This window comes from Oncorhynchus mykiss, chromosome 4 (genome assembly GCF_013265735.2).
Source record: "Oncorhynchus mykiss isolate Arlee chromosome 4, USDA_OmykA_1.1, whole genome shotgun sequence".
NCBI classification, from domain to species: domain Eukaryota; kingdom Metazoa; phylum Chordata; class Actinopteri; order Salmoniformes; family Salmonidae; genus Oncorhynchus; species Oncorhynchus mykiss.
The window spans coordinates 38,500,747-38,572,835 of NC_048568.1; positions in this window are offsets into that span (position 1 = coordinate 38,500,747).

The following is a 72,089-nucleotide window of genomic DNA, read 5'->3' on the forward strand; positions in this document are numbered from 1 at the left end:
TAATAACAACTTCTGATCTGATGATCGTTCTTCTGATGGACTCCAATCACCTGACCCTGAGACAGAGGACACACACACACACAAAATAATAACATGATAACAGCATGTGATAATAAAATAATAACATGATAATAATATGATAACAAGCTAATAACGTAATAATAACATGATGATAGGGTGATAGTAATGTAATAATAACATGATGATAACATGATAATAACATGATAATAACATGATAATAATATGATAACAAGCTAATAACGGGATACTAATTTAATAATAACATGCTAATAACGTAATAATAACATGATGATAGGGTGATAATAACGTAATAATAACATGATGATAGGGTGAAAATAATGTAATAATAACATGATGATAGGGTGATACTAATGTAATAATAACATGATAACAAAATGATAATACCGTGATAATATCGTGATATTAAAATGATAATGGAATAATAACAGGACAACATGAAAATAACACACTAATGTGATAATAACATGACAATAACGCGATAACATGATAATGTTGTTTTAATAACACGATAATGTGATAACAACATGACAATAATGGGATAATGGGACAATAACATGACAATATTGTGATAATAACGTAATAATGATGTAATAATAAGATGACAATGATGTAATGATAACACAATAATAGCGTAATAATTACATGATAATAACGCAATAATAATGTAAAAAATAACATGATAATAACATAATAATAACATGATAATAACGTAATAATAGCATGATAATAGTCTCTGATGGTACTGTAGTCGTGGTCAGTGGAGAGGACCAGCAGTTCAACGTCTTTACAGGAATGAATACCACTAAGTAAGATCCATTTGTTTTATGAAGGGGTTTGGCCAAGATTGTAGAGAATGGCACTGTCCAGGACGAGAGTCTACATTTGTAATATTTCGTGTTTAAGAACCATGAATGGGTGAGAGAACGGACATACAGTATTATATTTCAAGAGTAAAAAGAAGAAAAAGGCAAAATGAAGAATAAAATGTAATTATTTCAAACCCGATTTTTTTTTAAACTTCGTCTCTCGTCCGTTCTGCTGTGTATTGATTGGCCTCTCTCTTTCCAACTTCTCTTATTTCTCCTCTTCCTTTTAGAGGATACTCTCTCTTTCCAACTTCTCTTATTTCTCCTCTTCCTTTTAGAGGATACTCTCTCATGGCTATTATAACACTGAGTGCACAAGAGTTGAAAATAATCACCTAATTTCCTGCTACTAAGATTCCTGACTTGGTCGGTCAGTCAGACTAAATAGGGGCTTGGCATAGGGGTGAGTATGGATGGGACAGATAGCCTTGACTGAAGCCCTTTGGGCCTTTCAGCAGAGGACAATATTTCAATATTGTAAGTAATGATGAGAACCAGTCAGTCTATCAGGGCCGAGAAATCAACAAACTATTCAAAGCTACAACAAAGTCTGTTGTAGAAGGAAAAGTTGACCTTCCTAACGGGTCTTTCGTTTTCAAACTATATTTAGGTATCTAATAATCAAAGGCGATCAGAATGTCCAGAACAGAGGAAAATCCATTTTGGTGAGACATTCTAGTGACAGCAGGAAGGACAGCAACAACACTACTTCCTGAAATGGGTGCCAGTCTGTCGACCGCCCAACTAAGACAGAAAAATTATTAAAATCTCTATCATGAAAGTTCTTTGTACATTAATAAACAGCAGGTGGTGTTGAGGATGGAAACACACAAATTGTGATCTGCTCTAAACATCTCTTTGGAATGGTCTCAGGTCTGGGTAGAGTACCTTCCAGGGTCACACACACACTCCAAACACTCCACACACACAGATGTTTGACATTCCTTCCTGTCCCCGTCACAGGTCCCTCAGGACAGGAACATACACACTTCCTCACATGGCGGCCTCAGAGAGATCCTGTTCCAAGGCGCATCCTCCATCCTCCAATCACAACACCCCTACATCTATTTTCTCCAACTCTTTACTCAATAGATGCTTTATGGTCCGTTTTCATCAAACAAAACCCACCTTTGTCCAGAAACCACAGCATATTTGGATTTGGTCAGAGACATTTTTCCAGGGGAGAGTTTTGATGTCTGCATGTTTCCACTGGAAATGCATGGTGTAATTCTGGGGGAAAAAAATCTCTCTCTCTCTCTCTCTCTCTCTCTCTCTCTCTCTCTCTCTCTCTCTCTCTCTCTCTCTCTCTCTCTCTCTCTCTCTCTCTCTCTCTCTCTCTCTCTCTCTCTCTCTCTCTCTCTCTCTCTCTCTCTCTCTCTCTCTCTCTCTCTCTCTCTCTCTCTCTCTCTCTCTCTCTCTCTCTCTCTCTCTCTCTCTCTCTCTCTCTCTCTCTCTCTCTCTCTCTCTCTCTCTCTCTCTCTCTCTCTCTCTCTCTCTCTCTCTCTCTCTCTCTCTCTCTCTCTCTCTCTCTCTCTCTCTCTCTCTCTCTCTCTCTCTCTCTCTCTCTCTATATATATATATATATATACATATATAGAGAGAGAGAGAGAGAGGGAGAATGCAAGCTTTTTATTTCCCCCAGAATTACACACAGTTGAAGTTGGAAGTTTACATACACCTTAGCCAAATACATTTAAACTCAGTTTTTCACAATTCCTGAAATGTAATCCTAGTAAAAATTCCCTGTTTTAGGTAACTTAGGATCACCACTTTATTTTAAGAATGTGGAATGTCAGAATGATATTAGAGAGAATTATTTTTTTATGTTTTTATTTATTTCATCACATTCCCAGTGGGTCAGAAGTTTACATACACTCAATTAGTATTTGGTAGCATTGATAATGATGTCATCGCTTTAGAAGCTTCTGATAGGCTAATTAACATCATTTGAATCAATTGGAGGTGTACCTGTGGATGTATTTCAAGGCCTACTTTCAAACTTAGTGCCTCTTTGCTTGACATGTTGGTAAAATCATAAGAAATCAGTCAAGACCTCAGAAAAAACTTGTAGACCTCCACAAGTCTGGTTCATAATTGGGAGCATTTTCCAAATGCCTGAAGGTACCACGTTCATCTGTACAAACAATAATACGCAAGTTTAACCTGTTAGTGATCCCTTCGCGCGCCAATCCCTTTAGCTGGATCGATTTGACAACATCCAGTATAATTGCAGAGCGCCAAATTCAAGCTACAGAAATATCAAGATTCAAGATTCACGAAAACATAAGTACGTTACATCAAAACAAAGCTTAGCGTCTTGTTAATCCAGCCGCAGTATCAGATTTCAAAAAGGCTTTACGGCGAAAGCAGACCATGCGATTATCTGAGGACAGCGCCCCGCATACAAACACATGAAAATGATTTTCACCCAGGCAAAATAATTAACGATATAAGAAATGCCTTACCTTTAAAGATCTTCTTCTGTTGGCACTCTAAAATGTCCCAGAAACATCACAAATGGTCCCTTTGTTCGATAATGTCCTTACATCGGATCCTTACACCGATAATGTCCATACACCGGTTCCAACTCGCCCAACATGACTACAAAGTGTCTAATATGTTACCTGTAAACTTGGTCCAAACATTTCAAACAACGTTCCTAATCCAACCTACCTGTGGACACCTCACCACCTTTAACTGATGTTCTACCTGTGGACACCTAAAGCCTGTTAAGGATATGGCAGACATACGCCCCCTTTGGAGAGATTGGGTACCCCTAGTAAACTGAAAAAAAAATCTGTCAAAAATTGCTAATATATGCAAATTATTATTGGATAGAAAACACTCTAAAGATTCTAAAACCGTTGGAATTATGTCTGTAAGTATAGCAGAACTCACAGGGCAGGCATTCTTCCAAACTAGTTTTTGTGGCCATGAAAGTTGGACCAACTTTGACGTCATGGCCCCCACCCTTCCCAACCAGTTATGATTCTGGGGAGACTTTCTATCTCTTCCGCTAGATGTCCTCTTTCAGTAGAGCTTTGAATCGTTCAAATCCCGCGAGAATTGACCCTATGGGAGTGAAATTAGTGCGTGCCACGAGAAAATAGGCTGTGCGTAGGGGCGCGAATTGGTCCCAGCCATTCCTTTGTTCCAGCACTCAAGAGAAGGGCAGACGATGGCCGATTGAATTGAAGTTTGTTTTGCGTGTCTAAAACATCATAAAGCTTGCTTCTGCACTTAGTTTGACCTGTTTAGTCGACATATAATATGTAATTTTGAAGTTTTGATGCGCAACTTTTCCGGACCAGAGGACGTTTTGGGTGCATTTCAGCTGATGTTATTAGCAGTAGCTAATACAAAGACGCAAGACTTGAAACCAAACGATGTATTGGGTAAGTATGAAGCCTTCCAGAACATTCTGAACGAAGACCATCGAAGGTAAGGGAATATTTATGCTTAAATCTGTGTTTCTGTTGACTCCAACATTACGTAGAAATGTAGCTTGGAACTGAGCGCCGTCTCAGCATATTGAATAGTGTGCGATTTCTGTAACGTTAAAAATAAATCTAACAAAGCGGTTGCATAAAGAAGCAGTGTATCTTTCTAACTATATGTAGAACATGTATATTTAGTCAAAGTTTATGATGTCTATTTACGTTATCTTGCCGCGCTACCTAGATTTCCTGCGGGCATTTTTGGGTAATTTCTGAACGTGAACTCACTGTAAATGGACATTTATGGATATAAATGGCATATTATTGAAAAAAAAATATATGTACTGTGTAACATGTCATATTACTGTCATCTGATGAAGATTTTCAAAAGGTTAGTGAGCGATTTATTTTTTAATCCTGCGTTTGTTGATTGCATGTTTTGGCTATTCAAATGAGCTGTGTCTGGTGGTGGTTTTACATATATATGTGCTATGTTTTCGCCGTAAAACATTTTATAAATCTGACTTGCTGGCTAGATGAACAAGGTGTTTATCTTTCATTTGAGCAATTGGACTTGTTAATGTGTGGAGGTTAAATATTTTTAAGAATATTTTTGCGTTCCATGCGCCACCATTTCAGCTGAACGTGGGAGGGTTGATTCCCAATTGGGAACCAATATCGTAAACAGGTTAAGATTAAGAGGGACTGCAATCGTGCATCTTTAAAGAAATAAAATCAAAGTGATATAACATATGTTTAAGATGTACAGCCCACTTTTTAAAAGACCATTCATATGAAAGTTTGAAAAAATCATTCCTTGGGGTAGACGACATGAATTGCAGTCCGGGAGGGGTTTCTGTAACTTAGCATAACTGTATAATAACCACAAATCCCTCAACCTGTTCTCTTAGATGCCACCATCAAAAACATTAAAAAATATATATCACAAAAATGACATTTGAACAACAAAATAAAAATATATTTTTTGAAGTTGCCAGAGTACATTTAGTTTTCCCCATCATTGAGTATAATGATTTAGCAGGGGGGACTACTGTGTAGATGAGAACCAGCCAAGAGGACCCACTTACATAGTTGGAAACCAGAAGCAGTGAGAGGGAGGCTCAATAAACGTTGAAACCTAAACAGTGGGGGGCTGGGTGAGACAACGCCCAGAGTACAGAGGAATAGATATAACTGTACTTAAAATCCCAGATTGCCAAGAGACATTAAAATACACCCCAGGCTGCTGGCCAGAAACTGTCTTACCTTGAAACGATCCTCTCTCTCTCCCCCTCAGTGACTTAGCTACAGCTCTCAAATAAAACAAAACGTAATACCTGTGTCAAATTAAAATAAACTAGTAAGATGTACTGCTTAGGGAAGGCGGTACATTAAGTTTCATCACTAAGCTACTTGTCCAGCGGTTCCTGCGTGTGCCAAGTGTGTACGCTGTGCTTCGCTCTTCAACCTCCCACACTCTCTCATTCAGCACCAGAGAGAAGTGAGTGATGGTCTTTGGAACATGGAGCATCTAACAGTAGTGATAGTGTCTGATGTGGAGGCCTCTCCTCTCTAACAGTAGTGATAGTGTCTGATGTGGAGGCCTCTCCTCTCTAACAGTAGTGATAGTGTCTGATGTGGAGGCCTCTCCTCTCTAACAGTAGTGATAGTGTCTGATGTGGAGGCCTCTCTAACACTAGTGATAGTGTCTGATGTGGAGGCCTCTCCTCTCTAACACTAGTGATAGTGTCTGATGGGGAGGCCTCTACTCTCTAACAGTAGTGATAGTGTCTGATGTGGAGGCCTCTCCTCTCTAACAGTAGTGATAGTGTCTGATGGGGAGGCCTCTCCTCTCTAACAGTAGTGATAGTGTCTGATGTGGAGGCCTCTCCTCTCTAACAGTAGTGATAGTGTCTGATGTGGAGGCCTCTCTAACAGTAGTGATAGTGTCTGATGTGGAGGCCTCTCTAACAGTAGTGATAGTGTCTGATGTGGAGGCCTCTCCTCTCTAACAGTAGTGATAGTGTCTGATGTGGATGCCTCTCCTCTCTAACAGTAGTGATAGTGTCTGATGTGGAGGCCTCTCTAACAGTAGTGATAGTGTCTGATGGGGAGGCCTCTCATCTCTAACAGTAGTGATAGTGTCTGATGTGGAGGCCTCTCTAACAGTAGTGATAGTGTCTGATGTGGAGGCCTCTCTAACAGTAGTGATAGTGTCTGATGTGGAGGCCTCTCTAACAGTAGTGATAGTGTCTGATGTGGAGGCCTCTCATCTCTAACAGTAGTGATAGTGTCTGATGTGGAGGCCTCTCCTCTCTAACAGTAGTGATAGTGTCTGATGTGGAGGCCTCTCTAACAGTAGTGATAGTGTCTGATGTGGAGGCCTCTCCTCTCTAACAGTAGTGATAGTGTCTGATGTGGAGGCCTCTCCTCTCTAACAGTAGTGATAGTGTCTGATGTGGAGGCCTCTCTAACAGTGGTGATAGTGTCTGATGTGGAGGCCTCTCATCTCTAACAGTAGTGATAGTGTCTGATGTGGAGGCCTCTCCTCTCTAACAGTAGTGATAGTGTCTGATGTGGAGGCCTCTCTAACAGTAGTGATAGTGTCTGATGTGGAGGCCTCTCCTCTCTAACAGTAGTGATAGTGTCTGATGTGGATGCCTCTCCTCTCTAACAGTAGTGATAGTGTCTGATGTGGAGGACTCTCTAACAGTAGTGATAGTGTCTGATGTGGAGGACTCTCTAACAGTAGTGATAGTGTCTGATGTGGAGGCCTCTCTAACAGTAGTGATAGTGTCTGATGTGGAGGCCTCTCATCTCTAACAGTAGTGATAGTGTCTGATGTGGAGGCCTCTCTAACAGTAGTGATAGTGTCTGATGTGGAGGCCTCTCATCTCTAACAGTAGTGATAGTGTCTGATGTGGAGGCCTCTCCTCTCTAACAGTAGTGATAGTGTCTGATGTGGAGGCCTCTCTAACAGTAGTGATAGTGTCTGATGTGGAGGCCTCTCCTCTCTAACAGTAGTGATAGTGTCTGATGTGGAGGCCTCTCCTCTCTAACAGTAGTGATAGTGTCTGATGTGGAGGCCTCTCCTCTCTAACAGTAGTGATAGTGTCTGATGTGGAGGCCTCTCCTCTCTAACAGTAGTGATAGTGTCTGATGTGGAGGCCTCTCTAACAGTAGTGATAGTGTCTGATGTGGAGGCCTCTCTAACAGTAGTGATAGTGTCTGATGTGGAGGCCTCTCTAACAGTAGTGATAGTGTCTGATGTGGAGGCCTCTCTAACAGTAGTGATAGTGTCTGATGTGGAGGCCTCTCTAACAGTAGTGATAGTGTCTGATGTGGAGGCCTCTCTAACACTAGTGATAGTGTCTGATGTGGAGGCCTCTCTAACAGTAGTGATAGTGTCTGATGTGGAGGCCTCTCCTCTCTAACAGTAGTGATAGTGTCTGATGTGGAGGCCTCTCTAACAGTAGTGATAGTGTCTGATGTGGAGGCCTCTCTAACGGTAGTGATAGTGTCTGATGTGGAGGCCTCTCCTCTCTAACAGTAGTGATAGTGTCTGATGTGGAGGCCTCTCCTCTGTAACAGTAGTGATAGTGTCTGATGTGGAGGCCTCTCCTCTCTAACAGTAGTGATAGTGTCTGATGTGGAGGCCTCTCCTCTCTAACAGTAGTGATATTGTCTGATGTGGAGGCCTCTCTAACAGTAGTGATAGTGTCTGATGTGGAGGCCTCTCCTCTCTAACAGTAGTGATAGTGTCTGATGTGGAGGACTCTCTAACAGTAGTGATAGTGTCTGATGGGGAGGCCTCTCCTCTCTAACAGTAGTGATAGTGTCTGATGTGGAGGCCTCTCTAACAGTAGTGATAGTGTCTGATGTGGAGGCCTCTCTAACAGTAGTGATAGTGTCTGATGTGGAGGACTCTCTAACAGTAGTGATAGTGTCTGATGGGGAGGCCTCTCCTCTCTAACAGTAGTGATAGTGTCTGATGGGGAGGCCTCTACTCTCTAACAGTAGTGATAGTGTCTGATGTGGAGGCCTCTCCTCTCTAACAGTAGTGATAGTGTCTGATGGGGAGGCCTCTCCTCTCTAACAGTAGTGATAGTGTCTGATGTGGAGGCCTCTCCTCTCTAACAGTAGTGATAGTGTCTGATGTGGAGGCCTCTCTAACAGTAGTGATAGTGTCTGATGTGGAGGCCTCTCTAACAGTAGTGATAGTGTCTGATGTGGAGGCCTCTCCTCTCTAACAGTAGTGATAGTGTCTGATGGGGAGGCCTCTCCTCTCTAACAGTAGTGATAGTGTCTGATGTGGAGGCCTCTCCTCTCTAACAGTAGTGATAGTGTCTGATGTGGAGGACTCTCTAACAGTAGTGATAGTGTCTGATGTGGAGGACTCTCTAACAGTAGTGATAGTGTCTGATGTGGAGGCCTCTCTAACAGTAGTGATAGTGTCTGATGTGGAGGCCTCTCATCTCTAACAGTAGTGATAGTGTCTGATGTGGAGGCCTCTCCTCTCTAACAGTAGTGATAGTGTCTGATGTGGAGGCCTCTCTAACAGTAGTGATAGTGTCTGATGTGGAGGCCTCTCCTCTCTAACAGTAGTGATAGTGTCTGATGTGGAGGCCTCTCCTCTCTAACAGTAGTGATAGTGTCTGATGTGGAGGCCTCTCCTCTCTAACAGTAGTGATAGTGTCTGATGTGGAGGCCTCTCCTCTCTAACAGTAGTGATAGTGTCTGATGTGGAGGCCTCTCTAACAGTAGTGATAGTGTCTGATGTGGAGGCCTCTCTAACAGTAGTGATAGTGTCTGATGTGGAGGCCTCTCTAACAGTAGTGATAGTGTCTGATGTGGAGGCCTCTCTAACAGTAGTGATAGTGTCTGATGTGGAGGCCTCTCTAACAGTAGTGATAGTGTCTGATGTGGAGGCCTCTCTAACACTAGTGATAGTGTCTGATGTGGAGGCCTCTCTAACAGTAGTGATAGTGTCTGATGTGGAGGCCTCTCCTCTCTAACAGTAGTGATAGTGTCTGATGTGGAGGCCTCTCTAACAGTAGTGATAGTGTCTGATGTGGAGGCCTCTAATCTCTAACAGTAGTGATAGTGTCTGATGTGGAGGCCTCTCCTCTCTAACAGTAGTGATAGTGTCTGATGTGGAGGCCTCTCTAACAGTAGTGATAGTGTCTGATGTGGAGGCCTCTCCTCTCTAACAGTAGTGATAGTGTCTGATGTGGAGGCCTCTCCTCTCTAACAGTAGTGATAGTGTCTGATGTGGAGGCCTCTCCTCTCTAACAGTAGTGATAGTGTCTGATGTGGAGGCCTCTCCTCTCTAACAGTAGTGATAGTGTCTGATGTGGAGGCCTCTCTAACAGTAGTGATAGTGTCTGATGTGGAGGCCTCTCTAACAGTAGTGATAGTGTCTGATGTGGAGGCCTCTCTAACAGTAGTGATAGTGTCTGATGTGGAGGCCTCTCTAACAGTAGTGTTAGTGTCTGATGTGGAGGCCTCTCTAACAGTAGTGATAGTGTCTGATGTGGAGGCCTCTCTAACACTAGTGATAGTGTCTGATGTGGAGGCCTCTCTAACAGTAGTGATAGTGTCTGATGTGGAGGCCTCTCCTCTCTAACAGTAGTGATAGTGTCTCATGTGGAGGCCTCTCTAACAGTAGTGATAGTGTCTGATGTGGAGGCCTCTCTAACGGTAGTGATAGTGTCTGATGTGGAGGCCTCTCCTCTCTAACAGTAGTGATAGTGTCTGATGTGGAGGCCTCTCCTCTCTAACAGTAGTGATAGTGTCTGATGTGGAGGCCTCTCCTCTCTAACAGTAGTGATAGTGTCTGATGTGGAGGCCTCTCCTCTCTAACAGTAGTGATATTGTCTGATGTGGAGGCCTCTCTAACAGTAGTGATAGTGTCTGATGTGGAGGCCTCTCCTCTCTAACAGTAGTGATAGTGTCTGATGTGGAGGACTCTCTAACAGTAGTGATAGTGTCTGATGGGGAGGCCTCTCCTCTCTAACAGTAGTGATAGTGTCTGATGTGGAGGCCTCTCTAACAGTAGTGATAGTGTCTGATGTGGAGGCCTCTCTAACAGTAGTGATAGTGTCTGATGTGGAAGACTCTCTAACAGTAGTGATAGTGTCTGATGGGGAGGCCTCTCCTCTCTAACAGTAGTGATAGTGTCTGATGGGGAGGCCTCTACTCTCTAACAGTAGTGATAGTGTCTGATGTGGAGGCCTCTCCTCTCTAACAGTAGTGATAGTGTCTGATGGGGAGGCCTCTCCTCTCTAACAGTAGTGATAGTGTCTGATGTGGAGGCCTCTCCTCTCTAACAGTAGTGATAGTGTCTGATGTGGAGGCCTCTCTAACAGTAGTGATAGTGTCTGATGTGGAGGCCTCTCTAACAGTAGTGATAGTGTCTGATGTGGAGGCCTCTCCTCTCTAACAGTAGTGATAGTGTCTGATGTGGAGGCCTCTCTAACAGTAGTGATAGTGTCTGATGTGGAGGCCTCTCCTCTCTAACAGTAGTGATAGTGTCTGATGTGGAGGCCTCTCCTCTCTAACAGTAGTGATAGTGTCTGATGTGGATGCCTCTCCTCTCTAACAGTAGTGATAGTGTCTGATGTGGAGGCCTCTCTAACAGTAGTGATAGTGTCTGATGGGGAGGCCTCTCATCTCTAACAGTAGTGATAGTGTCTGATGTGGAGGCCTCTCTAACAGTAGTGATAGTGTCTGATGTGGAGGCCTCTCTAACAGTAGTGATAGTGTCTGATGTGGAGGCCTCTCTAACAGTAGTGATAGTGTCTGATGTGGAGGCCTCTCATCTCTAACAGTAGTGATAGTGTCTGATGTGGAGGCCTCTCCTCTCTAACAGTAGTGATAGTGTCTGATGTGGAGGCCTCTCTAACAGTAGTGATAGTGTCTGATGTGGAGGCCTCTCCTCTCTAACAGTAGTGATAGTGTCTGATGTGGAGGCCTCTCCTCTCTAACAGTAGTGATAGTGTCTGATGTGGAGGCCTCTCTAACAGTAGTGATAGTGTCTGATGTGGAGGCCTCTCATCTCTAACAGTAGTGATAGTGTCTGATGTGGAGGCCTCTCCTCTCTAACAGTAGTGATAGTGTCTGATGTGGAGGCCTCTCTAACAGTAGTGATAGTGTCTGATGTGGAGGCCTCTCCTCTCTAACAGTAGTGATAGTGTCTGATGTGGATGCCTCTCCTCTCTAACAGTAGTGATAGTGTCTGATGTGGAGGACTCTCTAACAGTAGTGATAGTGTCTGATGTGGAGGACTCTCTAACAGTAGTGATAGTGTCTGATGTGGAGGCCTCTCTAACAGTAGTGATAGTGTCTGATGTGGAGGCCTCTCATCTCTAACAGTAGTGATAGTGTCTGATGTGGAGGCCTCTCTAACAGTAGTGATAGTGTCTGATGTGGAGGCCTCTCATCTCTAACAGTAGTGATAGTGTCTGATGTGGAGGCCTCTCCTCTCTAACAGTAGTGATAGTGTCTGATGTGGAGGCCTCTCTAACAGTAGTGATAGTGTCTGATGTGGAGGCCTCTCCTCTCTAACAGTAGTGATAGTGTCTGATGTGGAGGCCTCTCCTCTCTAACAGTAGTGATAGTGTCTGATGTGGAGGCCTCTCCTCTCTAACAGTAGTGATAGTGTCTGATGTGGAGGCCTCTCCTCTCTAACAGTAGTGATAGTGTCTGATGTGGAGGCCTCTCTAACAGTAGTGATAGTGTCTGATGTGGAGGCCTCTCTAACAGTAGTGATAGTGTCTGATGTGGAGGCCTCTCTAACAGTAGTGATAGTGTCTGATGTGGAGGCCTCTCTAACAGTAGTGATAGTGTCTGATGTGGAGGCCTCTCTAACAGTAGTGATAGTGTCTGATGTGGAGGCCTCTCTAACACTAGTGATAGTGTCTGATGTGGAGGCCTCTCTAACAGTAGTGATAGTGTCTGATGTGGAGGCCTCTCCTCTCTAACAGTAGTGATAGTGTCTGATGTGGAGGCCTCTCTAACAGTAGTGATAGTGTCTGATGTGGAGGCCTCTCTAACGGTAGTGATAGTGTCTGATGTGGAGGCCTCTCCTCTCTAACAGTAGTGATAGTGTCTGATGTGGAGGCCTCTCCTCTCTAACAGTAGTGATAGTGTCTGATGTGGAGGCCTCTCCTCTCTAACAGTAGTGATAGTGTCTGATGTGGAGTCCTCTCCTCTCTAACAGTAGTGATATTGTCTGATGTGGAGGCCTCTCTAACAGTAGTGATAGTGTCTGATGTGGAGGCCTCTCCTCTCTAACAGTAGTGATAGTGTCTGATGTGGAGGACTCTCTAACAGTAGTGATAGTGTCTGATGGGGAGGCCTCTCCTCTCTAACAGTAGTGATAGTGTCTGATGTGGAGGCCTCTCTAACAGTAGTGATAGTGTCTGATGTGGAGGCCTCTCTAACAGTAGTGATAGTGTCTGATGTGGAGGACTCTCTAACAGTAGTGATAGTGTCTGATGGGGAGGCCTCTCCTCTCTAACAGTAGTGATAGTGTCTGATGTGGAGGCTCTCCTCTCTAACAGTAGTGATGGTGTCTGATGGGGAGGCCTCTCCTCTCTAACAGTAGTGATAGTGTCTGATGTGGAGGCCTCTCCTCTCTAACAGTAGTGATGGTGTCCAATGTGGAGGCCTCTCCTCTCTAACAGTAGTGATAGTGTCTGATGTGGAGGCCTCTCTAACAGTAGTGATAGTGTCTGATGTGGAGGCCTCTCTAACAGTAGTGATAGTGTCTGATGTGGAGGCCTCTCCTCTCTAACAGTAGTGATAGTGTCTGATGTGGAGGCCTCTCCTCTCTAACAGTAGTGATAGTGTCTGATGTGGAGGCCTCTCTAACAGTAGTGATAGTGTCTGATGGGGAGGCCTCTCATCTCTAACAGTAGTGATAGTGTCTGATGTGGAGGCCTCTCTAACAGTAGTGATAGTGTCTGATGTGGAGGCCTCTCTAACAGTAGTGATAGTGTCTGATGTGGAGGCCTCTCCTCTCTAACAGTAGTGATAGTGTCTGATGTGGAGGCCTCTCTAACAGTAGTGATAGTGTCTGATGTGGAGGCCTCTCATCTCTAACAGTAGTGATAGTGTCTGATGTGGAGGCCTCTCCTCTCTAACAGTAGTGATAGTGTCTGATGTGGAGGCCTCTCCTCTCTAACAGTAGTGATAGTGTCTGATGTGGAGGCCTCTCTAACAGTAGTGATAGTGTCTGATGTGGAGGCCTCTCTAACAGTAGTGATAGTGTCTGATGTGGAGGCCTCTCTAACAGTAGTGATAGTGTCTGATGTGGAGGCCTCTCTAACAGTAGTGATAGTGTCTGATGTGGAGGCCGCTCTAACAATAGTGATAGTGTCTTAAGTGGAGGCCTCTCTAACACTAGTGATAGTGTCTGATGTGGAGGCCTCTCTAACAGTAGTGATAGTGTCTGATGTGGAGGGCTCTCCTCTCTAACAGTAGTGATAGTGTCTGATGTGGAGGCCTCTCTAACAGTAGTGATAGTGTCTGATGTGGAGGCCTCTCTAACGGTAGTGATAGTGTCTGATGTGGAGGCCTCTCCTCTCTAACAGTAGTGATAGTGTCTGATGTGGAGGCCTCTCCTCTCTAACAGTAGTGATAGTGTCTGATGTGGAGGACTCTCTAACAGTAGTGATAGTGTCTGATGGGGAGGCCTCTCCTCTCTAACAGTAGTGATAGTGTCTGATGTGGAGGCCTCTCTAACAGTAGTGATAGTGTCTGATGTGGAGGCCTCTCTAACAGTAGTGATAGTGTCTGATGTGGAGGACTCTCTAACAGTAGTGATAGTGTCTGATGGGGAGGCCTCTCCTCTCTAACAGTAGTGATAGTGTCTGATGTGGAGGCTCTCCTCTCTAACAGTAGTGATGGTGTCTGATGGGGAGGCCTCTCCTCTCTAACAGTAGTGATAGTGTCTGATGTGGAGGCCTCTCCTCTCTAACAGTATTGATGGTGTCTGATGTGGAGGCCTCTCCTCTCTAACAGTAGTGATAGTGTCTGATGTGGAGGCCTCTCTAACAGTAGTGATAGTGTCTGATGTGGAGGCCTCTCTAACAGTAGTGATAGTGTCTGATGTGGAGGCCTCTCCTCTCTAACAGTAGTGATAGTGTCTGATGTGGAGGCCTCTCCTCTCTAACAGTAGTGATAGTGTCTGATGTGGAGGCCTCTCTAACAGTAGTGATAGTGTCTGATGGGGAGGCCTCTCATCTCTAACAGTAGTGATAGTGTCTGATGTGGAGGCCTCTCTAACAGTAGTGATAGTGTCTGATGTGGAGGCCTCTCTAACAGTAGTGATAGTGTCTGATGTGGAGGCCTCTCTAACAGTAGTGATAGTGTCTGATGTGGAGGCCTCTCATCTCTAACAGTAGTGATAGTGTCTGATGTGGAGGCCTCTCCTCTCTAACAGTAGTGATAGTGTCTGATGTGGAGGCTCTCCTCTCTAACAGTAGTGATGGTGTCTGATGGGGAGGCCTCTCCTCTCTAACAGTAGTGATAGTGTCTGATGTGGAGGCCTCTCCTCTCTAACAGTAGTGATAGTGTCTGATGTGGAGGCCTCTCTAACAGTAGTGACAGTGTCTGATGTGGAGGCCTCTCCTCTCTAACAGTAGTGATAGTGTCTGATGTGGATGCCTCTCCTCTCTAACAGTAGTGATAGTGTCTGATGTGGAGGACTCTCTAACAGTAGTGATAGTGTCTGATGTGGAGGACTCTCTAACAGTAGTGATAGTGTCTGATGTGGAGGCCTCTCTAACAGTAGTGATAGTGTCTGATGTGGAGGCCTCTCATCTCTAACAGTAGTGATAGTGTCTGATGTGGAGGCCTCTCCTCTCTAACAGTAGTGATAGTGTCTGATGTGGAGGCCTCTCTAACAGTAGTGATAGTGTCTGATGTGGAGGCCTCTCCTCTCTAACAGTAGTGATATTGTCTGATGTGGAGGCCTCTCCTCTCTAACAGTAGTGATAGTGTCTGATGTGGAGGCCTCTCCTCTCTAACAGTAGTGATAGTGTCTGATGTGGAGGCCGCTCCTCTCTAACAGTAGTGATAGTGTCTGATGTGGAGGCCTCTCTAACAGTAGTGATAGTGTCTGATGTGGAGGCCTCTCTAACAGTAGTGATAGTGTCTGATGTGGAGGCCTCTCTAACAGTAGTGATAGTGTCTGATGTGGAGGCCTCTCTAACAGTAGTGATAGTGTCTGATGTGGAGGCCTCTCTAACAGTAGTGATAGTGTCTGATGTGGAGGCCTCTCTAACACTAGTGATAGTGTCTGATGTGGAGGCCTCTCTAACAGTAGTGATAGTGTCTGATGTGGAGGCCTCTCCTCTCTAACAGTAGTGATAGTGTCTGATGTGGAGGCCTCTCTAACAGTAGTGATAGTGTCTGATGTGGAGGCCTCTCTAACGGTAGTGATAGTGTCTGATGTGGAGGCCTCTCCTCTCTAACAGTAGTGATAGTGTCTGATGTGGAGGCCTCTCCTCTCTAACAGTAGTGATAGTGTCTGATGTGGAGGCCTCTCCTCTCTAACAGTAGTGATAGTGTCTGATGTGGAGGCCTCTCTAACAGTAGTGATAGTGTCTGATGTGGAGGCCTCTCCTCTCTAACAGTAGTGATAGTGTCTGATGTGGAGGACACTCTAACAGTAGTGATAGTGTCTGATGGGGAGGCCTCTCCTCTCTAACAGTAGTGATAGTGTCTGATGTGGAGGCCTCTCTAACAGTAGTGATAGTGTCTGATGTGGAGGCCTCTCTAACAGTAGTGATAGTGTCTGATGTGGAGGCCTCTCTAACAGTAGTGATAGTGTCTGATGTGGAGGCCTCTCTAACAGTAGTGATAGTGTCTGATGTGGAGGCCTCTCTAACAGTAGTGATAGTGTCTGATGTGGAGGCCTCTCTAACAGTAGTGATAGTGTCTGATGTGGAGGCCTCTCTAACACTAGTGATAGTGTCTGATGTGGAGGCCTCTCTAACAGTAGTGATAGTGTCTGATGTGGAGGCCTCTCCTCTCTAACAGTAGTGATAGTGTCTGATGTGGAGGCCTCTCCTCTCTAACAGTAGTGATAGTGTCTGATGTGGAGGCCTCTCCTCTCTAACAGTAGTGATAGTGTCTGATGTGGAGGCCTCTCTAACAGTAGTGATAGTGTCTGATGTGGAGGACACTCTAACAGTAGTGATAGTGTCTGATGGGGAGGCCTCTCCTCTCTAACAGTAGTGATAGTGTCTGATGTGGAGGCCTCTCTAACAGTAGTGATAGTGTCTGATGTGGAGGCCTCTCTAACAGTAGTGATAGTGTCTGATGTGGAGGACTCTCTAACAGTAGTGATAGTGTCTGATGGGGAGGCCTCTCCTCTCTAACAGTAGTGATAGTGTCTGATGTGGAGGCTCTCCTCTCTAACAGTAGTGATGGTGTCTGATGGGGAGGCCTCTCCTCTCTAACAGTAGTGATAGTGTCTGATGTGGAGGCCTCTCCTCTCTAACAGTAGTGATAGTGTGTCTCTCTGTCTGATGGGAATGGGAAGGCCTAACTCCTCACAGCTTTATTAGGAGTACAGTACCAGCTGTGTTAGGGGATGGGAGTACAGTACCAGCTGTATTAGGGGATGGGGAGTACAGTACCAGCTGTATTAGGGGGTGGGGAGTACAGTATCAGCTGTATTAGGGGATGGGAGTACAGTATCAGTTGTATTAGGGGGTGGGGAGTACAGTACCAGCTGTATTAGGGGATGGGGAGTAGAGGAGTACAGTACCAGCTGTGTTAGGGGATGAGAGTACAGTACCAGCTGTGTTAGGGGGTGGGGAGTACAGTACCAGCTGTGTTAGGGGGTGGGGAGTACAGTACCAGCTGTGTTAGGGGGTGAGAGTACAGTACCAGCTGTGTTAGGGGATGGGAGTAGAGTACCAGCTGTGTTAGGGGGTGAGAGTACAGTACCAGCTGTGTTAGGGGGTGGGGAGAACAGTACAAGCTGTGTTAGGGGATGGGAGTACAGTACCAGCTGTGTTAGGGGATGGGAGTAGAGTACCAGCTGTATTAGGGGATGTGGAGTAGAGGAGTACAGTACCAGCTGTGTTAGGGGATGGGAGTACAGTACCAGCTGTGTTAGGGGATGGGAGTAGAGTACCAGCTGTATTAGGGGATGTGGAGTACAGTACCAGCTGTATTAGGGAATGTGGAGTACAGTACCAGCTGTGTTAGGGGATGAGAGTACAGTACCAGCTGTGTTAGGCGATGGGGAAGCCAGGAGTAGCAACAGAAGAGAGCAGGGTAGTGTACGCTACAGATCATCTGGAATTTGACAACCCCAGAGGGAAATATATTTATCTATTCTGAACGTTCTTTTCTTTTTTTCCCTTCACAAGAGCAGGTAGCTGCAAATATACAGCTGGAAAAGAAGGATAAAAAATAACTTAATTAAAATAAAACATTCCTCACATATCTTGGTGTTGAGAAGGAGAGGAGGGGTGGTGTGTCCTTAGCCAGTCAGTCAGTCAGCCCGGTAGGACATGTACCTTCTTATATAAACTGGCAGCTGGGACCCACCAAGCATGTACGCCATGCACGGGTACTTCAGTATCAGGTGCTGCAGGTTACCAACTTCACCTGCACCTGCTGGAGATGGGCAATAACAAAGCTGTGGCTGAAACAACATGTCTGTTTCTTTTACCTGTTGAAATAATGACATACTGTAAATCAAGATTAGAATCAGCGAAGGCGGGTTTAGACACTGTTAGTACAAAGACAACTCTGTATGATTCTAACGCTCTAAAGTTCAGACAGCATTATGATGTCACTCTACAACCGGTCCACTCCGCCCAGTGTGGCTTCTATAGTCTCTAGTAGTACTATCAACTGTAGCAAGGGTTCAGACCATGGTTTAAGTGGTCCACTGATCTCAGAGCAACCAACACAGACTAGTGACATGTTGTTTCACTTCTCAATCGTGGATAGATGGCAGCGTTCGCGGAAAACTGAAAGAGCGAAGCACTGCATTTAACCACCTCCATCCAGTCTGTTGTCTCCACTTGCTTCAAGAGGTCCACCACTGTTCCTGTACCTAAGAAAGCAAAGGTAACTGAATTAAATGGCAATTTCCCTGTAGCGCTCACTTCTGTCATCATGGAGTGCTTTGAGAGGCTAGATGGGATCATATCACCTCCACCTTAGCTGACACCCCAAACCCACTACCATTTGCATACCCCCCAAACAGATCCACGGGATGACGGAATCACCATCACACTGCACAGTGCTCTATTCCATCTGGACAAGAGGGATATTTGTATGAAATACATTACAAAAAGTATGTAACCTGTATTTCACTTGGCAAGTCAGTTAAGAACAAATTCTTATTTACAATAACGGCCTACCCCGGCAAAACCCAGGCGACGCTGGGACTATTGTGAGTCGCCCTATGTAACTCCCAATCACGGTCGGTTGTGATACAGCCTGGATGAACACCTATGTAAGAAAGCTGTTCATTGACTGCAGCTCAACCTTCAACACCATAGAGCTCCCCAAGCTCATCACTAAGCTCGGGGCCTGGGTCTGAACTCCATCCTGTGCAACTGGGTCCAAGACTTCCTGGGGGGCCGACCCCAGGTGGTGAAGGTAGGCAACAACACCTCTGCCACGCTGATCCTCAACATGGGGGCCCTGGGTCTGAACTCCGTCCTGTGCAACTTGGTCCTAGACTTCCTGAGGGGCCGACCCCAGAAGGTAGGCAACAACACACCCGCCATGCTGATCTTCAACATGGGGGCCCCACAAGGGTGCATGCTCAGTCCCGTCCTGTGCTCCCTGTTCAACCATAACTGCGTGGCCATGCACGTCTCCAACTCAATCATCAAGTTTGCTGATGACACAACAGTGGTAGGCCTGATTACCAACAATGACAGTATATATGCTGTATTCTGTTCAAGGCTCATCCTATATAACTACTGATGTAGTCAATTAAGGTACTGTCCATACACACCGTAATACACAAACACACACACACCCACACCCACACCCACACACACACACACACACACACACACACACACACACACACACACACACATATAAATATACCTGTAAAGCCATGGTCCCGTATTCATGTCACTTGTTAAATCCACTTCAGTCAGTGTAGATGAAGGGGAGGAGACAGGGTTAAATAATTATTTTTTTAAGCCTTGAGACAATTGAGAAATGGATTGTGTATGTGTGCCATTCAGAGGGTGAATGGGCAAGATGAGATGTAAGTGCATTTGAACGGGGCTATGGTAGTAGGTGTCAGGTGCACCGATTTGTGTCAAGAATTGCAACGCTGGTGGGTTTTTCCACGCTCAACAGTTTCCCAATTTGATTTGATTTGATTTGGAACATACTGCAGTCTTTACTCTTGGATGTACCCCCCCCCCATTCCTTCAATTCTTTAAAGATTATCATTGAGTTACTGTAAACTACTACAGGCATCAATGATTTATGGATCATTAATTTCTTGTTGTAAGATTTGAGAGTTGAAACAAGTTACTGTACAGAACAATGTAAAACATTAAGTATTCCTTTGGAATCCTCCATCCCAACCATTCAGGTTCTTTTTGACATGTTCTGGGCCTAACAGGCAGATTACTGGCTAATTTTAACCTCATTTAAAGGGATAAATCAACATGGTTGGTTCCCAGAAACACTGCTATCTTGAGCCATTAAAGCCCTGGTTTACGGTACACATAATCTAACCATCGCAGCCGAGTGGCAGACGAGCCAATAGGGTTTCATTGTTCTCAGAGAAAGAGAGGTGATTGGAGGGGAGTGTGGGGACAAAGGTGGTGGTGGTGGGGGAGGGTGGTGGGGTAGATACCCGACAAGTCGCTAATTGACCCCCCCACAATGATTATCTGACTCTTTAAACGTTTATTGTATCGGTGGAGGAAGACGGAACTACGTAAACAAGAAGATAAACAATGACTGTTGGTTGTCGTAGCGACGGACGCCTGACTACTATACCTTCTCTTGTCCTGGATACGCAATCCATGGAACCCTGAGCCGCGTTCCCATTCCAGAACGTTGCTCCCTCCCTCCCCATCTGTGTGTGATCTTTGTGTGATCGAAACAGAGCCATGGCTAGTTCCTACTCTGTTTATTTAAACAGGGCTGAACAGAGAGAGAGCGAGAGAGAGAGAGAGAGAGAGAGCGAGCGAGAGAGAGAGAGACAGAGAGACAGAGACAGAGAGAGAGAGAGAGAGACATAGAGAGAGAGAGAGAGACATAGAGAAAGAGAGAGAGAGAGAGAGACAGAGAGAGACAGAGAGAGAGAGAGACAGAGAGAGAGAGAGAGAGAGAGAGAGAGCGAGAGAGAGAGAGAGAGAGAGAGAGAGAGAGCAGTGATGATGATTTGCCTGTAATTAATGAATCCTGTGGGTGGCCCCCAGAATTAGCTGTCGCTTGGATCTGATCCTATTGAGAGAGTATTATACTGAGTATTCAATGGAGCTCTGCTCTGCTGGGTCGCTATAGGGTTTCTGTTTCTTTTATATTTAAATCATTTGTACGGTGAAACAGCTGGTGTGCCACCATAATAATATACTCTGAGTGTACAAAACATTAGGAACACAATTATTGAGTTGCACCCCCTTTTTTCCTTCAGAACAGCATCAATTCATTGAAGCATTCCACAGGGATGCTGGCCCATGTTGACTCAAATGCTTCCAATGTCAAGTTGGCTGGATGTCCTCTGGGTGGTGGACCATTCTTGATACACACGGGAAACTGTTTGAGCGTAAAAAACCCAGCAGCGTTGCAATTGTTGATACACTCAATACGGTGCGCCTGGCAACCCATACCATACCCCGTTCAAAGGCACAATCTTTTGTCTCACCCTCTGAATGGCACAAATACACAAGCCCATGTCTCAACTGTATCAAGGCTTAAAAATCCTTCTTAACCTGTCTCCTCCCCATTCATCTACACTGGATTTAACAGGTTAAATCAATAAGTGATCATAGCTTTCACTTGGATTCACCTGGTCAGTCTATGTCAAGGAAAAGAGCATGTTTTGTAAACTCAGTGTACAGTGCTTTAGGAAAGTATTCAGACCCCTTGACTTTTTGCCAAGAGTGTTCTAAGCTGTCATCAAGGCAAAAGGTGGCTACTGGAAGAATCCCTGCCACGGTCATCCCCCTCTTCAAAGGCCGTGACACTCTAGACCCAAACTGTGATAGACCTATATCCATCCTGACCTGCCTTTCTAAAGTCTTCGAAAGCCAAGTTATTCAACAGATCACAGACCATTTCGAATCCCACCGTACCTTCTCCGCTGTGCAATCCGGTTACCGCGCTGGTCACGGGTGCACCTCAGCCACGCTAAGGTACTAAACGATGTCAAAACCGCCATCGATAATAGACAGTACTGTGCAGCTGTCTTCATCGATCTGGCCAAGGCTTTCGACTGTCAATCACCGTATTCTTATCGGCAGACTCAACAGCCTTGTTTTCTCAAATGACTGCCTCGCCTGCTTCACCAACTACTTCTCAGACAGAACATCAGTTTTTGAAATCGGAGGGCCTCTGGCAGTCTCTATGGGGGTACTACAGGGTTCAATTCTCGGGCCGACTCTTTTCTCTGTATACATCAACAATGTCGCTCTTGCTGCTGGTGATTCCCTGATCCACCTCTACGCAGACAAAACCATTCTGTATACATCTGGCCTTCTATGGACACTGTGTTTCAGAGCTTCAATCCCATAAAACTCTCCTTCCGTGGCCTCCAACTGCTCTAAAACGCTAGTAAAACCAAATGCATGCTTTCAACCGTTCGCTACCCTCCCGACTAGCATCACTACTCTGGACGGTCTGACTTAGATTATGTGGACAACTACAAATGCCTAGGTGTCTGGTTAGACTGTAAACTCTCCTTCCAGAATCATATTAAACATCTACAATCCAAAATTAAATCTTGAATCGGCTTCCTATTTCGTAAACAAAGCCTCCTTTACTCACGCCGCCAAACATACCCTCGTACAACTGATTATCCTGCCGGTCCTCGACTTCGACGATGTCATTTACAAATTAGCTTCCAACACTCTACTCAGCAAACTAGATGCAGTCTATCACAGTGCCATCCGTTTTGTCACCAAGCCCCTTATCCCACCCACCACTGCGACCCTGTATGCTCTAGTCGGCTGGCCCTCGTTACATATTCGTATGCTAGGTAAAGCTCCGCCTTATCTCAGCTCACTGGTCACGAAAACAACACCCACCAGTAGCAGGCGCTCCAGCAGGTATATCTCACTGGTCATCCCCACAGCCAACACCCCCTTTGGCCGCCTTTCCTTCCAGTTATTTTCTGCCAATGACTGGAATGAATTGCAAAAATCTACCTACCTCATCCCCATGTTGTTTTTATGTACTTTTCTGCTCTTTTGCACACCAGTTTTTCTACTTGCACATCATCATCTGCTCATCTATCACTCCAGTGTTCATTTGCAAAATTTTAATTACTTCGCTACTATGGCCTATTTATTGCATTACCTCCTCACACCATTTGCACACACTGTATATAGACTTTCTTTTTTTCTATTGTGTTATCCTCTCTGGGATGCTGCTTTTTAGTTATGAGTATCAAAAAGAAATGTCGGATTGTTCTTATTTTCCTCAATTAAGTTGGAAAAATAGGATGATGGAGCAGCAGTGAGGCCTCTTCGATACTGCACGGTACTGTCTTTCCAGGCTAGTAGGAAGACTTCCAGTTTGGTGTAGCGCCATTTCCGTTCAAATTTTCTGGAAGCTTGCTTCAGAGCTCGGGTATTTTCCGTATACCAGGGAGCTAGTTTCTTATGACAAATGTTTTTAGTTTTTAGGGGTGCAACTGCATCTAGGGTATTGCGCAAGGTTAAATTGAGTTCCTCGGTTAGGTGGTTAACTGATTTTGTCCTCTGACATCCTTGGTTAGGCAGAGGGAGTCTGGAAGGGCATCAAGGAATCTTTGGGTTGTCTGAGAATTTATAGCACGACTTTTGATGCTCCTTGGTTGGGATCTGAACAGATCATCTGTTGCGATTGCAAACGTAATAAAATGGTGGTCCGATAGTCCAGGATTATGAGGAAAAACATTAAGCTCCACAACATTTATTCCATGGGACAAAACTAGGTCCAGAATATGACTGTGACAGTGAGTAGGTCCAGAGATATGTTGGACAAAACCCAAACAGTCAATGATGGCTCCGAAAGCCTTTTGGAGTGGGTCTGTGGACTTTTCCATGCGAATATTAAAATCACCCAAAATTTGAATATTATCTGCTATGACTACAAGGTCCGATAGGAATTCAGGGAACTCAGTGAGGAACACTGTATATGGCCCAGGAGGCCTGTAAACAGTAGCTATAACTGCCTTTGAAGTGAGGGATCTAACATTAAGTAGCCCTATTTTGAGATGTGAGGTATCACGATCTCTTTCAATAATGGCAGGAATGGAGGAGGTCTTTATTCTAGTGAGATCGCTAAGGCGAACACCGCAATGTTTAGTTTTGCCCAACCTAGGTCGAGGCACAGACACAGTCTCAATGGGGATAGCTGAGCTGACTACACTGACTGTGCTAGTGGCAGACTCTACTAAGCTGGCAGGCTGGCTAACAGCCTGCTGCCTGGCCTGCACCCTATTTCATTTTGGAGCTAGAGGAGTTAGAGCCCTGTCAATGTTGGTAGATAAGATGAGAGCACCCCTCCAGCTAGGATGCAATCCGTCACTCCTCAGCAGGCCAGGCTTGGTCCTGTTTGTGGGTGAGTCCCAGAAAGTGGGCCAATTATCTACAAATTCTATCTTTTGGGAGGGGCAGAAAACAGTTTTCAACCAGCGATTGAGTTGTGAGACTCTGCTGTAGAGCTCATCACTCCCGCTAACTGGGAGGGGGCCAGAGACAATTACTTGATGCCGACACATCTTTCTAGCTGACTTACACGCTGAAACTATGTTGCGCTTGGTGACCTCTGACTGTTTCATCCTAACATCGTTGGTGCCGACGTGGATAACAATATCTCTATACTCTCTACACTCGCCAGTTTTAGCTTTAGCCAGCACCATCTTCAGATTAGCCTTAACGTTGGTAGCCCTGCCCCCTGGTAAACAGTGTATGATCGCTGGATGATTCGTTTTAAGTCTAATATTGCGGGTAATGGAGTCTCCAATGACTAGGGTTTTCAATTTGTCAGAGCTAATGGTGGGAAGCTTCGGCGTCTCAGATCCCGTAACGGGAGGAGTAGAGACAAGAGAAGGCTCGGCCTCAGACTCCGACTCGCTGCTTAATGGGGAGAACCGGTTGAAAGTTTCTGTCGGCTGAATGAGCGACAACGGTTGAGCATTCCTGCAGCATTTCCTTCCAGAAGCCATGAGAAAGTTGTCCGGCTGCGGGGACTGTGCGAGGGGATTTATACTAATGTTACTATCTGTACTTATTGGTGGCACAGACGCTGTTTCATCCTTTCCAACACTGAAATTACCCTTGCCTAACGCTTGCGTCTGAAGCTGGGCTTGCAGCACGGCTATCTTCACCATAAGGCGATCATTCTCCTGTATATTATGAGTACAGCGACTGCATTTAGAAGGCATCATGTTAATGTTACTACTAAGCTTCGGGCTTTTGGAGGTCCTGAAGAACCATGTCCAGATAGAGTGTCCGGGGTGAAAAAGTTGAATGAAATAAGTTGAATGAGGGAAAAACTAAAAATATAAACGGTAATTAAAAAGTAAAAACCGTAAAGTTGTCAGGTAGCAAAGTAAGGTTGGCAACAAAACGCACAGCAACACGTGAACAAGTCTGCAAGTTGTGACCGGAAATGACGAATCTGGTCAGAGGCAACAGAGGCAAGGGCTGATTTCAAGGTTTTACTGCTAACCTACAAAGCTTTACATGGGCCTGCTCCTACCTATCTTTCTGATTTGGTCATTCCGTACATACCTACATGTACGCTACGGTCACAAGACGCAGGCCTCCTAATTGTCCCTAGAATTTCTAAGCAAACAGCTGGAGGCAGGGCTTACTCCTATTGAGCTCCATTTTTATGGAAAGGTCTGCCTACCCATGTGAGAGACGTAGACCTTTAAGTCTTTACTGAAGACTCATCTCTTCAGTAGATCATATGATTGAGTGTAGTCTGGCCCAGGAGTGTGAAGGTGAACGGAAAGGCTCTGGAGCAACGAACCGCCCTTGCTGTCTCTGCCTGGCCGGTTCCCCTCTTTCCACTGGGATTCTCTGCCTCTAACCCTATTACAGGGGCTGAGTCACTGGCTTACTAGGGCTCTTTCATACCGTCCCTAGGAGGGGTGTTTCACTTGAGTGGGTTGAGTCACTGACGTGATCTTCCTGCGTGGGTTGGCACCCCCCCTTGGGTTGTGCCGTGGCGAAGATCTTTGTGGGCTATACTCGGCCTTGTCTCAGGATGGTAAGTTGGTGGTTGAAGATATTAGTGGTTTGGGGGCTGTGCTTTTGGGTGGGGTTATCTCCTGCCTGTTTGGCTCTGTCTGGAGGTATCATCGGATGGGGCCACAGTGTCTCCTGACTCCTCCTGTCTCAGTTGTTTATGCTGCAGTAATTTATGTGTCGGGGGGCTAGAGTCAGTCTGTTATATCTGGAGTATTTCTCCTGTCTTATCCGGTGTCCTGTGTGAATTTAAGTATGCTCTCTCTAATTCTCTCTTTCTCTCTTTCTTTCTCTCTCTCAGAGGACCTGAGCCGTAGGACCATGCCTCAGTACTACCTGGCATGATGACTCCTTGCTGTCCCCAGTCCACCTGGCCGTGCTGCTGCTCCAGTTTCAACTGTTCTGCCTGCTGCTATGGAACCCTGACCGTTTCACCGGACGTACTACCTGTCCCAGACTTGCTGTTTTCAACTCTCTAGAGACAGCAGGAGCGGTAGAGATACTTCTCAATGATCGGCTATGAAAGGTAAACTGACATTTATTCCTGAGGTGCTGACCTGTTGCACCCTCTACAACTACTGTGATTATTATTATTTGACCATGCTGGTCATTTATGAACATTTTAACACCTTGGCCATGTTCTGTTATAATCTTCACCCGGCACAGCCAGAAGAGGACTGGCCACCCCTCATAGCCTGGTTCCTCTCTAGGTTTCTTCCTAGGTTTTGGCCTTTCTAGGGAGTTTTTCCTAGCCACCGTGCTTCTACACCTGCATTGCTTGCTGTTTGGGGTTTTAGGCTGAGTTTCTGTACAGCACTTTGATATTTCAGCTGATGGAAGAAGGGATATATAAATACATTTGATTTGATTTTGATTTGATCTGCAATATGAAAACAGTATAACTCTGCTTCATAGGCACATGATTACTGCATACAATAGCTGTAGGATCGACAGAGGCATTCAGAAAAGTTAGAGCGACATATATTAGGTTACATACATTGTGTCTCACCCTGATCTGTTTCACCTGTCGTGTGCTTGGCTCCACACCTCTCCAGGTATCGCCCATTTTCCCCATTATCCCCTGTGCATTTATACCTGTGTTCTCTGTTTGTCTTTTGCCAGTTCATCTTGTCACATCAAGCCTACTAGCGTGTTTCTTTCCATACTCCTGTTCTCTTTAGTCCCTGTATTCCAGTTCTTCTGGTTCCGATCTATTCTGCCTGTCCTGATCCCGAGCCTCCCTGAAGTACTGTACCTATCAGACTCTGACCCGGTTACAAACCTCTGCCTGTCCTGAGCCTGCCTGTCGCCCCGTACCTGTCAGATTCTGACCTGGTTACAAACCTCTGCCTGTCCTGAGCCTGCCTGTCGCCCTGTACCTGTCAGATTCTGACCTGGTTACAAACCTCTGCCTGTCCTGAGCCTGCCTGTCGCCCTCTACCTGTCAGATTCTGACCTGGTTACAAACCTCTGCCTGTCCTGAGCCTGCCTGTCGCCCTGTACCTGTCAGATTCTGACCTGGTTACAAACCTCTGCCTGTCCTTGACCTTTGACTGCCCCATGTTGTTATAATAAACCACTCTGTATATTGAACCCTCCATCTCCTGTGTCTGTATCTGGGTTATATCCTGAGTCATGTTACATTTTCACTGATTTTAACTGATATTGCCTTTTTCCCGCCTGCCTTCCATCATTGAGGACACATATTTTCATAGTTTAACCTTGACTTATCAATATAATAGCTCATTTTTGACTGTAGTGACTAAAGACTCTCATGTCAGATTAAGCTACGGTACATATCCACAGCCATTGGAGGCTGGAAACTATTGCCAAAAATGACATTCCCTCATCGAAAGGAAGCTTTCACATAATCAAATGAAGCACAATGCTGGAAATCTGTCCCTATCCACAGAAACTAGTCCCAGCATTCTATGACAAACACAGATGGTTTTATATCAAATGAATAGCAGAAAGCAGAGTGAGGAAGAGAGACTCTGATACAGATGTACTGCCAGTTCCTTAATGTTTTGGCTGTATACATAGCCTAATATTAAACAGAGCTAAGTGGGCATGAGTTACACATGACACGCCAATGGTAATTTAACAGAGTTTTAAACCTATCTGCCAAGAACAGCTGGTTTTCTGTTTTCGTCTCCCCAATCAGACCACACCCAGACAACATTCTAACAACATTCTTGCTTGAGAAATTTCTCTGGGCTAAGAAGCTATTTTTATTTATTTATGACCATTTTATTTGAAAACAGAAAGGTACTTCATTGTTACCCAGAGATGATTTGATGTTGATATAACAAATGGCTGCATTGGATCTGAAATATAACAATGATCAATGAAATCTCCAGGGAGCCGATTGTTCTGGCAAAGGTGCGTCCGTAGCAGATGTACGTACGTATAATATGAATGAATATAGGCTACCCTGTTTTTGCCAGACAAAACAGGAGAAACAGGTGCTTTCTGGTCACTAATCAGGATATGTGGAAACGCCTTTGGGTGCCAATGCTGAAGACTGGTCTGTTGTCTACAGTCAACACGCACAACTTTGTTGGTTCTGAAGCACATACAGTATTAGATGTTTTTGAGACAAGAAATTGGTGCAATGCTGTAGCCTATGTTACTGACTAGATTAAATAGGCAATGTTATAACTATAAAATACAAATGGTAGCCTACACGTAGCCTGTAAAAACATGTACATATTTTTTTATATATCTTACAGTTCAACATTTTGGGGTCACTTAGAAATGTCCTTGTTTTTGAAAGAAAAGCACATTTGTTGTCCACTTAAATAACTTCAAATTGATCCGAAATACAGTGTAGACATTGGTAACGTTGTAAATGACTTTTGTAGCTGGAAACAGATGATTTTTAATGGAATATCTACATAGGCTTACAGAGGCCCATTATCAGCAACCATCACTCCTGTGTTCCAATGGCACGTTGTGTTAGCTAATCCAAGTCTATCATTTTAAAATGCCAATTGATCATTAGAAAACCATCTGCAATTATGTTAGCACAGCTGAAAACTGTTGTTCTGATTAAAGAAGCAATAAAACGGGCCTTCTTTAGACTGGTTGAGCATCTGGAACATCAGCATTTGTGGGTTCGATTACAGACTAAAAATGGCCAGAAACAAAGAACTACCTTCTGAAACTCATCAGTCTATTCTTGTTCTGAGAAATGAAGGCTATTCCATGCGTGAAATTGCCAAGAAACTGAAGATCTCGTACAACACTGTGTACTACTCCGTCACAGAACAGCGCAAAGAGGCTCTAACCAGAATAGAAAGAGGAGTGGGAGGCCCCGGTGCACAACTGAGCAAGAGGACAAGTACATTAGAGTGTCTAGTTTGAGAAACAGATGCCTCACAAGTGCCTCCTGGCAGCTTCATTAAATAGTACCCGCAAAACACCATTCTCAACGTCAACAGTGAAGAGGCGACTCCGGGATGCTGGCCTTCCAGGCAGAGTTGCAAAGAAAAAAGCCATATCTCAGACTGTCCAATAAAAAGAAAAGATTAAGAACTGAAAAAGAACACAGACACTGGACAGAGGATCTCTGCCTAGAAGGCCAGCATCCCGGAGTTGCCTCTTCACTGTTGACGTTGAGACAATCAACATGTTTAAGACTAATTCCCTAATGGACATTTTCACTTCTGCTCTCTCAACCTCTCCCCCTGCCTCGTCTTTCCACCCCTTTCCCTCCCTGTTTCGCTATCGCATAACCTTTCTTTTCCCCTCTCTGTAGCTCGCTCCCCATCTCTCTGTCACTCTGTCTCTCCAGTCACCCCCCCTCACCCTCTCTCTAACAGACCGCTAGGAGACACAAGGCATCACCCTCTGTTAGAATGAGGAGGAAACCCATGTGACCTCTGAAGATATCAAAACAACGTCTTCAAGTGTTGAGTGGACCTTTTCAGTCTAAAGCCTTTATATCTAGAAGGAAGTATTCAGTCTCCTCTCCTCTGTAGAATCTTTCCACTGATTAAACCACTGTCTCTCTCTCACCCCTATCTGTCATTGAGGGACAAACTTTCCCAGGGACGACTGAATTCTCCCATTGGCTGAATTTGGCTCAATCAAACAACCAATCATGGCATCTCTAGCACTTGTCCTTGGTTACCGTGGTTGGCACGTCAACACAGAAAAACTTCACCTAACTGTCATTGAGTTCTAATCCTTCTCTGACCTCTTTGAGGGGAAAGAGGACTCTGAGACTCTGTGTGTGTGTGTGTCTGTGTCTCATACAGGTCAGTGTCAGCCTCACAAAGGGGCCATTCTGTTCTATCAGTTCAGCAGTTCTATTCTGCTCAGCGTTCTACACCGACCTCGTAAATGCTTGGCCCAGGTCATTAAGCAGTTTAACGATGCGTGGAGGCGTGAAAGAGATTTCAAAGAAAGCCGAAAATTCCTGTCCATGAATAAAAGTTTAAAACATTTCTCAAAATACAGATTTTTTTTTAGGTATTAAAGAAAATGTTTTATGGACTAAACATGGAAGTTATATCAAATGTACTATCCAATTAATTTCCACATCAAATTCTTGTTTCATAAGATCAAAAGCATATCGCTGTCTCCTTGTGGAAGGAAAACATGTCTAATTGAAGCTCTAATTCCACTCCAAGACTTCTGTTTTTGTCGTTCGGGATTTTATCAGTCATGTAAAAGGGGGAGTAATCTCATTAAGTGATATGGGGGAAACTTAGGCATCAGCGGAATTAAAAACTAACACGGGAAACTATTTGTAACGTATACTACTGGCTGAGAATAAATGATGTACACTGAAAACAAATGATTAACGTTCGTCTGCTGTCTACGACTAGAGACGGGGTGAACAGACATATGGAAAAAGGACAGTGATGGATTTTGGCTTCCTGGGAGCTGGTTTAGTGACAATTACTTTGGATAAAGTTAGGAGATGCAGCAGAAAACAAAACCAAGGAATGTCTAGTACAATACTATCCTAGGGAAATGTCTAGTACTATACTATCCTAGGGAAATGTCTAGTACTATACTATCCTAGGGAAATGTCTAGTACTATACTATCCTAGGGAAATGTCTAGTACAATACTATCCTAGGGAAATGTCTAGTACTATACTATCCTAGGGAAATGTTTAGTACTATACTATCCTAGGGAAATGTCTAGTACTATACTATCCTAGGGAAATGTCTAGTACTATACTATCCTAGGGAAATGTCTAGTACAATACTATCATAGGGTAATCGCTAGTGATAACATTTCAAGATGGAGTTGCATAACAGCAGAATAAAAATGTCAATGTATAAAACAATGATGCAATAAACTTAGTGTCTATAATTTAATCTGAACCATATTTAGGTTTTGCTCTTTGTCAGTAACCTAATAATGCTAGTGAATTGAACACAATTAAAATTTAAATAAAAAACAATATTTGCCCTAATACAATCAAGACATAATGTAAAACACACACTCATTATAACAACCCATTAGACACAGGCTAGCTGTCCACTTTTGTATTTGTGCTACCATTGTGTAACCAATGGCCTTTTGAACAGCATTCAACAGCTTTGTGTTTGGCAGGCTAAAGCCAGACCAGTCCAAGCAGGGCAAAGCAGAGCTAAGCAGAGCAGAGTCAGTGGAAAACCAAGTTCACGGGGTTTAGCATGTCATGTAACTGAGGAGATATGGAGAGAAGAAGACTCCCTGTGCAGTGGGGTGGGGGGTGGGGGGGGTGGGGGGGGCAACAATCAGCTGCTGTCAGAGGATGAGGAAATATAAATCAATAAGTGAATGATTGCGATTGGTCTTTGAGAGAGAATTCTTTCCACAGCTCACTACTGTTGGACATACTGAAAACAACAACACCCAGATCCTAAGATACACATGACAGTCATCATTGACAGGGAAGTGCCTTTTAAATCATATGGCTTAACAGTCCATATGATTTATGTGGGGCCATGTCTTTAAAGGCCCAATGCATATTTTTTTTTTTTTTATCAAATCATTTATAACAATTAACTACCTTAAATTAATGTAATAGTTTCCCATAATATATATATATTTTTTAAATAACTTCCCAACTAGTCTTCGTAGCAAGGGGTAGCTTACAATATCTCAGGAATAGCCTTCATTTCTCAGTGGTAGCTAGCTAAGCAGGCTAGCTAGCTAATATTAGCACTACAGCTACTACTAAATTAGCTAGCTACCTCAGGTAATTGGATTTAGTTTACGTTACTTCCCATAGAAAACTCACCCAAGGTTAGCAAGCTGAGCTGACAGTTTTTCCTCAGTGTGTTACAGCTCATCTGAGCGTCTTCAGTTTCAACTGTCTTCATTATATCAGGGCAGGTCACGTGATCAGACCGGCAGATCACGTTGTCAGGCCAGCTGTGTGAACTTAGCGTTGCCTTTCCTATCTAGTGAACTAATTCTGACCAGAACAGGTCAATGTCTTGGTCAGTTAAGAATGTATTAGCACACTCTGGTGTTAACAGCATTATGCCCTGAGGGGAATGCTGCATCTTTAGCCTCCTGACCTAGACACACAATGTCTATTCTCTCACACCATAGTGGTTACAAGATCAGGGTAGACCCTGTCTGTCATCAAAACACTGATCTAAGGTCAGTTGTGTTGTATTATCCCTCAAACTTAAGGTTAGGACTTGGAGAGCAAATTCTGATCCTTGAACTGTGGCTAAAGGAGGAAATTATATCCCTAGCTCTGTCAGTTGACCCTGATCTCTGAAAAGGTCAGAGGTGAATAAGCACTCAGGAGAGGTCAGGGGTCAAGAGACAAAGATGACCTAGTCAGCTATCTGCTCCTGACAACAGCACCGGGCATCAAGTGCAACTTCAACACAAATTGTAACCAATCATGGACAAGCCTGTAAAGGACGAAGGCTGATGGACGAGGCTTATCTGTTTTCTTCTAACATTCTAATGTCAAGTGCCACCGCTGCCGGGACTTTAACACCCCTCCTCACCTCTTCAAACACACACACACACACACACACACACACACACACACACACACACACACACACACACACACACACACACACACACACACACACACACACACACACACACACACACACACACACACACACACACACACACACACACACACACACACACACACACACACACCTTTCCAAACATTGCTGCCAACTCCTGCTCACTACAGAGCATCACACAACCCTTCCTGGTATAACTTGCCCAAGACTCCCCCATTTCTCCTTCACCCATATCCAGATGGCCGATGTTCTGAAAGAGCTGCAAAATCTGGACCCCCTCTTCAAAGTGGGAGACAATCTAAACCCAAACTGCTACAGAACTATATCTATCCTACCCTGCCTTTCTAAGGTCTTCGAAAGCCAAATTAACAAACAGATCACCGACCATTTCGAATCCAACCGTACCTTCTCCGCTATGCAATCTGGTTTCCGAGCTGGTCATGGGTGCACCTCAGCCACGCTCAAGGTCCTAAACGATATCTTAACTGCGATCGATAAGAGACATTACTCTGCAGCTGTATTCATGGACCAGGCTAAGGCTTTCGTCTCTGTCAATTACAACATTCTTATCAGCAGACTCAACAGCGTTGGTTTCTCAAAAGACTGCCTCGCCTGGTTCACCAACGACTTCTCAGACAGAGTTCAGTGTGTCAAATCGGAGGGCCTGTTGTCCAGACCTCTGGCAGTCTCTGTGGGGGTGCCACAGGGTTCAATTCTCGGGTCAACTCTTTTCTCTGTATACATCAATGATGTCGCTCTGGCTGCTGGTGATTCTCTGATCCACCTCTACGTTGACGACACCATTCTGTATACTTCTGGCCCCTCTTTGGACACTGTGTTAACAACCCTCCAGACGAGCTTCAATGCCATGCAACTCTCCTTCCGTGGCCTCCAACTGCTCTTAAATGCAAGTAAAACTAAATGCATGCTCTTCAACTGATCGCTGCCCGCACCTGCCCGCCCATCCAGCATCACTACTCTGGATGGTTCTGACTATGTGGACAACTGCAAATACCTAGGTGTCTGGTTAGATTGTAAACAATCCTTCCAGACTCACATTAAGCACCTCCAATCCAAAATTAAATCTAGAATCGGCTTCCTATTTCGTAAACAAAGCATCCTTCACCCATGCTGCCAAACATACCCTTGTAAAACTGACCATCCTACCGATCCTTGACTTCGGCGATGTCATTTACAAAATAGCCCCCAACACTCTACTCAGCAAATGGGATGCAATCTATCACAGTGTCATCCGTTTTGTCACCAAAGCCCCATATACTACCCAACACTGCGACCTGTATGCTCTCATTGGCTGGCCCTCGCTTCATATTCGTCGCTCCAGGCCGTCTATAAGTCTTTGCTAGGTAAAGCTCCACCTTATTATCTCAGCTCACTGGTCACCATGGCAGCACGCGCTCCAGCAGGTATATTTCACTGGTCACCCCCAAAGCCAATTCCTCGTTTGGCTGCCTTTCCTTCCAGTTCTCTGCTGTCAATGACTGGAATGAACTGAAAAAAACACTGAAGCTGGAGACTCACATATCCCTCTCTAACTTTAAGCACCGGCGGTCAGAGCTGCTCACAGATCACTGCACCTGTACATAGCCCATCTGTAAATAGCCCATCCAACTACCTCATCCCCATACTGTTATTTATTTTTTTGCTGCTTTGCACCTGAATATCTCAACTTGCACATTCATCTTCTGCACATCTGTCATTCCAGTGTTTAATTGCTTAATTGTAATATTTTTCGCCACTGTGGCCTATTTGTTCCCCTATCCTCCCATATCTTACCTCATTTGCACACACTGTATGTATCCTTTTCTATTGTGTTATTGACTGTATGTTTGTTTTATTCCATGTGTAACTCCGTGTCGTTGTATGTGTCGAACTGCTGTGCTTTATCTTGGCCAGGTCGCAGTTGTAAATGAGAACTTGTTATCAACTGGCCTACCTGGTTAAATAAAAGTGAAATTAAATAAAAAAAGAACTCTTCCCCTGTGATCTTGGTGTTTGTCGTCTGCTTGAGGTTACACTGTGTGTTGTCTTAGCCCTGTCGTCTGCTTGATGTTACGCTGTGGGTTGTCATAGCCCTGTCGTCTGCTTGACGTTATGCTGTCTGTTGTCTATGCCCTGCCGTCTGCTTGATGTTACGCTGTGTGTTGTCATAGCCCTGTCGTCTGCTTGAGGTTACGCTGTGTGTTGTCATAGCCCTGTCGTCTGCTCGACGTTATGCTGTGTGTTGTCATAGCCCCGTCGTCTGCTTGAGGTTATGCTGTGTGTTGTCATAGCCCTGTCGTCTGCTCGATGTTACACTGTGTGTTGTCATAGCCCTGTCGTCTGCTTGAGGTTACGCTGTGTGTTGTCTTAGCCCTGTTGTCTGCTTGATGTTACGCTGTGTGTTGTCATAGTCCTGTCGTCTGCTTGATGTTACGCTGTGTGTTGTCTTAGCCCTGTCGTCTGCTTGATGTTACGCTGTGTGTTGTCTTAGCCCTGTCGTCTGCTTGATGTCATGCTGTGTGTTTTCCCGTCTATCACGTTCAAGCCTTTGTACTTAGATCACTGACTGTAACAGCAGGATAAGGCATCACATTAAGACTTCTCTAACCGATGTGAATGAAGAGGTCTGTATTTGTGTGTGTCTCTGTGTGTGTGCAAAACAGGAAGAAAGTATCAGACCAACAAACCATTAATTAGCAACATAAACCATGACGTGCTGCCTGTGAAGAAGACAGCAGGTAGCCTAGTGGTTAGAGCGTAGGGATGGCAGGTAGTCTAGTGGTTAGAGCGTAGGGATGGCAGGTAGCCTAGTGGTTAGAGCATAGGGATGGCAGGTAGCCTAGTGGTTAGAGCGTAGGGATGGCAGGTAGTCTAGTGGTTAGAGCGTAGGGATGGCAGGTAGCCTAGTGGTTAGAGCGTAGGGATGGCAGGTAGCCTAGTGGTTAGAGCGTATGGATGGCAGGTAGCCTAGTGGTTAGAGCGTAGGGATGGCAGGTAGCCTAGTGGTTAGAGCGTAGGGATGGCTGGTAGCCTAGTGGTTAGAGCGTAGGGTTGGCAGGTAGCCTAGTGGTTAGAGCGTAGGGATGGCAGGTAGCCTAGTGGTTAGAGCGTAGGGATGGCAGGTAGCCTAGTGGTCAGAGCGTTGGGCCAGTAACCGAAAGGTTGCTGGATTGAATCCCCGAGCTGACAAGGTAAAAATCTGTTGTTCTTCCCCTAAACAAGGCAGTTAACCCACTGTTCCCCGGTAGGCCGTCATTGTAAATAAGAATTTGTTCTTATTAACTGACTTGCCTAGTTAATTAAAGAAAGGCTACATTTTTTTAAGAAGACGTATCTCACAGCATGATGGCCCACAGGTTAACACATGTTAGGCACGGGAGGTTGTTTTTTTCCCCGTAAGGTGTGCACGTGCTTGCGTGTGTGTGTTCGCATCCGTGTGCATGTGCCTATACGAGTGTGTGTGTTCACATGTGAGTATTAAGCTGTGTGTGGGCGTGTGATAGATGACAATATCCAAATGGAAAACGCAGGTTGTAACTCGTCTATCTCTCCCCCAGATGTAGTCTCTCGATGTTCCTCATATTTCATTTCTCTGTTTTCCACTGAACTTTAATTCCGTTCTGAAAAATAAAACCACTGTTTAGGACATTCATCTTTTAGGACATTCATCTTATTTATGGTTATCGGTTGTTCTCATCGTGCAAACAGCAACTTGTTACTTATTTTATCTGGAAAAGCACTCCTATTGTTTTGTCAGAAGGAAGACTTATTGTCTTGTAAGACCAGACACCAAAACACAGGTCTGGTCTTGAGCCCCGACTCTGAGAATCTAAAGAGTTCTTCTCTCTCTAGACGCAGTGTAGACTCACCATCATGACTTGCATGCTGTGTGGACGCTGTGGGGACTCGCCATCATGACTTGCATGCTGTGTGTGGACACTGTGGGGACTCGCCATCATGACTTGCATGCTGTGTGTGGACACTGTGGGGACTCACCATCATGACTTGCATGCTGTGTGTGGACACTGTGGGGACTCGCCATCATGACTTGCATGCTGTGTGTGGACACTGTGGGGACACACCATCATGACTTGCATGCTGTGTGTGGACACTGTGGGGACTCGCCATAATGACTTCATGCTGTGTGGACGCTGTGGGGACTCGCCATCATGACTTATATGCTGTGTATGGACGCTGTGTGGATGCTGTGGGGACTCACCATCATGACTTGTATGCTGTGTGGACGCTGTGGGCACTCACCATCATGACTTGCATGCTGTGTGTGGACACTGTGAGGACTCACCATCACGACTTGCATGCTGTGTGTGGACACTGTGGGGACTCACCATCATGACTTGCATGCTGTGTGTGGACGCTGTGTGGATGCTGTGGGGACTCGCCATCATGACTTGCATGCTGTGTGTGGACGCTGTGTGGATGCTGTGGGGACTCACCACACACAGGGACTCGCTGTGTGTGGACACTGTGGGGACTCGCCATCATGACTTGCATGCAGTGGATGCTGTGTGGACGCTGTGGGGACTCGCCATCATGACTTGCATGCTGTGTGTGGATGCTGTGTGGACGCTGTGGGGACTCGCCATCATGACTTGCATGCTGTGTGTGGACACTGTGGGGACTCACCATCATGAAATGCATACTGTGTGTGGACGCTGTGAGGACGCTGTGGGGACTCACCATCATGACTTGCGTGCTGTGTGTGGACACTGTGGGGACTCGCCATCATGACTTGCATGCTGTGTGTGGACACTGTGGGGACTCGCCATCATGACTTGCATGCTGTGTGTGGACGCTGTGTGGATGCTGTGGGGACTCACCATCATGACTTGCGTGCTGTGTGTGGACACTGTGGGGACTCGCCATCATGACTTGCATGCTGTGTGTGGACACTGTGGGGACTCGCCAACATGAGTTGCATGCTGTGTGTGGACGCTGTGTGGACGCTGTGGGGACTCACCATCATGACTTGCATGCTGTGTGTGGACACTGTGGGGACTCACCATCATGACTTGCATGCTGTGTGTGGACGCTGTGTGGACGCTGTGGGGACTCACCATCATGACTTGCATGCTGTGTGTGGACACTGTGGGGACTCACCATCATGACTTGCATGCTGTGTGTGGACGCTGTGTGGACGCTGTGGGGACTCACCATCATGACTTGCGTGCTGTGTGTGGACACTGTGGGGACTCGCCATCATGACTTGCATGCTGTGTGTGGACGCTGTGGGGACTCGCCATCATGACTTGCATGCTGTGTGTGGACGACGCTGTGTGAACGCTGTGGGGACTCACCATCATGACTTGCGTGCTGTGTGTGGACACTGTGGGGACTCACCATCATGACTTGCATGCTGTGTGTGGACACTGTGGGGACTCGCCATCATGACTTGCATGCTGTATGTGGACGCTGTGTGGACTCGCCATCATGACTTGCATGCTGTGTGTGGACGCTGTGGGGACTCGCCATCATGACTTGCATGCTGTGTGTGGACGCTGTGTGGACGCTGTGGGGACTCGCCATCATGACTCGCATGCTGTGTGTGGACACTGTGGGGACTCGCCATCATGACTTGCATGCTGTGTGTGGACGCTGTGTGGACGCTGTGGGGACTCGCCATCATGACTTGCATGCTGTGTGTGGACGCTGTGTGGACGCTGTGTGGACTCACCATCATGACTTGCATACTGTGTGTGGACACTGTGGGGACTCGCCATCATGACTTGCATGCTGTGTGTGGACACTGTGGGGACTCGCCATCATGACTTGCATGCTGTGTGTGGACGCTGTGTGGACGCTGTGTGGACGCTGTGGGGACTCGACATCATGACTTGCATGCTGTGTGTGGACGCTGTGTGGACGCTGTGGGGACTCGCCATCATGACTTGCATGCTGTGTGTGGACGCTGTGGGGACTCGCCATCATGACTTGGATTATAACAGCCTGTAACTTGGATTATAACAACCTGTAACTTGGATTATAACAACCTGTAACATGGATTATAACAGCCTGTAACTCGGATTATAACAACATGTAACTTGGATTATAACAGCCTGTAACTTGGATTATAACAGCCTGTAACTTGGATTATAACAGCCTGTAACTTGGATTATAACAGCCTGTAACTTGGATTATAACAGCCTGTAACTTGGATTATAACAGCCTGTAACTTGGATTTTAACAGCCTGTAACTTGGATTTTAACAACATGTAACTTGGATTATAACAGCCTGTAACTTGGATTATAACAGCCTGTAACTTGGATTTTAACAGCCTGTAACTTGGATTATAACAGCCTGTAACTTGGATTATAACAGCCTGTAACTTGGATTATAACAGCCTGTAACTTGGATTATAACAGCCTGTAACTTGGATTATAACAGGCTGCCCTAGACCACGTGAGGAGTTATGTGTGTATTTCCCCGTCTCTGATAGGAGATCTAGCCTTGCATTCCACCCTTTGATGTCCACACCCATTTAGCCCTTCATTCTGAGTGCATGCTCACAATTCCTGGAATAAAAGAGGAAAAAAACCATTATCAGATTCAGAGAAGTAATTTCTCCTCGCTGGCTTCCTGTTTTTTAGATTCTAGACCATTTAGAACATTCCGTAAATAGACCCAGACTGCATCAGACATGCTAATGATGCTCCTTTCAGAATCATATGTTTCCCTATTCCCTATATGGGCCTTGGTCAAAAGTAAACAAACATCTCAGTCTTCAACCTTGAAAGGCATTGTTCATCATTTCTCCAGTTTCTCTGGACTATTTATGATAAGTGTACTATATTACGGATGGGTTTCTAAAATATGTTAATTTTAAATTGCTATGTGGTCTCCCAAATACACGGGCGGATGGCGAAGTTGGTGTCCTTGGTGTACATATCCCGGAAATGTCTAGCGATCTTGCAACTATTAACTTTAATAGAAAAGTTGCCAAAATACACTACATAACCAAAAGTATGTGCTTCCAAAACATCTCAAAACATCTCAATCCAAAATCATGGGCATTAATGCGGAGTTGGTCCCCCACCTTGGCTGCTATAACATCCTCCACTATTCTGGGAAGGCTTTCCACTAGATGCTGGAACATTGCTGCAGATACTTGCTTCCATTTAGTCACAAGATCATTAGCGAGGTCGGGCACTGATGTTGGACAATTAGGCCTGACTCGCAGTCGGTGTTCAAATTCATCCCAAAGGAGTTCAATGGGCTTGAGGTCAGGGCTCTGTGCAGGACAGTCAAGTTCTTCCACACCGATCTCAACAAACTATTTCTGTATGGACCTCGCTTTGTGCACAGGGACATTACCATGCTGAAACAGGAAAGGGCTTTCCCCAACATTACCATGCTGAAACAGGAAAGGGCTTTCCCCAACATTACCATGCTGAAACAGGAAAGGGCTTTCCCCAACATTACCATGCTGAAACAGGAAAGAGCTTTCCCCAAACTGTTGCCAAAGTTGGTGGTGAAGCGGGATTCATCAGTTGACCAGGGCAGCTCCAGTATCACAGACATTTGCCAAACTGACTTGTTGGAAAAGTGGCATCCTATGACCGTGCCACGTTGAAAGTCACTGAGCTCTTCGGTGAGGTCATTCTACTGCCAATGTTTGTCTATGGAGATCGCATGGCTGTGTGCACGATTTCATACAACTGTCACTAACGGGTGTGGCTGAAATAGCCGAATACACTAATTTGAAGTGGTGTCCACATACTTTTGTATGTATAGTGTAGATAGGATCTTAAAACTGTGGAGAGGGAAACAACTGTCCATTGACAGGAAAATTCCCCTGATTAATTTTCAGTAATACCTCAGTTTACATATTTATCCATTACTCTACTGAATCCAGGAGAATCCTTTTTCATATAATTTGAGAAATAAATTTTACCTTTTATTTGGAATGGCAAACCAGATAAAGTTAAACAAGTATTTTTATATAGAGAAAGGGTTAAAACTATTTTAAATATTATGCTATTAAACCTCTCTTGTCCATTGTACCAAAATTATATTTAAATCCAAACTGGTTTTCTAGCAGGCTGCTAAAATAGGCAACATCCAATGATCAAAACATACATTTTTTGCCATTATACGGATTAAAACCAACCAACCAATTTCCGGTGGATTGACAATGGATCCCTGTTTAAAGTATCCTCCTTTTAAACGAAGCAACACACTCCAGAAGAGGCAAAATAAATGTTACAGGAAATTATATCTCCAAAGTACTGATATGTAAACTCATCAAAAAAAGAAACGTCCTCTCACTGTCAACTGCGTTTATTTTCAGCACGTGTAAATATTTGTATGAACATAACAAGATTCAACAACTGAGACATAAACTGGACAAGTTCCACAGACATGTGACTAACAGAAATGGAATAATGTGTCCCTGAACAAAGGGAGGGTCAAAATCAAAAGTAACAGTCAATATCTGGTGTGGCCACCATAGGGGCAGCATTTTCACTTTTGGATGAATAGCGTGCCCAGAGTGAACTGCCTCCTACTCTGTCCCAGATGCTAATATATGCATATTATTATTAGTATTGGATAGAAAACACTCTGAAGTGTCTAAAACTGTTTGAATGATGTCTGTGAGTATAACAGAACTCATATGGCAGGTGAAACCCTGAGAAAAATCCAACCAGGAAGTGGGAAATCTGAGGTTTGTAGTTTTTCAACTCAGCCCCCATTGAAGATACAGGGTGATATTAGTTGTCCACTAGATGTCAACAGTATTTAGAACCTGTTTTGAGGATTCTACTCTAAAGGAGGGCTCTTTGAGTGAGTGGTCTGGCAGAGTGCCACAGCCTCGGTCTGGCGCGCTCACGTGAAAGGTAGCTACGTTCCACTTCATTTGTACAGACAAAGGAATTGTCCGGTTGGAACAGTAACTTTTTATGGCTGCAGGGACAGTATTGAGTAGCTTGGACGAAAAGGTGCCCATTGTAAACGGCCAGCTCCTCAGTCTCAGTTGCTAATATATGCATATTATTATTAGTATTGGATAGCAAACACTCTAAAGTTTCCAAAACTGTCAAAATATTGTCTGTGAGTATAACAGAACTGATATTGCAGGCGAAACCCTGAGAAAAATCAAAACAGGAAGAGGCTTCTATTTTGAAAACTCCATGTTCCATAGCCTCCCTTTGCTGGATTTGAAGGGATATGAACCAGATTCCTCTTCCTATCGCTTCCTCAAGGTGTCAACGGTCTTCAGACATAGTTTCAGGCTTTTATTTTGAAAAATGAGCCAGAACGATAACATTGCGTCAAGTGGTCACATGAGTTTTGCTCGCGCAACAGAATTTGGACAGCCATTGTTTTCCCCTCTCCTACTGTGAAAGACATTTGCGGTTGATATATTGTCGATTATATATTTAAAAAACAACCTGAGAATTGATTATAAAAAACATTTGACATGTTTCTGTGGACATTATGGAAACTATTTGGAATTTTCGTCTGCGTTGTCGTGACCGCTCTTTTCTGAACATAACGCGACAAACAAAGGGAGGCATTTTGGATCTAAAAATAATCTTTATGAAACAAAAGGAACATTTGTTGTGTAACTGGGTGTCTCGTGAGTGAAAACATCCGAAGATCATCAAAGGTAAACGATTAATTTGATTGCTTTTCGTGACCAAGCTTCCTGATGCTAAGTGTACTTAATGTTTTGTCATGCGATCAATAAACTTACACAAACGCTGTAACGATTCTCTTCTTGTGGAGTAGAGGCGGACCAAAACGCAGCGTGGTGGTTGTTCATTGTAGTTTAATGAAGACACTATACATGAACAAACTAACGAAAACAAGAAACGTGAGAACTCAAAACAGCCCGATCTGGTGTAAACACAAAGACAGGAACAATCACCCACAAACACACAGTGAAACCCAGGCTACCTAAATATGGTTCCCAATCAGAGACAATGACGAACACCTGCCTCTGATTGAGAACCATATCAGGCCGAACATAGAACTAGACAAACTAGACATGAAACATAGAATGCCCACTCAGATCACACCCTGACCAACCACAACATAGAAATATACAAAGTAAACTATGGTCAGGGTGTGACAGTACCCCCCCCCCAAGGTGCGGACTCCGGCCGCAAAACCTGAACCTATAGGGGAGGGTCTGGGTGGGCATCTGTCCGCGGAGGCGGCTCTGGCGCTGGACGTGGACCCCACTCCATAATAGTCTTTGTCCACCTCCTTAGCGTCCCTAGATAGGTGACCCTCCTAAGAGACAGCTCGGGACAGAGGGACAGCTGCTCGGGACAGAGGGACAGCTGCTCGGGACAGAGGGACAGCTGCTCGGGACAGAGGGACAGCTGCTCGGGACAGAGGGACAGCTGCTCGGGACAGAGGGACAGCTGCTCCGGGCGGAGGGGCTCTAGCGGCCCCTGGCTGACTGGCGGCCCCTGGCTGACTGGCGGCCCCTGGCTGACTGGCGGCACTGGCGGCCCCTGGTTGACTGGCGGCGCTGGCGCTGGGCTGACTGGCGGCACTGGCGGCCCCTGGCTGACTGGCGGCACTGGCGGCCCCTGGCTGACTGGCGGCACTGGCGGCCCCTGGCTGACGGGCGGAACTGGCGGCCCCTGGCAGACGGGCGGCATTGGCGGCCCCTGGCAGACGGGCGGCACTGGCGGCGCTGGGCAGACGGGCGGCACTGGCGGCGCTGGGCAGACGGGCGGCACTGGCGGCGCTGGCGGCGCTGGGCAGACGGGCGGCGCTGGGCAGACGGGCGGCGCTGGCGGCGCTGGGCAGACGGGAGGCTCCGGCAGAGGCGCCGGGCAGAGGCGCCGGACAGGCGGGAGGCTCCGGCAGAGGCGCCGGACAGGCGGGAGGCTCCGGCAGAGGCGCCGGACAGGCGGGAGGCTCCGGCAGAGGCGCCGGACAAGCGGGAGGCTCCGGCAGAGGCGCCGGACAGGCGGGAGGCTCCGGCAGAGGCGCCGGACAGGCGGGAGGCTCCGGCAGAGGCGCCGGACAGGCGGGAGGCTCCGGCAGCGGCGCCGGACAGGCGGTAGGCTCCGGCAGAGGCGCCGGACAGACGGGAGGCTCCGGCAGAGGCGCCGGACAGACGGGAGGCTCCGGCAGCGCTGGAGAGGAGGAAGGCTCTGGACGGATGGGCCGGAGAGACAGCCTGGTACGGGGAGCTGCCACCGGAGGGCTGGGGTGTGGAGGTGGTGACGGATAGACCGGGCCGTGCAGGCGCACTGGAGCTCTTGAGCACCGAGCCTGCCCAACCTTACCCGGTTGAATGGTCCCGGTCGCCCTGCCAGTGCGGCGAGGTGGAATAGCCCGCACTGGGCTATGCAGGCGAACCGGGGACACCGTGCGCAAGGCTGGTGCCATGTAAGCCGGCCCAAGGAGACGCACTGGAGACCAGATGCGTAGAGCCGGCTTCATGGCACTTGGCTCGATGCCCACTCTAGCCCGGCCGATACGCGGAGCTGGAATGTACCGCACCGGGCTGTGCACCCGCACTGGGGACACCGTGCGCTCCACAGCATAACACGGTGCCTGCCCGGTCTCTCCAGCCCCCCGGTAACCACAGGAAGTTGGCTCAGGTCTCCTACCTGGCGTAGCCATACTCCCTGTTAGCCCCCCCCCAAGAAATTTTTGGGGCTGACTCCCGGGCTTCCATCCACGACGCCGCGCTGCCTCCTCATACCAGCGCCTCTCCGCTTTCGCCGCCTCCAGTTCTTCTTTGGGACGGCGATATTCTCCTGGCTGAGCCCAGGGTCCTCTTCCGTCTAATTCCTCCTCCCATGTCCATACCTCCTCGCGCTGCTCCTGCTGCTGCTTTTTCCGTTGCCCATTACCACACCGCTTGGTCCTGTTGTGGTGGGTGATTCTGTAACGCGGTTCTCTTCTTGTGGAGTAGAGGCGGACCAAAACGCAGCGTGGTGGTTGTTCATTGTAGTTTAATGAAGACACTATACATGAACAAACTAACGAAAACAAGAAACGTGAGAACTCAAAACAGCCCGATCTGGTGTAAACACAAAGACAGGAACAATCACCCACAAACACACAGTGAAACCCAGGCTACCTAAATATGGTTCCCAATCAGAGACAATGACGAACACCTGCCTCTGATTGAGAACCATATCAGGCCGAACATAGAACTAGACAAACTAGACATGAAACATAGAATGCCCACTCAGATCACACCCTGACCAACCACAACATAGAAATATACAAAGTAAACTATGGTCAGGGTGTGACAAACGCTTGGATTGCTTTCGCTGTAAAGCATCATTTCAACATCTGACACGACAGGTGGATTAACAAAAGGCTCAGCTGTGTGTGTTTTCCAATATTGCACTTGTGATTTCATGAATATAAATATTTGTAGTAATATTTATTGTAGGTAGCGCTATGCTATTCAGCGGTTGTTGATGACACTTATCCCGATATGGGGATCACAGCCATAACAAGTTAAACAGCCATCACTAGCATTGAGTGGCTGCTGCCAACATACTGACTCAACTCCAGACACTTTAATAATGGAAAAATTGATGTAATAAATGTATCACTAGCCACTTTAAACAATGCCACTTTATATAATGTTTACATACCCTACATTACTCATCTCATATGTATATACTGTACTCTATACCATCTACTGCATCTTGCCTATGCCGTTCGGCCATCATTCTTTCATATATTTGTATGGACATATTCTTATTCATTCCTTTACACTTGTAAGGTAGTTGTTGTGAAATTGTTAGATTACTTGTTAGATATTACTGCATTGTCGGAACTAGAAGCACAAGCATTTCACTACACTCACATTAACATCTGCTAACCATGTGCATGTGACAAATACAATTTGATTTGATTTGATAACAATCCTTGCACAGGTGCATGTTCATTAATTGTTTATGGTTCATTGAACAAGCATGGGAAACAGTGTTTAAACCCTTTACAATGAAGATCTGTGAAGTTATTCAGATTTTTACGAATTATCTTTGAAAGGCAGGGTCCTACAAAAGGGAGTATTGTAAATACATTGTAAATAAGAATGTAAAAAATGTATAAGGAAGGTGTAATGTTTATGAATTACATTGTAAATAAGAATGCAGAAAATGTGTCACACAAGCAATTAACAAACGTGTACGGAGAAATAGGCTTGATACAAAAGTACTGTATAACAAATTAAATCACAGCTCTGCCACAAAAGAAATGGAAGAGGCAATTGCAAAAAAAGAGAAAGGAATGAATTTCCATCTCTCACCTCACACTTGTACAGGTTACCCATTTGTACATACAGTGAATCAGGACAATTATAGGCACCCCTATTTGACCTTTGGCAAACGCTGAGTAACAGTCAAGCGTTGGCACCTCTGGGATCTAAAGGTTAAGAATGTGGAGGAGGAGGAAGAAGAGGAGGAGGAAGTGGAGATGGAGGATGAGTAAGAGGAGGAGGAGGAAGAGAAGAAGGATGAAGAGGAAGAGGAGGAGGAGGAGTGGGAGGAGGAGGGGGAAGAGGAGGTGGTTTAACGAAGTAAGCTATGTAAGATTCTGGGAGAAGGGCCACACGTGATTGAAAGATCACAACACACTGAATTCTGATAATCACACATTGCTGCCTCTGGGGTACAGAGGTTAAGGAAGACAAAGAGGAAGGGAGAAGTTAAGGAAGAATGGTTTAGGAAGTACGGAGGATTAAGGTTGGGGAGGCGAGTACTCACCTGCGTGAGGTGTCAGGATGTGTTTCACAGACCGTCAGCACACATCAGAGGAAGCTCAAGTGTGTGTGTGTATGTGTGTGTGTGTGTGTGTGTGTGTGTGTGTGTGTGTGTGTGTGTGTGTGTGTGTGTGTGTGTGTGTGTGTGTGTGTGTGTGTGTGTGTGTGTGTGTGTGTGTGTGTGTGTGTGTGTGTGCGTGCGTGGTTCGTCAGTACACATCATAGGAAGCATAGCTCAGCTGTCTCTCTGTCAGTCCAATCACAAGGCCAGACTCCAAGGAACTTTAGAAACTCACGTGCCCCTTTAATCACCTAAGAAAAGTAAGTAGCCTCTCATGAGCCTTGGCTTGTGTGAGCCAGAAGGTCTCATAGGAACCACATAAAATCAAATCAAATTTGGATGAGGAATAACGAGAAGGGGAAAGAAGTAATAAGGGAATTGTTTTGGTGTTTCATAATGTAGCTCATTAGATTGGATCTCGGCTATAGATTTTAAAACTCTTATATATGTTTGACCCCAAACATCAAAGTCTATATGATTATAGTTAGAGGAATTCATATTCCAAGCATTCCTGTAGACATATCTTCATCTACTAACCCAAGGAGAGACATCACAACATGTGTGTAGATGTACTAAAGGGTCATGTCTCTGTCAGTGATTGCCCTCCTCTTATGGTTTGGCACTCATCTCAAATAAAGCAACCAACATGAGATTATGGTGCAGAATTTGCTGTAAATAAAGTAACCAAAATGAGATTATGGTGCAGAATTTACTGTAAATAAAGTAACCAAAATGAGATTATGGTGCAGAATTTACTGTAAATAAAGTAACCAAAATTAGATTATTGTCACTTCCTGATCTGTTTCACCTGTCCTTGTGCTTGTCTCCACCCCCTGCAGGTATCGCCATCTTCCCCACTTATCCTCTGGGTATTTATACCTGCGTTTTCTGTCTGTCTGTGCCAGTTCGTCTTGTTTGTTCAAGTCATCCAGTGTTTTGTCTCAGCTCCTGTTTTTCCCCAGTCTATCTTTTTCTCGTCCTCCTGATTTTTGACACTTGCCTGTCCTGACCCTGAACCCACCTGACCACTCTGCCTGTCCCTGGCCCTGAACCCGCCTGACCACTCTGCCTGTCCCTGACCCTGAACCCGCCTGACCACTCTGCCTGTCCTGACCCTGAACCCGCCTGACCACTCTGCCTGTCCCTGTCCCTGAACCCGCCTGACCACTCTGCCTGTCCCTGTCCCTGAACCCGCCTGACCACTCTGCCTGTCCTGACCCTGAACCGGCCTGACCACTCTGCCTGTCCCTGTCCCTGAACCCGCCTGACCACTCTGCCTGTCCTGACCCTGAACCCGCCTGACCACTCTGCCTGTCCCTGACCCTGAGACTGCCTGACCACTCTGCCTGTCCTGACCCTGAACCTGCCTGACCACTCTGCCTGTCCCTGACCCTGAACCCGCCTGACCACTCTGCCTGTCCTGACCCTGAACCCACCTGACCACTCTGCCTGTCCCTGTCCCTGAACCCGCCTGACCACTCTGCCTGTCCTGAACCTGAACCCGCCTGACCACTCTGCCTGTCCCTGTCCCTGAACCCGCCTGACCACTCTGCCTGTCCTGACCCTGAACCCGCCTGACCACTCTGCCTGTCCCTGTCCCTGAACCCGCCTGACCACTCTGCCTGTCCTGACCCTGAACCTGCCTGACCACTCTGCCTGTCCCTGACCCTGAACCTGCCTGACCACTCTGCCTGTCCCTGACCCTGAGCCTGCATAACCACTGCCTGTCCCTGACCCTGAGCCTGCCTGCCGTCCTGTCCCTTTGCTCCACCTCTGGATTATCGACCTCTGCCTGCCCCTGTTACAATAAACATTGTTTCTTCACCCAGTCTGCACTTGGGTCATTCTTGATAATTATGGTGCAGAATTTACTGTAAATGAAGCAATCAAAATAAGATTATTGTGCACAATTTACTGTAAATAAATCAACCAAAATGAGACTATGGTGCAGAATGTACTGTAAATGTAATGGCAACACAGAATCCAGAGGCTTTGAGGCTCAAACCCCAGACGCTATAGCCTCATATCTGTTATTACGGACAACCTTAAAATGTGCTGTTTTTAACCCACACTAAAATAAATGGAAATAAAAAGTGAAATCAAATAGAATCAAAACATTTATATTTTGGTCTGTATAAATATGTTTGTGTATAGCTTTCTTCCCTAGAGCTTGTGGTTCAAACCCTTTTCTCTGGAACGGCTGAGAGCGGGGATCCAATGCATTGGATGTACGCCAAGCCAAAACTATAATACCGTATCGTTAGCCAGGAAAGCAGCAGCAGCTCCCATAATGACATGATGCTGACATGATGCTGCTCCATAGAGAGTAGTTAGCATCCCAATCAGGGGCTTTAAATGTAATAATACTTATATACTGTTTGGCATTTGGCAGATGTTTTTCTTACACTAGTAGTGCGATTTCATGTGGGTTAGCCCCAGCGGGAATCTAACCCACGACCCTGGTGTTGTAATAACATCCTATAACCAACTGAGCTACACAGGACCACAATATCTAGTTGGGATTGATATCATCAATCCTCTCCCCTTCCCTGGTAACAGCTATCATTCCCAACATCCTGGAAGTCAAAGACATAATGAATGGGAAAGAAAACAATAAACGTTGCCCTAACAGATCCAAATGCAATAAAGCATTAATACCAAACCGAGTTTATCAAAACATGCGGTGAAGGTGTGGCTCAAGCTTCATAATCTGACCATTTAACAATGTTGTTTGATTGCACCACACTCGTGTCTTGGTCAATGGCTGACTTTTTCCAGACTTGGTTTCAGGATCTAGGGAGTGATTTGTGGCTAATCCAGACATCACAAGTATTATTTTCAACTTCATGCTCTGGCAGTGTTCTGACAGCATTGTGGCAACATAACGGCTGTGTTCAGGCTGTGTTTCTGCTATAAGGATCAACCTTTCAGCACCTCGGAGCAGGAGGGCTCAGAATCAGGATCAGGATGAAGATCAGAGATAGTGTGCCATTAACTCTTAGAAAAGGGGTTCTATAGAAACCAAAAAGGGTTCTATATAAACCAAAATGGGTTCTATAAAAACCAAAAAGGGTTCTATCATATGCTTCACATATGGCAACGTAAAATGTTCTATATGCAATCCCTTTGTTTACTAATATATATAGAACATAAAGAACCACAAGGTTCTACATTTTTTATTTAACCTTTATATAAACATTATTTTAACTGGGAAGACAAATTGAGACCTTGGTCTCTTTTAGAAATGTGCCGTGTCTTTGTGAGACGCAGAGTAGGTGAACAGTGGTTCCCACTGTGAAGCATGGAGGAGGAGGTTTGATGTTGTGGGGGTGCTTTGCTGGTGACACTGCCTGTGATTTATTTAGAATTCAAGGCACACTAAACCAGCATGGCTACCACAGCAATCTGCAGCGATATGCCATCCCATCTGGTTTGCTCTTAGTGGGACTACTGTTTTTCAACAGGAAAATTACCCAACACACCTCCAGGCTGTGTAGGGGCTATTTGACCAAGAAGGAGAGTGATGGAGTGCTGCATCAGATGACCTGGCCTCCACAATTACCCGACCTCAACCCAGTTGAGATGGTTTGGGATGAGTTGGACTGCATAGTGAAGGAAAAGCAGCCAACAAGTGCCCATCATAAGCATTCCAGGTGAAGCTGGTTGAGAGAATAAGAGTGTGCAAAGCTGTCATCAAGGCAAAGGGTGGTTAATTTGAAGAATATAAAATATATTTTGATTTGTTTAACACTTTTTTGGTTACTACATGATTCCTTATATGTTATTTCATCGTTTGGATGTCTTCACTATTATTCTACAATTTAGAAAATAGTGACAATAAAGAAAAACCCTTAAATGAGTAGATGTGTCCAAACTTTGACTGTTGCTGTATGAACATTAAAATGCAAAAACACAGTCGTGGGAAGCACAAAAAAAAACATCACAAATCACACTGTTACATTCCTCCACAAATAAATCCCCAATTAAAACTTTAAATTGCCTTGGATGGCATCAGCACCTCCAGTTTAAATATATTTAGAATTTTGTTCCAGCAATACGGTGCAATAAAACTGAAAGCAGATTTACCTAGTTCGGTGGAGACCCTTGGAACCTCAAGAGTTAACCGATCCTGTGAACGGGTTAGGCAACTCAGGTGTCGATACTTCAACAGCAAAGTTGAACAGATAAGACAGAAATTGATGAAGTAGGGCATTGTAAACAAAAAAGGGTGCAAATGTAGAGACCTACAGGTCTTTAGAGAAGTCCAGACAACTTTTTGATACAGGATGCAGTGATGACGATCAAAACTGTCACCTGTAACAAAATGAAGGGAACTCTGGTAGATGGCATCCAAACGTTTAAGAAATAGTAGCAGCTGCACTTTGAGAAATAAAATATTCATAATCAAGATAAAAAGGTTGACTGAATAATCTGCTTCCGACTGCTTAGAGAAAGTCACAATCTGTTTCTGTAGAAAAAGCCAACAAATCTTATTAAGCAGCTCATCTACAGTGTATGTTTTTTAAACGTGAAATCCATTTCAATCCAAATGCCTAAGTGTTTATATGCGGGAACACGTTCAATTGTAGAACCATCTAATGATGGTAATCACTTACAAAAGTTTGAAAACAACATGTATTTCGTTTTGCCCATTTTTAAACATAAGTTTTAAATCATCAAGGGATTCCTGCATAGCTGTAAAACCTGACTTAGAGTTTTGACACAGGCAGATCAACAGTCAGGGCAATAGCAAACATAAGAGTATCATCAACATTTACAATTGTTTACAGATCAACCAATGGTGTTTATAAAAATAAGAACTCATCCCAAAATCAACCCCTGTGGTACGTTTTTATGTACTTCAAGAAATTCAGACTTCACTTCACTAGGGTAGGGGGCAGCATTTGGAATTTTGGATGAAAAGCGTGCCCAAAGTAAACTGCCTGCTACTCAGGCCCAGAAGCTAGGATATGCATATACAGTGCCTTGCGAAAGTATTCGGCCCCCTTGAACTTTGCGACCTTTTGCCACATTCCAGGCTTCAAACATAAAGATATAAAACTGTATTTTTTTGTGAAGAATCAACAACAAGTGGGACACAATCATGAAGTGGAACAACATTTATTGGATATTTCAAACTTTTTTAACAAATCAAAAACTGAAAAATTGGGCGTGCAAAAATATTCAGCCCCTTTACTTTCAGTGCAGCAAACTCTCTCCAGAAGTTCAGTGAGGATCTCTGAATGATCCAATGTTGACCTAAATGACTAATGATGATAAATACAATCCACCTGTGTGTAATCAAGTCTCCGTATAAATGCACCTGCACTGTGATAGTCTCAGAGGTCCGTTAAAAGCGCAGAGAGCATCATGAAGAACAAGGAACACACCAGGCAGGTCCGAGATACTGTTGTGAAGAAGTTTAAAGCCGGATTTGGATACAAAAAGATTTCCCAAGCTTTAAACATCCCAAGGAGCACTGTGCAAGCGATAATATTGAAATGGAAGGAGTATCAGACCACTGCAAATCTACCAAGACCTGGCCGCCCCTCTAAACTTTCAGCTCATACAAGGAGAAGACTGATCAGAGATGCAGCCAAGAGGCCCATGATCACTCTGGATGAACTGCAGAGATCTACAGCTGAGGTGGGAGACTCTGTCCATAGGACAACAATCTTGCACAAATCTGGCCTTTATGGAAGAGTGGCATGAAGAAAGCCATTTCTTAAAGATATCCATAAAAAGTGTTGTTTAAAGTTTGCCACAAGCCACCTGGGAGACACACCAAACATGTGGAAGAAGGTGCTCTGGTCAGATGAAACCAAAATTGAACTTTTTGGCAACAATGCAAAACGTTATGTTTGGCGTAAAAGCAACACAGCTGTACACACCATCCCCACTGTCAAACATGGTGGTGGCAGCATCATGGTTTGGGCCTGCTTTTCTTCAGCAGGGACAGGGAAGATGGTTAAAATTGATGGGAAGATGGATGGAGCCAAATACAGGACCATTCTGGAAGAAAACCTGATGGAGTCTGCAAAAGACCTGAGACTGGGACGGAGATTTGTCTTCCAAGAAGACAATGATCCAAAACATAAAGCAAAATCTACAATGGAATGGTTCAAAAATAAACATATCCAGGTGTTAGAATGGCCACGTCAAAGTCCAGACCTGAATCCAATCGAGAATCTGTGGAAATAACTGAAAACTGCTGTTCACAAATGCTCTCCATCCACCTCACTGAGCTCGAGCTGTTTTGCAAGGAGGAATGGGAAAAAATTTCAGTCTCTCGATGTGCAAAACTGATAGAGACATACCCCAAGCGACTTACAGCTGTAATCGCAGCAAAAGGTGGCGCTACAAAGTATTAACTTAAGGGGGCTGAATAATTTTGCACGCCCAATTTTTCAGTTTTTGATTTGTTAAAAAAGTTTGAAATATCCAATAAATGTCGTTCCACTTCATGATTGTGTCCCACTTGTTGTTGATTCTTCACAAAAAAATACAGTTTTATATCTTTATGTTTGAAGCCTGAAATGTGGCAAAAGGTCGCAAAGTTCAAAGGGGCCGAATACTTTCGCAAGGCACTGTAATTGGTAGATGTGGATAGAAACCACTCTAAAGTTTCTAAAACTGTTACAAATAATGTCTGTGAGTACAACAGAACTGATATGGCAGGCGAAAACCTAAGGAAAATCCAACCAGGAAGTGCTATTATTTTGAAAGGCTGTTTTTCCATTGAAAGCCTATCCACCATACAAAAACTTATGACCCAGTTCACGATCCCTATGACTTCCACTACATGTGGCCAGTCTTTTGGGATTGTTTCAGGCTTTTACTCTGAAAAATGAGGGAGAAACACCACTTTCAATGAATGGACAGTGGAGATTTCCAGACATGAGTCCTGTGCGTGACCGGGAGCGCACCTTTCTTGTTTTTCCTTTTCTATTGACTAAGCTGTTATCCGGTTGAAATATGATCGATTATTTATGACAAAAACAACCTGAGGATTGAATATAAACATTGTTTGACATGTTTCTACAAACTTTTATGGTACTTTTTAGATTTTTCGTCTGCCTGCTGTGACCGCGCTTTGTTCCAATGGATTACTGAACAAAACGCACCAACAAAACTGAGGTTTTTGGACATAAAGAGGGACTTTATCGAACAAAACAAAAATGTATTGAGTAAATGGGAGTTTTATGAGTGCAAACATATGAAGATCATCAAAGGTAAGTGATTAATTGTATCACTATTTCTGACTTGTGTAACTCCTCTACTTGGCCTCTTACTGTTTGTAATGATTAGTCTGCTGGGCGATGTTCTCAGATTATCGCATGGTCTGCTTTCGCCGTAAAGCCTTTATGAAATCTGACAGCGTGGTTGGATTAACAAGAAGTTCATCTTTAAACCCATGTTTAACACTTGTATGTTTTATGAATTTTTATAATTAGTATTTCTGTTTTTGAATTTGGCACTCAGCAATTTCACTGGATGTTGGCCAGGTGGGACGCTAGCATCCCACGTACCCTAGTGAAGTTAACATCAGATGGCACCCTGTTCCCTACATAGTGCACTACTTTAGACCAGAGCCCTATGGCACCCTGTTCCCTATGTAGTGCAGTACTTTAGACCAGAGCCCAATGGAACCCTATTCCCTACATAGTGCACTTCTTTAAACCAAAGCCCAATGGCACCCTATTCCCTACATAGTGCACTACTTTAGACCAGAGCCCTATGGCACCCTGTTCCCTTTGTAGTGCACTACCTTTGAACAGAGCCAATAGTGCACCATATAGGTATTATGGTGTGATTTGGGACGCATCCCTATCACTTCCCTCTGGGTGAGTTGTGCTGCTGTCTGTCATCTCAGTTACCGTGTGATGAGAAGGAACCCTGGGACAAGACAAGAGACAAGGACAAAGCAGGGCTGGTTCAGTGTGTGTGTATATGTGTTTTAGTGTGTGTGTGTGTGTGTGTGTGTGTGTGTGTGTGTGTGTATATGTGTGTGTGTGTGTGTGTGTGTGTATGTGTATGTGTGTGTGTGTGTGTATACGTGTGTGTGTGTGTGTGTGTGTGTGTGTGTGTGTGTGTGTGTGTGTGTGTGTGTGTGTGTGTGTGTGTGTGTGTGTATGTGTGTGTGTGTGTGTGTGTGTGTGTGTGTGTGTGCGCGCGTGTGTGTGTGTGTATATGTGTTTTAGTGTGTGTGTGTGTGTGTGTGTGTGTGTGTGTGTGTGTGTGTGTGTGTGTGTGTGTGTGTGTGTGTGTGTGTGTGTGTGTGTGTGCGTGCGTGTGTGTGTGTGTATGTGTAATAAGGAGCCCTGGGGGGTAGAGAATAAAGACACAAGGTTCAGGTCCATTCAGGCAAATGGTGTATAGTTCACAGAACGCTGCAGCAGGCAGGGATAATCATTTATAAAGCAGTGAACATATCTAGTTGAATAACTGTTCCAGTGAAATCCTGTCCCAGACAGACCTGTCCCAGACAGACCTGTCCTAGACAAACCTGTCCTAGACATACCTGTCCTAGACAGACCTGTCCCAGACAGACCTGTCCTAGACAAACCTGTCCTAGACAGACCTGTCCTAGACAAACCTGTCCTAGACAGACCTGTCCCAGACAGACCTGTCCTAGACAAACCTGTCCTAGACTAACCTGTCCCAGACAGACCTGTCCTAGACAAACCTGTCCTAGACAGACCTGTCCTAGACAAACCTGTCCTAGACAGACCTGTCCTAGACAAACCTGTCCTAGACAGAGCTGTCCCAGACAAACCTGTCCTAGACAAACCTGTCCTAGACAGAGCAATGGGTCTGTGCCTGATTTGTATTTATATCTTTCCTACCTCAAAGTATGAGAAGATGGGAGTAGTTGAATTTAGTGCACAGGATTTCTTTTTCTTTTTTTTGCTTTACCTTACTGGCTCCTAAAGTGCCTTTATGTTACATGTTGATAGAATTTAATTCGGTTAACCAGAACATGTACTATCCAGAGTGTTTTGTTCATACCACATACATACATGTGTTGGTTAAAGAAACAGGAGGGCAGAACTTCATATGTATAATCTACACAGTTGGCTTGTAACCAAAATGTCGCTGGTTCGAATACCTGAGCCGACAAGGTTTAAAGTGTGCTGATGTGTCGTTGAGCAAGGCACTTAACCCTTATTTGCACCAGGGACGTCGTACCACTATGGCTGACCCTGTAAAACAACACATTTCACTGCACCTAGCCAGTGTCTATGACAAAAAAAAAATATATATATATTTTTTTTTTTTTACGTATGAGTCTCAAAAATCCGCCAAAGTCGTACTTCATTACTTGGGGAATGTCCAAATGAATTCACATGGACCATACGATGAAAGAGTCCCATTTTAATACATCCCAGCAGGTAAAACAAATCGTCCCAAATCACACTCTACTCCCTAGATAGTGCACTACTTTTGACTATGGCTCAGGTGAAAAGTAGTGCACTATAAAATGAATAGGGTGCCATTTGGGGTGCCGACCAGGGACTCAGGCAGTCGTATACTGTACATGACCTCGCTTTGATCCCAATTCCTGCCCCTCTTAACTCCCTGTAGTCACGCATAGCAGATAGAACACAGCCTGGAGGCACTCTGCAATGCTTCCTTTACCATGACTGTGTGTGTGGGCGGTTGGGTGTGTGTGTGTGTGTGTGTGTGTGTGTGTGTGTGTGTGTGTGTGTGTGTGTGTGTGTGTGTGTGTGTGTGTGTGTGTGTGTGTGTGTGTGTTGCTGTGCCATCGTGGGGGCAACGCCAGCTGTAATTCCCAGGATATTCTAATTCATAAATATGGATTTGGGAACCACTGTTATTTACTTAGTGAGTGAGTTACACAGTTACCCAAGTGGTTGGTTATAATACTACTTGTCGTCTTCCAACTTAAGTGATTCAGTGACTTCATGCGGCAAATTGAGGCCTTGCAATGTGAACGTATGTTTTTGTTCAATGACAACTTACATGGTCACATCACGTGATCCCCCTATATCCTTTATTTCCTCTCCTTTTCCCAGAGGATTCAGCTGACTAATGGGAGTTACTGGAGGCGCACCTCTCTTAAACCATTCCCATCATCTCCTCCTCCTCTGTGTGTGTGTGTGTGTGTGTGTTTGTGTGTGTGTGTGTGTTTGTGTGTGTGTGTGTGTGTGTGTGTGTGTGTGTGTGTGTGTGTGTGTGTGTGTGTGTGTGTGTGTGTTTGTGCACGTGCGTACGTGTGTAAGTGTGTTTAGTCAGCCTCAGACTTGCTGCCCAAGATCTGGTACACTCTTAGAAAACAAAAATAATTCTATCTAGAACCTAAAAGTAGGGGAACCCTTTGAAGAACCCTTTCTGGTTCCAGGTGGGGGTTATATCCGGAACCAGGGTTCTCCTACGGGGACAGCCGAAGAATTATTTTAGGTTCTAGATAGAATTCTTTTAGGTTCTAGATAGAATTCTTTCTTTTTTTCGCCAAAAAATGTGCTAAGAATCTATAGACATTTCTTGTGGGTATAGCTCTAGGATCAGATGCCAGCCCTCACCATAACCATCCGGAGGATGAATACATTATTATTAGCCCCTGTGTAAGAGGTTAAGGGGTGGGGGGCGGGGGGGGGTGGAGATGCTGACTTATGGAATGCTTTAACATTTTCAGTGAGGAGTGAACGGCTGTCGTTACAAACCATTGACGAAGGTATTTCAGGGCAGGCTGACTCTGAACAAATGAGACAAAGTCGATATAGGGGTGAGCTAAGTTCAAGAGTGTGTTTGTTTGGTTCGTGTGTTCATGCGTGTTTCAGTGGATCTTGGGGTGAGCTAAGTTGAAAGTTAACAGAGTTCCGGAGAGCGTTCGCTGCTCCTGCGGTGTGAGAAATGGGAGACTACGACAGACTCCAGAGAGAAAGTAGTCCAAGCTCGCTCTGATTTTCCAGAAAACCATCTGTCACCGGAGTCCAATAAGCCTTTGACAAACTGTTTCCCTTTTCTATAACAATTACCGACCATTACATTTTCCACTCAATCATTGGCGTGTTATTCCTTCCCCGACGTTATAGCAACAGTCATGGTAACAGTCATGGTAACAGTCATAGTAACAGTCAATGGTAACAGTCATGGTAACAGTCAATGGAGCCAAAGAGCGGGGTTCAGGGACCTTAGAGGTGCCCCTGTAAAACATAGGAGCTTGCTGCACTCCTCCCCTCTGAACTTTCTTGCTAATTCTACCTCAGTTCATACCACAGTAGCTGCTCTGCTGTCGAAATGCTGCCAACTGAGCATACCAAACGTTAGGAACACATTCCTAATATTGAGTTGCACCCCATGTTGCCCTCAGAACAGCCTCAATTCTTCAGGGGGTATGGACTCTACAAGGAGTCAAAAAGTGTTCCACAGGGATGCTGGCCCATGTTGACTCAAATGCTTTCCACAGATGTGTCAAGTTGGCTGGATGTCCTTTGGGTGGTGGACCATTCTTGATACACATGGGAAACTGTTGAGCGTGAAAAACCCAGCAGCATTGCAGTTCTTGACACAAACCCGTAAGCCTGGCACCTACTACCATACCCTGTTCAAAGGCACGTAAATATGTGGTCTTGCACATTCACCCTCTTAATGGCACACATACACAATCCATGTCTCAATTGTCTCAAGGATAAAAAAGTATTCTTTAACCCTGTCTCCTCCCCTTCATCTACACTGATTAAAGTGGATTTAACAGGTGACATCAATAAGGGATCATAGCTTTCACCTGGATTCACCTGGTCAGTCTGTGTCATGGAAAGAGCAGTGGTTCTTCATGTGCTGAATAGTGTATGTGTACAGTATGTGAGGGGATTAATGATCAGGGTTGGGGTCAATTCAGAAGTTAAATCTAATTAAATTCCAATTTTCATTTCAAATGTTACTAATTCTAAAACAATGAAGAGGATTGGGATTGGAATTTCACTTCCTGAATGGAATGGAATTTACCCCAACCCTGTTAATGATATTGTTCTATTGTGGTTCTCTGACTTGTTCCCTATTGGTCCTCAGGCCAAAAGTCACAAATATACAGCTCCTAACAAACTCTCCATGATGCAGAGCTGGTCCAGATTCTGCAGCAGATCACAATAGCTACTCCTCTATCGGTTTACATAATGTCTATGATGTGTCAATTTTGATGTGGTGAATATTTTATGAAGGTATGTGCACCCTCCCTGAAGCTACTTGCCAAACAGCTGTACAGGATTACATTACATCATGCAGAGTATTTTGATCATGATATCTGGAGACAGCGTGCGAGACGAGAGGCGCATTGGTGGTACGGTGAGAAGGGGGGATTTACACCAAACATCAGTGTTGAAGGGGAAAGAACCCGATGTCAAAGGCCATATTATTAAAAAACACCTTTCTTCAAGGACTCAGATGGCAGACATTCTTCAGATTCCAGCCACTGCACGTAAACACTGTGTTTTTCCCTGCTCCTGCTCTCTCTCTCTCTCTCTCTCTCTCTCTCTTCACAACATTGGATAATTCTCTTTTAACTCTTTTATCTCTCTCCTCTCTTGTGTTTTTTTTTGCTCCCAGTCTCTCTCTTTGTAACTGGCACCTTGATTAAATAGTACCCGCAAAACACCAGACTCAAAGTCAACAGTGAAGAGGCGACTCCGGGATACTGGCCTTCTTGGCAGAGTTCCTCTGTCCAGTGTCTGTTTTCTTTTGCCCATCTTAATCTTTTCTTTTTATTGGCCAGTCTGAGATATTGCTTTTTCTTTGCAACTCTGCCTAGAAGGCCAGCAACCCGGAGTCGCCTCTTCACTGTTGACGTTGAGACTGGTGTTTTGCGGGTACTATTTAATGAAGCTGCCAGTTGAGGACTTGTGAGAAGTCTATTCCTCAAACTAGACACCCTAATGTACTTGTCCTCTTGCTCAGTTGGCCTCCCACTCCTCTCAGTTTGCGCTGTTCTGGGAAGGGAGCAGTACACAGCGTTGTACAAGATCTTTAGTTTCTTGGCAATTTCTCGCATGGAATAGCCTTCATTTCTCAGAAAAAGAATAGACTGACGAGTTTCAGAAGAAAGGTCTTTGTTTCTGGTCATTTTGAGCCTGTAATTAAACGCACAAATGCTGATGCTCCAAATACTCAACTAGTCTAAAGAAGGCCAGTTTTACTGTTTCTTTAATCAGAACAACAGTTTTCAGCTGTGCTAACACAATTGCAAAAAGGGTTTTCTAATGATCAATTAGCCTTTTAAAATGATAAACTTGGATTAGCTAACACAACGTGCCATTGGAACACAGGAGTGATGGTTGCTGATAATGGCCCTCTGTACGCCTATGTAGATATTCCATTAAAAATCTGCCGTTTCCAGCTACAATAGTCAACATTAAAATGTCTACACTGTATTTCTGATCAATTTGATGTTATTTTAATGGACATTTGCTTTTCTTTCAAAAGTAAGGTGACCCCAAACATTTGAACGGTAGTGTACGTACATATAAATACACACACACACATATATATATATATATATATATATATATATATATATATATATATATATATACACATATCTTATTTTATATGATGTATTTTATTACTTTCTAACCCTACCACCCCTTCCCTAGTTGGAGTAAATTAGTGAACAACAACGCTTAGGCTTCTACTTCCAGTTTATTCATACTATATACATTTTACACAGTCTATTTTACCTTATTTATATTTTGTTTTCTTCCTGTCCTTCACTGATCTCAACCTCTATTTATTATTATATTATCCCGTCTATTTCTTTCACAAAGTTCTGAACCTGTAGGCTAAAAGCAGAATTATATTATTGATCGATTGACTATGACTTTTCAGATCACCCAGTAGTGATATCTGCAGAGTTAGCTCCAGGTAAATGTCACAATTCGTCAGTCATTCCCTGATCTGTGACCAAAAACAAGCTACATATGGACAGTAACCAAAACAAATGATCTAATGATTCTGCCTCTTCACAGTAAAATATGTGGAGCTGGGAAGGTTGTATCCCCCCCATATATATAACATTCAATTGGTTGCAATACTTTTTGTACTTTTACTTCACTACATTCTAAAATAAAATGATGTACTTTTTACTCAATACATTTTCCCTGACACCCAAAAGTACAAAACAGAGAACATCCCTGGTCATCCCTACTGCCTCTGATCTGGCAGACTCACTAAACAGAGAACATCCCTGGTCATCCCTACTGCCTCTGATCTGGAGGACTCACTAAACAGAGAACATCCCTGTTCATCCCTACTGACTCTGATCTGGAGGACTCACTAAACAGAGAACATCCCTGGTCATCCCTACTGCCTCTGATCTGGAGGACTCCCTAAACAGAGAACATCCCTGGTCATCCCTACTGCCTCTGATCTGGAGGACTCCCTAAACAGAGAACATCCCTGGTCATACTGCCTCTGATCTGGAGGACTCCCTAAACAGAGAACATCCCTGGTCATACTGCCTCTGATCTGGCAGACTCACCAAACACAATTGCTTCATTTGTAAATTTTGTCTGAGTGTTGGACTGTGCCCCTGGCTGTCCCCAAAACAAAACAAAAAGACAGTTGTGCCGTCTGGTTTGCTTAATACAAGGAATTAAAAATGATTCATACTTTCACATGTACTTGCATATTTAAAACCAAATGCTTTCAGAGTTTTACTAAAGTAGTATATAAACTGAGTGACTTTCACCCTTACTTGAGTCATTTTCTATTAAGGTATCTTTACTTATACTCAAGTATGACAATTGGGTACTTTTTTCACCACTGATCATCACTGATCATTATCCTCAGTAATTGTCCATCCAAGTTGTCAGACTTGTCATTGTTGAAAGACACATTTTTTGTGACCAATTCCACACTCACGGAATTCAAAGTTACATTTATTGTCTTTCATAGTTTTATGTCAGTGTCAGCCTTTGTTGCTGGCATGTAAATGCCTAAGTTTGCTAATCTTGCCTATTAAAAAAAATGCATTAAAGTAATTAAAGTAACACAGCAGCACCCACCCGTAGCACGCGCTCCAGCAGGCATATTTCAATCGTCACCCCCAAAGAAAATTCCTCTTTGGCCGCCTTTCCTTCCAGTTCTCTGCAGCCAATGTCTGGAACGAATTGCAATTTTATCAGCTGTCAGAGCTTCATACCAATCATTGCACCTGTACACAGCCCACCTGTAAATAGCCCACCCAACTACCTCATCCCCATATTGTTATTCATTTTTTGCTCCTTTGCACCCCAGTATCTCTACTTGCCCATTCATCTTCTGCACATCTATCACTCCAGTGTTCATTTGCTAAATTGTAATTATTTCACCACTATGGCCTATTTATTGGCTAACCTCCCTAATCTTACTTCATTTGCACACACTGTATATATACTTTTCTATTGTGTTATTGTTTGTTTATCCCATGTATAACTCTGTGTCGCATTTTTTTGCTCTATCTTGGCCAGGTCGCAGTTGTAAATGGGAACTTGTTCTCAACTGGCCTACCTGGTTAAAATAAAGGTGAAATAAATAAATAAAACTCAACTGGCCTACCTGGTTAAAATAAAGGTGAAATAAATGTTTTTATAAAGACTGTATCATTCACCTTTCTTTTATAGTAAGGTTTCTTCTTTTTATTCAGTTTAGTCACATGATTTCTCAATTTGCAGTATATTTGCTAATCGGTTGTGCAGCCAGACTTGCCATTCCTTTTGCCTCATCCCTCTCAACCATCCAATTTTTCAATCGCTCATCAATCCACAGGGAGACGTTTTTACAGTCAACTGTAGCATCTGGTTGCTCCTCATTTCACACCACAGACCAGCAATTATGCTTTACATCCTAAACATAGGAATCATTACAAAACTTATTGTATAACCTCTTATACACTATATTAGGCCCAGCCTTTGGAACTGTGGTTTTCCTAGATATGGCTACTATGTTGTGATCGCTACATCTGCGGATCTGGATACTGCTTTTAAGCACATTTCTGCAGCGTTAGAAAATAAGTGATCAATAGATTTTGATATTTTAATCCTTTGCTGTTTGTAACTACCCTGGTAGGTTGACTGATAACCTGAACCAGGTTGCAGGTACTGGTTACAGTTTGAAGCTTTTTCTTGAGCGGGCAGATTGATGAAAGCCAGTCATTTTTTAAACACCCAGAAAATATACCTCTCAGTTGATATCACATACATTATCAAGCATTTCACACATGTTATCCAGATACTGACTGTTAGCACTTGGTGGTCTATAGCAGCTTCCCACCAGAATGGGCTTTAGGTGAGGCAGATGAACCTGTAGCCATATTACTTCAACAGTATTTAACATTAGATCCTGTCTAAGCTTTACAGGAATGTGGTTCTGAATATGAACAGCAACACCTCCACCTTTGGCATTTCTGTCTTTCCTGTAGAGGTTATAATCATGTATTGCTACCACTGAATCAAAGGTATTATGTAAGTGCATTTCAGAGATAATCAGAATATGAATGTCATCTGTTACTAGCAAGTTATTGATTTCATGAACCATGTTTCTTAAGCTACATATGTGGGCTATTTTTAATTATTTTCTTGGATGCTTGATTGTTTTCATTGCTTTACTGGGAAGCTTAGCAGAAGTAGACATACTTATGTTATTTATGTTAGTGCAGGGTGAGCTGCACACAGTGGACTTCCTACTAGGTCACACTGCCCTCAGTGTTAACAGTATAACTCCGGTTCAAAGGCATATGATTACTGCATACAATAGCTGTAGGAACAGCAGAGGCATTCAGGGCAGTTCGAGGGACATACATTAGGTTACTTACATTGTGTCTTCTAACGCCCCTGGGATAATGTACATTTGCTGAACCATTATGACAACTCTGCATCACAATGGTAGAGGATTGACTAAGCTTGGCTTGGGTCATTGATAAGTCATTGTCTCAATGCAGCCTTATAATGCTGTGAAAGGATCCAGGAACCAAAATTATTCGGGTGGATCCCATCCTCCTTATAAAATGTGTTTTGTTTCCAAAAGGTATGTAGACCCACGAGCCACTGCGGCCCTTCATGATGAGTTCCGTTTTTTTGTGGCCCCCAAACCCATCAAAGTTCCCCATCCCTGTCCTAAGGCATCGTCAGATGGTTGTCTCGTGTGTCTCCCCATCGCCCGCTGGCTTTCATGTCCCGCTCTGTATGCAAATCCACACACAAGAACGACAGGGCTGGGACAAAAGGACATATGTGGACCACATGTTCTCTCGCTCTCTCTCTCTCTCTCTCTCTCTCTCTCACTCTTTCTCTCTCACTTTTTTGGTGTCCGGCTTTGGCATCTTAATGATTGTTCAGTCCTCAAATCACTTCCTAAACGAGGAGGAATAACAATCTTTGGCTGTTGTTGGTGTTAAACAAATATTTGCTCTTAGATTGTGTAGTGAAACATCTACCATACAGGCTAACACACACACACACACACACACACACACACACACACACACACACACACACACACACACACACACACACACACACACACACACACACACACACCAGCTGTGTAGATGGAACTCCCATTGTCCTGCTTTCTCTTTCCTCTGTCCTCTGTTCTTTCTCTCTGCTTTACAAGTGCAGTATGGAGGAGAGGGAAGGGAGGTGCAGTATGGAGGGAGGGAAGGGAGGTGCAGTATGGAGGAGAGGGAAGGGAGGTGCAGTATGGAAGAGAGGGAAGGGAGGTGCAGTATGGTGGGAAAGGGAAGTGCAGTATAGTGGGAAAGGAAAGGGAAGTGCAGTATAGTGGGAAAGGAAAGGGAAGTGCAGTATGGAGGAGAGGGAAGGGAGGTGCAGTATGGAGGAGAGGGAAGGGAGGTGCAGTATGGAAGAGAGGGAAGGGAGGTGCAGTATGGTGGGAAAGTGAAGTGCAGTATAGTGGGAAAGGAAAGGGAAGTGCAGTATGGAGGAGAGGGAAGGGAGGTGCAGTATGGAGGAGATGGAAGGGAGGTGCAGTATGGAGGAGAGGGAAGGGAGGTGCAGTATGGAGGAGAGGGAAGGGAGGTGCAGTATGGTGGGGAGGGAAGGGAGGTGCAGTATGGAGGAGAGGGAAGGGAGGTGCAGTATGGAAGATAGGGAAGGGAGGTGCAGTATGGTGGGAAAGGAAAGGGAAGTGCAGTATAGTGGGAAAAGAAAGGGAGGTGCAGTATGGAGGAGAGGGAAGGGAAGTGCAGTATGGTGGGAAAGGAAAGGGAAGTGCAGTATGGAAGAGAGGGAAGGGAGGTGCAGTATGGTGGGACAGGAAAGGGAAGTGCAGTATGGAGGAGAGGGAAGGGAGGTGCAGTATTGAGGAGATGGAAGGGAGGTGCAGTATGGAAGAGAGGGAAGGGAGGTGCAGTATGGAAGGAAAGGAAAGGGAAGTGCAGTATGGAGGAGAGGGAAGGGAGGTGCAGTATTGAGGAGATGGAAGGGAGGTGCAGTATGGAAGAGAGGGAAGGGAGGTGCAGTATGGTGGGAAAGGAAAGGGAGGTGCAGTATGGAGGAGAAGGAAGGGAGGTGCAGTATGGAGGAGAGGGAAGGGAAGTGCAATATGGAAGAGAGGGAAAGGGAAGTGCAGTATGGTGTAGAGTGAAAGGGAAGTGTAGTATAGAATAGAGGAAAAGGGAAGTGCAATATGTTGGGGTGGGAAAGGGAAGTGCAGTATGGAAGAGAGGGAAGGGAAGTGTAGTATAGAATAGAGGGAAAGGGAAGTGCAGTATGTTGGGGTGGGAAAGGGAAGTGCAGTATGGTGGGAAGGGGAAGGAGAGTGCAGTATGTTGAGAAGGGAAAGGGAAGTGCAGTATGTAAAACAGGGAAAGGGAAGTGCAGTATGTTGAGAAGGGAAAGGGAAGTGCAGTATGTAAAACAGGGAAAGGGAAGTGCAGTATTTTGAGAAGGGAAAGGGAAGTACAGTATGTTGGGGTGGGAAAGGGAAGTGCAGTATGGTGAGAAGGGAAATGGAAGTGCAGTATGTTGAGAAGGGCAAGGGAAGTGCAGTATGTTGAGAAGGGAAAGGGAAGTGCAGTATGTTGAGAAGGGAAAGGGAAGTGCAGTATGTTGAGAAAGGAAATGGAAGTGCAGTATAGTGGGAAAAGAAAGGGAAGTGCAGTATGGAGGAGAGGGAAGGGAAGTGCAGTATGGAGGAGAGGGAAGGGAGGTGCAGTATGGTGGGAAAGGAAAGGGAAGTGCAGTATGGAAGAGAGGGAAGGGAGGTGCAGTATGGTGGGACAGGAAAGGGAAGTGCAGTATGGAAGGAAAGGAAAGGGAAGTGCAGTGTGGAGGAGAGGGAAGGGAGGTGCAGTATTGAGGAGATGGAAGGGATGTGCAGTATGGAAGAGAGGGAAGGGAGGTGCAGTATGGTGGGAAAGGAAAGGGAGGTGCAGTATGGAGGAGAAGGAAGGGAGGTGCAGGATGGAGGAGAGGGAAGGGAAGTGCAATATGGAAGGGAGGGAAAGGGAAGTGCAGTATGGGGTAGAGTGAAAGGGAAGTGTAGTATAGAATAGAGGGAAAGGGAAGTGCAATATGTTGGGGTGGGAAAGGGAAGTGCAGTATGGAAGAGAGGGAAGGGAAGTGTAGTATAGAATAGAGGGAAAGGGAAGTGCAGTATGTTGGGGTGGGAAAGGGAAGTGCAGTATGGTAGGAAGGGGAAGGAGAGTGCAGTATGTTGAGAAGGGAAAGGGAAGTGCAGTATGTAAAACAGGGAAAGGGAAGTGCAGTATGTTGAGAAGGGAAAGGGAAGTGCAGTATTTTGAGAAGGGAAAGGGAAGTACAGTATGCTGGGGTGGGAAAGGGAAGTGCAGTATGGTGGGGTGGGAAAGGGAAGTGCAGTATGGTGAGAAGGGAAATGGAAGTGCAGTATGTTGAGAAGGGAAAGGGAAGTGCAGTATGTTGAGAAGGGAAAGGGAAGTGCAGTATGTTGAGAAGGGAAAGGGAAGTGCAGTATGTTGAGAAGGGAAAGGGAAGTGCAGTATGTTGAGAAGGGAAAGGGAAGTGCAGTATGTTGAGAAGGGAAAGGGAAGTGCAGTATGTTGAGAAGGGAAAGGGAAGTACAGTATGTTGGAGTGGGAAAGGGAAGTGCAGTATGTTGAGAAGGGAAATGGAAGTGCAGTATGTTGAGAAGGGAAAGGGAAGTGCAGTATGTTGAGAAGGGAAAGGGAAGTGCAGTATGTTGAGAAGGGAAAGGGAAGTACAGTATGTTGGAGTGGGAAAGGGAAGTGCAGTATGGTGAGAAGGGAAATGGAAGTGCAGTATGTAAAACAGGGAAAGGGAAGTGCAGTATGTTGAGAAGGGAAAGGGAAGTTCAAAATGATAAACTTGGATTAGCTAACACAACGTGCCATTGGAACACACGGGTGATGGATGCTGATAATGGGCCTCTGTGTAGATATTCCATAATAAATCAGCCGTTTCCAGCTACAATAGTCAACATTAAAAATGTCTACACTGTATTACTGATCAATTTGATGTTATTTTAATGGACATTGTTTTTCTTTCAAAAGTAAGGTGACCCCAAACATTTGAACGGTAGTGTACGTACATATAAATACACACACACATATATATATTATTTTATATAATTTACTTTATTACTTTATTACAATGTCTACACTGTATTTCTGATCCATTTCATGTCATTTTAATGGACAACAAATGTGCTTTTTTTTCAATAACAAGGACATTTCTAAGTGACCCAGAACTTTTGAACGGTAGTGTATATATTTATTATAATCCATAACATAATTTTACTTATACTTTATTTAGTATTGTTGACACTTTTCCAAATGGGCAGATATATTATACTGTAATCTAACAGCACCTGTGTGCCATGCAACAGTACCTCTTGCACTTTTGACAATGATTTTACACAAGGTCTAATTCACACGATTAGGCTAATAAATAATCTAAATGTTCCTATCGATTATTTAATTAACCTACACTGATAATGGGCCTCTGTACGCCTATGAAGATATTCCATTTAAAATCTGCCGTTTCCAGCTAAAAAAGTAATTTACAACATTAACAATGTCTACACTGTATTTCTGATCAATTTGATGTTATTTTAATGGACAAAAAAAACATGCTTTTCTTTCGAAAACATGGACATTTCTAAGTGACCCCAAACTTTTTAACGGTATAGCACTCGGCCGTCCCGTTCTGTGAGCTTGTGTGGCCTACCACTTTATGGCTGAGCCGTTGTTGCTCCTAGACGTTTCCACTTCACAATAACAGCACTTCCAATTGACCGGGGCAGGTCTAGTAGGGCACAAATGTGTGAACTGACTTGTTAGAAAGATGGCATGCTATGACGGTGCCACGTTAGGCTCCCGAGTGGCTCAGCGTTCTTAGGCACTGCATCTCAGTGCAAGAGGCATCACTACAGTCCCTGGCTCAAATCCAGGCTGTATCACATCTGGCTGTGGTTGGGAGTCCCATAATGTGATGCACATTTGTCCCAGCATTGTCATGGTTTGGATGAGGTAGGCTGTCATTGTAAAAAAGAATAGTTCTTTAACTGACTTGCCTAGCTAAATAAAGGTTAAATAAGAAATAAAAAATAACATGGAAAACAACCACTTTTTGTGCAGTGTTAAGTTACCATCTTTACAAACAACTTAATGTAAATGTACATGACTGTATTGTACATAGACTGGTCATCTAGGTTTATACCTGTAGACTTTCTATCGACATGAAGAAAAACAATGACCAATACAGTAAATTAGTACATTGAGACATCAAGGGGTTTGTGATGATGTGGCTCATTTGGTAGGGTTGGCAAAGGCAATGCTAGGGTTGTGGGTTCGATTCCCCTGAGGGACCAGTATGAAAACATTTAAACTCACTACTATAAGAGTGTCTGCTTAAAAGGAATGAATAGACCAAGTATTTCAAGAAACTGGAAAACCTCTCAAGTAATTATTTTTTATATTTGACAAGTAGTATCAGATTAACTGTTTTGAACAGAAAATTATCAGACTCAAGTGCTGTTGAACACTCAAATACATTTAGTTTAAACTTTTTTCACAAAAGTAGTGCCCTCGGGCAATACTAGTCCTGTAGTGGACCAACATAGATTTCTTCAGCCAGGGCATTATTAGTCCCATTTGTAAGACGTAAAGGTGTAATACCATATGATGGTTGATAGAATACAACTGGAAGACAGTGGATATGAACAAAGTGATTTAATTTGTATATTTAATTTAAGAACTGAACTACTTCTCCCTGACCTCAGAAGACTGTTCTATGACTGCCAGAAGACTGTTCTATGACTTCCAGAAGACTGTTCTATGACTGCCAGAAGACTGTTCTATGACTGCCAGAAGACTGTTCTATGACATCTGAATACTGTTCTATGACTGCCAGAAGACTGTTCTATGACTTCCAGAAGACTGTTCTATGACTGCCAGAAGACTGTTCTATGACTGCCAGAAGACTGTTCTATGACATCTGAATACTGTTCTATGACTGCCAGAAGACTGTTCTATGACTTCCAGAAGACTGTTCTATGACTGCCAGAAGACTGTTCTATGACTGCCAGAAGACTGTTGTATGACTGCCAGAAGACTGTTCTATGACTGCCAGAAGACTGTTGTATGACTGCCAGAAGACTGTTCTATGACTTCCAGAAGACTGTTCTATGACTTCCAGAATACTGTTCTATGACTTCCAGAAGACTGTTCTATGACTGCCAGAAGACTGTTCTATGACTGCCAGAAGACTGTTCTATGACCTCAGAAGACTGTTCTATGACCTCAGAAGACTGTTCTATGACTGCCAGAAGACTGTTCTATGACTGCCAGAAACTAGTCCAGTCCAAAGGGGTCAAGAGCAAAATATCCAAAAACCCAAAACAAAAATGACCAGAGGAAGAGGATGACATCTAGTCTCTAATAAAAATCCCTCTGAACAGATGCTGCACATGTGCTCTGATCTCTTATTTCTCAATAAGATGTCCACCTATGGTCCAACCCATTGATGGTAGTACTACGGCATACCACAACACAGCCACGCCAAGAGATTAAATAATGATAGAAATTCAAGATGTTGGACGTCAAAGGCAGAAACTGTTAAACCCATAGAGTCTGGATCTCTGGAATTAGAATTTGAGAACTGTATTGTTCTCTGATGGCAATTGGTACACTGGGATTAGGGCTGCAAAATTCTGGGAACTTTTAATTAAGAAATTTCCTGGTTTTCACAAAATCCCAGTTGGAGGTTTCTCAGAATCAGGGGGGAATCAGCAGGAAAGCCCTAATCCTCCTACCAAAATTTCTGGAAAACCAGGGAATTTCTTGAAATTTCCCAGAATTTCCCAAACCAAACTGGGACAGATGTACTTTTCGAAAGTATTGTATTGTAGTGGGCTGCTAGACCAACTACTGAGATTTGAGACATATTGCTACAGTCTCAGCACTGGGATAAGGATTCTAAGCAGATAAGCATAGAGAATGAATGGGGGAAACGGATATTCATTCTGACTGAGTTAGATAATTGTCTACTGTAGGCTACCAGCTTCAGTGTCATCACTAGTGGAATAATCTCACCAATGGACGCCAAGGAGTAACCCAGTATTTTTGAAAGATACTAACATCTATTGGTGTTAGTTTTCAATCACCATCCCAAACAGATTCTAATGGGTAAGCTCTAGACTTTGTTCATAATCATAACCATGTTTCCTAAAATCCTAGATAAATTGGAATGTAAGAGAATGTTGAAACATTAATAACACTGTATTCTATATGAGCAGCAATACGTATTAATTTATTTAACTAGGTAAGTCAGTTAATATAAACAAACTCTTATTTATAATGACGGCCTACCAAAAGACAAAAGGCCTTCTGTGTGGACGGGGGCCTGGGATTAAAAATAAAACTATAGGACAAAACACACATCGCGACAAGAGAGACACCACAGCACTACATAAAGAGAGACCTAAGACAACAACATAGCATGGCAGCAACACATGACAACACAGCATGGTAGCAACACCACATGACAACAATATGGTAGCAACACAATATGGCAGCAGCACAACATGGTAGAAGCACAAAACATGGTACAAACATTATTGGGCATAGACAACCGCACAAAGGCAAGAAGGTAGAGACAACAATACATCACACGAAGCAGCCACAACTCTTAGTAAAAGTGTCCAACATTGAGCCTTTGATTGAAGAGATGGAGATAAAACTGTCCAGTTTGAATGTTTGTTGCAGCTCGTTCCAGTCGCTAGCTGCAGTGAACTGAAAAGAGGAGCGACCCAGGGATGTGTGTGCTTTGGGGACCTTTAACAGAATGTGACTGGCAGAACGGGTGTTGTATGTAGAGGATGAGGGCTGCAGGAGATATCTCAGATAGGGGGAAGTGAGGCCTAAGATGGTTTTATAAATAAGCATCAACCAGTGGGTCTTGTGACAGGTATACCGAAATGACCAGTTTACAGAGGAGCAATGTCCTGTAAGGAGCATTGGTGACAAATCTGAAAATAACATCTAGCCGCTCAAGAGCACCCTTACCTGCTGATCTATAAATTACGTCTCCGTAATCTAGCATGGTCATCTGAATCAGGATTAGTTTGGCACCTGGGGTGAAAGAGGAGTAATTACAATAGAGGAAACCACATCTAAATTTAACCTTAGCCTGAAGATTTGATATGTGCTGAGAGAAGGACAGTGTACCGTCTAGCCATACTCCCAAGGACTTGTATGAGGTGACTACCTAAAGCTCTTTTTTTATTTTAACTAGGCAAGTCAGTTGTGAACAAATTCTTATTTACAATGACAGCCTAGGAACAGTGGGTTAACTGCCTTGTTCAGTGGTCAGAACAACAGAGTTTTACCTTGTCAGTTCAGGGATTCAAGCTTCCGTGACTCTCCTCGCCCCAACCTGGGCTCGAACCAGGGACCTTCTGCACACATCAACCAGTCACTCACAAAGCATCGTTACCCATCGCTCCACAAAAGCCGCGGCCCTTGCAGAGCAAGGGGAACTACTACTTCAAGGTCTCAGAGCAAGTGACGTCACTGATTGAAACACTGTTTAGAGCGCACCACCGCTAACTAGCTAGCCGTTTCACATCAGTTACACTCACCCCCCTTTTGACCTCCTCTTTTTCCGCAGCAACCAGTGATCCGGGTCAACAGCATCAATGTAACAGTATAACATTAGACCGCCCCCTCGCCCATACCCGGGCGAGAAACCAGGGACCTTCTGCACACACCAACCAGTCACTCACGAAGCATCGTTACCCATCACTCCACAAAAGCCACGGCCCTTGCAGAGCAAGGAGAACCACTCCTTCAAGGTCTCAGAGCAAGTGACGTCACCGATTGAAACGCTATTTAGCGTGCACCACCGCTGACTAGCTAGCTGTTTCACATCCGTTACACTGGCCCAACGCTCTAACCACTAGGCTACCTGGCGCCAAACCCTCAGAAGTAGTAATCACACCTGGAAGGAAGCTTTCTCATCCATTTATATTCAGATGATACAGACTCAGCTGGCCCCTCCCCAGATTTCATGTTAAAAGAGCTCTA